At 42.3% G+C, this 72,089-nt stretch overlaps 2 protein-coding genes across 7 annotated transcripts in view; both read left to right on the top strand.

Moving 5' to 3' along the window:
* LOC124020013 (carnitine O-palmitoyltransferase 1, liver isoform-like) overlaps positions 1 to 6,224 on the top strand; it is a 21,188-nt gene extending 14,964 nt beyond the window's left edge. For all 4 annotated transcript variants that reach the window (XM_046335431.1, XM_046335433.1, XM_046335430.1 and 1 more), the window contains exons 16-19: positions 879 to 1,031; positions 1,177 to 1,290; positions 2,231 to 2,323; positions 5,023 to 6,224. In XM_046335431.1, coding sequence (XP_046191387.1) covers positions 879 to 1,031; positions 1,177 to 1,290; positions 2,231 to 2,323; positions 5,023 to 5,109 — 447 coding nt within the window. In that variant the 3' untranslated portion in view covers positions 5,110 to 6,224. The remainder of the gene's footprint in view (positions 1 to 878; positions 1,032 to 1,176; positions 1,291 to 2,230; positions 2,324 to 5,022) is intronic.
* Positions 6,225 to 25,525: 19,301 nt separating this feature from the next.
* LOC124020020 (leucine-rich repeat and immunoglobulin-like domain-containing nogo receptor-interacting protein 1-B) lies at positions 25,526 to 61,871 on the top strand. Of its 3 annotated transcripts, none has more exons than XM_046335440.1 (2): positions 25,526 to 25,807; positions 59,409 to 61,871. In XM_046335440.1, the coding sequence occupies exons 1-2, from the start codon at positions 25,796 to 25,798 to the stop codon at positions 61,266 to 61,268; spliced, it is 1,872 nt and encodes a 623-aa protein (XP_046191396.1). In that variant the 5' UTR covers positions 25,526 to 25,795; the 3' UTR covers positions 61,269 to 61,871. The 3 variants fall into 3 exon arrangements, with proteins under 3 accessions (XP_046191396.1, XP_046191398.1, XP_046191399.1); XM_046335442.1 differs by lacking the exon at positions 25,526 to 25,807 and adding an exon at positions 25,865 to 25,922; XM_046335443.1 differs by lacking the exon at positions 25,526 to 25,807 and adding an exon at positions 58,320 to 58,848.
* The last annotated feature ends 10,218 nt before the right edge of the window (positions 61,872 to 72,089 follow it).

Below are 72,089 nucleotides of genomic sequence, written 5' to 3'. Positions count from 1 at the left end.
CAACAAATGAGGGTGCCTGGGGACATGCAGGGCCAGGGTTTACCTCCACATCACCCGCGGAACAGAGAAGGAGTAGTATGAGGGTGCGGCTAAGGGCTATCAAAACTGGTCGCCTAGAGCGTTGGGGACAGAGAATTAGAGGAGCAGGTTTCTGGGCATGGTAGAATATATTCAGGGCATAATGCGCAGACAGGGGTATGGTGGGGTGCGGGTATGGCGGAGGTAAGCCCAGGCACTGGGTGATGATGAGAGAGGTTTTATCTCTGGACATGCTGGTGGTAATGGGTGAGGTCACCGCATATGTTGGAGGAGGGACAAAGGAGGTATCAGGGGTATGAGGAGTGGGGCTAGGAGCTCCATAGTGAACTAAAACAATGATAACTAACCTGAGCAACAGTATACAAGGCATATTGATATTTGAGAGAGACATACAGCGAGGCATACAGTAATCACAGGTGTTGAATTGGGAAAGCTAGCTAAAACAGTGGGTGAGACAACAGCTAATCGGCTAGCATAACAACTGCAGGTAAAATGGCATTGACTAGGCAACGGGGCCGACAGATAAAACAAACAAGCAGAAACGAGTACCGTGATTAATGGACAGTCCAGCGTGCATCAGCTATGTAGCCAAGTGATCAGAGTCCAGGGGCAGGGGGGCTGGCGAGTGTATCTTATATATCTTTGCTCATGGGAGAAATGGTTAAGATTGTGAAATCTGGATGTGTTTTGCCAAAAGAGACAGATTCCACCTTTTACTTAGTACCCCTTTTACCCCTTTGTTTCAGACACATTTTGGTTGAATGCATTCAGTTGTGTAACTGAATAGGTCTGTTCCTTTTCATTTGGTCTCCTCCTGCCCTTCCTTGTCTTCTCTGTAGAGAGAGCTGCGACTGAAACTGTTGAAGGAAGCTGCGACGAGACACCAGCAGCTCTACCGGCTGGCCATGACTGGAGAGGGCATCGACCGCCACCTCTTCTGTCTCTACGTGGTCTCCAAGTACCTGGGGGAGGACTCGGCCTTCCTCAAAGAGGTCACATGCAGTATTTTGACTTGTGGATGTTACTATTCGTCTTTAAAGTGGGAATGGAGGTCTTTGTGTGTTTTTTGGTTTTTCTATAGTTAGTTTTCCTTTGAGAGGTTTGTATGTTAAAGCGTGTGTGTGTCCTCTCCCCTAGGTGCTGTCGGAGCCCTGGAGGCTGTCCACCAGTCAGACTCCCCTCCAGCAGGTGGAGTTGTTTGACCTGGCCAGACACCCAGAGTATGTGTCCAGTGGGGGAGGCTTTGGTCCGGTGAGTTTCCTGCCTGACCTCAAAAGGGCCCTCTACTCACAATCAATTAGGCTTTAAAGTAGCATTAAAGATTGTCAGATGTTTTCAGACCAGATTCGGGAGTGATATGCCTGCCTTAAAACATAATCGCACAATCTTATTGTCTGTGTTCTTCATCCTGGTGCTCAAAAATTCTACGCAATACATTACGCAATACATTACGCAAAGCAGCCACAACTGTCAGTAAGAGTGTCCATGATTGAGTCTTTGAATGAAGAGATTGAGATAAAACTGTCCAGTTTGAGTGTTTGTTGCTGCTCGTTCTAACTGCAGCGAACTGAAAAGAGGAGCGACCCAGGGATGTGTGTGCTTTGGGGGCGTTTAACAGAATGTGACTGGCAGAACGGGTGTTGTATGTGGAAGATGAGGGCTACAGTAGATATCTCAGGGGAGTGAGATCTAAGAGGGTTTTATAAATAAGGAGTGATTTACGATAGAGGAATCCAAGTCTAGTTTTAACTTGAGCCTGCAGCTTGGATATGTGCTGAGAGAAGGACAGTGTACCGTCTAGCCATTCTCCCAAGTACCTGTATGAGGTGACTACCTCAAGCTCTAAACCCTCAGAGGTAGTCATCACACCTGTAGGGTAAGGGGCATTCTTCTTATCAAACCACAACCATGTTTTTTAAGGCATCTTGACCAACAGATGCATATCTGTATTCCCAGTCATGTGAAATCCATAGATTAGGGGCCTAATTCATTCCAATTGTAACTCTGTAAAATCTGCGAAATAGTGGGGGAAAGCCTGTATAACAATTTTTTCTTTCTTTTTTTTCTTAAAGGGCCCAAGTTTCTCTAATTTTAGCAATTGAAAATCCAGTAGGATATAGTGTGATTATCTCTGTGCTGCAGTGTAATCCTTTTCCACACGCTGATTGTGTTTTCTCTCTTTGTGTGTCAGGTGGCAGATGATGGATATGGTGTGTCCTACATCATCTTGGGAGAAAACCTCATTAACTTCCACATCTCCAGCAAGCACTCGAGTCCTGAGACGGTGAGTTGGCTGATCCACATGGCCTATCTCGAATGTTGCTTTCAATCAGCTGTCCTCACTTGAAACAAAGACATCGCTATCGCCTGGGTAACATACAGACCTGAATTTCATGGCAGACCAGCCACTATTGATTCCAACTGCATATCCATATAGGTTATTTTGCATCAGTTTGCCTTAGAATGTGTCCATTCTAAAGTGTTATTCTATCAGTTTGTTATAGAATGTGTCCATTCTAAAGTGTTATTGTATCAGCTTGTTATAGAACGTGTCCATTCTAAAGTGTTATTGTATCAGCTTGTTATAGAACGTGTCCATTCTAAAGTGTTATTGTATCAGCTTGTTATAGAACGTGTCCATTCTAAAGTGTTATTGTATCAGCTTGTTATAGAACGTGTCCATTCTAAAGTGTTATTGTATCAACTTGTTATAGAACGTGTCCATTCTAAAGTGTTATTGTATCAGCTTGTTATAGAACGTGTCCATTCTAAAGTGTTATTGTATCAACTTGTTATAGAACGTGTCCATTCTAAAGTGTTATTCTATCAGCTTGTTATAGAACGTGTCCATTCTAAAGTGTTATTGTATCAGCTTGTTATAGAACGTGTCCATTCTAAAGTGTTATTGTATCAACTTGTTATAGAACGTGTCCATTCTAAAGTGTTATTGTATCAATGTGTTATATAATGTGTCCATTCTAAAGTGTTATTGTATCAGCTTGTTATAGAACGTGTCCATTCTAAAGTGTTATTGTATCAATTTGTTATAGAACGTGTCCATTCTAAAGTGTTATTGTATCAGCTTGTTATAGAACGTGTCCATTCTAAAGTGTTATTGTATCAGCTTGTTATAGAACGTGTCCATTCTAAAGTGTTATTGTATCAATTTGTTATAGAACGTGTCCATTCTAAAGTGTTATTGTATCAGCTTGTTATAGAATGTGTCCATTCTAAAGTGTTATTGTATCAGCTTGTTATAGAACGTGTCCATTCTAAAGTGTTATTGTATCAGCTTGTTATAGAACGTGTCCATTCTAAAGTGTTATTGTATCAATCAGCTTGTTATAGAACGTGTCCATTCTAAAGTGTTATTGTATCAATTTGTTATAGAACGTGTCCATTCTAAAGTGTTATTGTATCAGCTTGTTATAGAACGTGTCCATTCTAAAGTGTTATTGTATCAGCTTGTTATAGAACGTGTCCATTCTAAAGTGTTATTGTATCAATTTGTTATAGAACGTGTCCATTCTAAAGTGTTATTGTATCAGCTTGTTATAGAATGTGTCCATTCTAAAGTGTTATTGTATCAGCTTGTTATAGAACGTGTCCATTCTAAAGTGTTATTGTATCAACTTGTTATAGAACGTGTCCATTCTAAAGTGTTATTGTATCAGCTTGTTATAGAACGTGTCCATTCTAAAGTGTTATTGTATCAATTTGTTATATAATGTGTCCATTCTAAAGTGTTATTGTATCAATTTGTTATAGAACGTGTCCATTCTAAAGTGTTATTGTATCAGCTTGTTATAGAACGTGTCCATTCTAAAGTGTTATTGTATCAGCTTGTTATAGAACGTGTCCATTCTAAAGTGTTATTGTATCAGCTTGTTATAGAACGTGTCCATTCTAAAGTGTTATTGTATCAATTTGTTATATAATGTGTCCATTCTAAAGTGTTATTGTATCAATTTGTTATATAATGTGTCCATTCTAAAGTGTTATTGTATCAATTTGTTATATAATGTGTCCATTCTAAAGTGTTATTGTATCAATTTGTTATAGAACGTGTCCATTCTAAAGTGTTATTGTATCAATTTGTTATATAATGTGTCCATTCTAAAGTGTTATTGTATCAGCTTGTTATAGAATGTGTCCATTCTAAAGTGTTATTGTATCAATTTGTTATAGAACGTGTCCATTCTAAAGTGTTATTGTATCAGCTTGTTATAGAACGTGTCCATTCTAAAGTGTTATTGTATCAGCTTGTTATAGAACGTGTCCATTCTAAAGTGTTATTGTATCAGCTTGTTATAGAATGTGTCCATTCTAAAGTGTTATTGTATCAATTTGTTATAGAACGTGTCCATTCTAAAGTGTTATTGTATCAGCTTGTTATAGAACGTGTCCATTCTAAAGTGTTATTGTATCAGCTTGTTATAGAATGTGTCCATTCTAAAGTGTTATTCTATCAGCTTGTTATAGAACGTGTCCATTCTAAAGTGTTATTGTATCAATTTGTTATAGAACGTGTCCATTCTAAAGTGTTATTGTATCAGCTTGTTATAGAACGTGTCCATTCTAAAGTGTTATTGTATCAATTTGTTATAGAACGTGTCCATTCTAAAGTGTTATTGTATCAGCTTGTTATAGAACGTGTCCATTCTAAAGTGTTATTGTATCAGCTTGTTATATAATGTGTCCATTCTAAAGTGTTATTGTATCAATTTGTTATATAATGTGTCCATTCTAAAGTGTTATTGTATCAATTTGTTATATAATGTGTCCATTCTAAAGTGTTATTGTATCAGCTTGTTATAGAACGTGTCCATTCTAAAGTGTTATTGTATCAATTTGTTATAGAATGTGTCCATTCTAAAGTGTTATTGTATCAATTTGTTATATAATGTGTCCATTCTAAAGTGTTATTCTATCAGCTTGTTATAGAACGTGTCTGTTCTAACTAGTTTCCCCTCTGTCCAATAGGACTCTCATCGTTTTGGAAACCTCATCAAACAGGCCATGCTCGACATCTTGGCCTTATTTCAGCTGGATGCAAATGCCTTGGCGTGATCTTCTCCCCCCCAACCTGAAAACCTCAACTTGAACTCTTCCATAGGCTTACTCAGACGAAATGCTGTGTTATGATTTTAGAATGTGTTTTAAGATCATAATATTAACAAAATAAGTGTATAGGAATGATTATAAGGGTGTTTATTTTTTTCATTTTATGTTGTGTATTGCATGCTAGCTCACAGACCCATGCTGCCATGTGTTGTCCTAAGTGCTGGTGCCTTAATGCACTGTGGTAGTTGAAGTGAGGGTTGGAGAGGTGAAGTGAACATTTCAGTCAGCGCTTACAGTACGCCCGCTGTCTTGCGTGCAGTTCTTTTGAGCTGCAAGCTGCGCAAAAGCATTTTGGTTTCTGCATTTTAATATCAGTTGTTGTTTTAACTGTTGCTCTGTGTACCACCAAGTAAAGGACTGTTGGCAGGGGTACAGTATCCATTCTATTACAACTTCCATGGACAGGTGATGCTGTTCTAAAATGGACACCGTAACAGCCTTAGAGTCTGACACATTTCAATAGTATTGATTAGAGACAGTTGAATGATCATACTTAAGGCCCGGTTGCCCAGAACCGGACATAAGTCCTGGACTAAAGAGCACTTTATATGGATATTCTCCTTTCAAGTAGTTTTTCTGCCCAGGACTATGCTAAATCTGTGTCCAGGAAACTGGCCCTCTGTACTACAGTATAAATACAGTTGGTAAAGTCTTAAAGGGATAGTGCTACATTTTTGGCAATTAAGCCCTTTTTCTACTTACCCAGAGGAACATGAACTCATGGATACCGTTTTTATGTCTCTGCTAGCTGTACCTATAGACTTACAGTCATTGCGCTAATGCTAGTTAGCAATGCCTCACCGAACTACCTTCAACTTCCTTCAAACTGCACCATGAGGCATTACACGTCACGTTTTGTTTGTTAGATGTAAAGTATAATTACAAATATTTAAACTTGATCATTTGAATTTCAAAAGTATTTGAAATATCGTACAGCAATGTAAATGTGTGCTGTAGAAGGGATTCCTTTGTTGCTAAGGCGATAGCGTTACATGTTTCGTTATAAATATGTAAAACAGCTTATATATATATACCAAAATAAAGTGTATGTTGCCAGTGGATTAATAGTTGTATACTTGTTTGACTTTTTTGCTGCACTTTCAGGAACTAGTAACACAAGCAATTCACTGCACCCGCTATTAAATCTGATGAACTGTGTACACTACCAATACACTTTGATTTGATGTCAGCCCGACTACCATAGCCGTTCTAACCCAGAAGATGGATCTCTTTAATTGGAATACCAGTACATTCACTTCGGCCTTTCTCCTGTGTCCTCTTCACCCCGAGACTAATCTACTAGAAGCCTGGTAGGTATGCCTTGACGGGTGGATGTACAAGTCCTGTCATAGTCCACAGCTGAAAAGCACTGCACTACCACACTGCTAAGGTCCTGACACATATTTCCTGTTGTGGCTTTCCACTTTGAAGACTGATGATACGTAGCCACAGGCTGAACTCAGAAGTCTCCCTGCAGCACAACTCATATCTACTGTTACTGCTCTACTCAAGAGCTTTTGAAGTCATTACAAACACTGTCTAACTGCCTTTAGAAGTGTATATGAATATACACATTCATTATTAACAACAATGTTAAATGTGCATTCATGTATCCAGGCTTAAACCAGTCCAAGGTGACACAATGACAAATATCTCATTTAGTTTGCTGTTTACCACACCGTTGTAGATGAAGTGAGCATTTTTATTTAAGATATTTACTAATAAAACCAATATAATTTAATGCAAACATAGCAGTCTGTCTCCACCTGCTGCCTCATTTCTCTCCCCTTCTTTCTCAGTCGCTGCACTGTCTGACCTGATAGCTAATCAACATAATACTAATAACACACAAGGAGATGCAGATGAGTCATCAAAATGTCAAGGAGTTGGCCATATGCCATTGTCTGGATAGAGCAACAGGGATTACATTACCCACAGGAAATAAAACGTATGAACTCTGTTGTGTAATTATACAGGGACAGGGATTACATTCTGCACATCCTCCTCCAAGGCCAGCTGTCTGGACCTCATGGTTTCATCCAGTGTTAATGGTCAACATGCTGTCATAGTGAGTTTGTGAAGTTGGTTTAAAAGTATCTTGGGACACAACACTTTCATACAAATATACATAAAAGTCACCATCATTAGTAGGCATGTAGAAAGACTCCATCCTACTCACGGGTTGGTGTGATGTATACTGCCACGGGTTGGTGTGATGTATACTGCCACGGGTTGGTGTGAGGTATACTGCCACGGGTAGGTGTGCCGTATACTGCCACGGGTTGGTGTGTCATATACTGGTTGGTGTGCTCCACCTGGGAATAATGTAGTCTCCACCTGGGAATAATGTAGTCTCCACCTGGGGGTAATATAGTCTCCACCTGGGGGTAAATGTAGTCTCCACCTGGGGGTAAATATAGTCTCCACCTGGGGGTAAATGTAGTCTCCACCTGGGGGTAAATGTAGTCTCCACCTGGGGGTAATGAGTCTCCACCTGGGGGTAAATGTAGTCTCCACCTGGGGGTAAATGTAGTCTCCACCTGGGGGTAATGAGTCTCCACCTGGGGGTAAATGTAGTCTCCACCTGGGGGTAATGTAGTCTCCACCTGGGGGTAAATGTAGTCTCCACCTGGGGGTAACTGTAGTCTCCACCTGGGGGTAACTGTAGTCTCCACCTGGGGGTAAGTTGCCAGAGGATGTTCTCGTTTAGGCTTATTAGTAAGTCCACTAAATGTTTATACCTCCCAGTCACAGATGTTGATGACGGATAGACATAGGAATAGTCCCAGTACATAGAGGTCTCTGTGACATTTACTGTGCATTTGGCATTTACATCTGAGGAGATCACACAAATGATCTACCGGACATGCAGTAATAAGCTCTGGATGTAACATTTAGTGTGCCAGGCAGTTCTCTTGTTAAATGTCAAATGACAGTACTTGTCGGTGCTGTTGCGCTGGTATCATTATGAGCTTTTTAAATATAATGGGTCCAATGATTCCTATTACAATAGGCCTTACGAACATTTCCATAATATCTGTGGGTGTGGGGAAATTACAGTGTCTAGTGAAAGTAGAAACATTTTGTTGGTACAGTTTCATTCTTCTCCAGCTGCTCAGATAGGAGAGATGACCTGATCTCCACAGTGTCTGGGTGATATGATCGTCAGTTAGGAGAGATGACCTGATCTCCACAGTGTCTGGGTGATATGATCGTCAGTTAGGAGAGATGACCTGATCTCCACAGTGTCTGGGTGATATGATCGTCAGTTAGGAGAGATGACCTGATCTCCACAGTGTCTGGGTGATATGATCGTCAGTTAGGAGAGATGACCTGATCTCCACAGTGTCTGGGTGATATGATCGTCAGTTTCTCAATTGTCCAATTTATTCTATTTAAAAAGTTAATAGTGTAGTATGCGTTAGCGCAAACCTCAGAATACATTTCCATAACATCTGAAAACTATGCAAAGACGTGAGTACTTTCACTAGGCAGTGTACTGTAATACATTCTAGAATGTGAATACTTTCACTAGGCAGTGTACTGTAATACATTCTAGGATGTGAATACTTTCACTAGGCAGTGTACTGTAATACATTCTAGGATGTGAATACTTTCACTAGGCAGTGTACTGTAATACATTCTAGGATGTGAATACTTTCACTAGGCAGTGTACTGTAATACATTCTAGGATGTGAATACTTTCACTAAGCAGTGTACTGTAATAACCTCTAGAATGTGAATATTTCACTAGGCAGTGTACTGTAATACATTCTAGGATGTGAATACTTTCACTAGGCAGTGTACTGTAATAATTCTAGGATGTGAATACTTTCACTAGGTAATACATTCATGTGTGTACTGTAATACATTCTAGGATGTGAATACTTTCACTAGGCAGTGTACTGTAATACATTCTAGGATGTGAATACTTTCACTAGGCAGTGTACTGTAATACATTATAGGATGTGAATACTTTCACTAGGCAGTGTACTGTAATACATTCTAGGATGTGAATACTTTCACTAGGCAGTGTACTGTAATACATTCTAGGATGTGAATACTTTCACTAGGCAGTGTACTGTAATACATTCTAGGATGTGAATACTTTCACTAGGCAGTGTACTGTAATACATTCTAGGATGTGAATACTTTCAATAGGCAGTGTACTGTAATACATTCTAGGATGTGAATACTTTCACTAGGCAGTGTACTGTAATACATTCTAGGATGTGAGTACTTTCACTAGGCAGTGTACTGTAATACATTCTAGGATGTGAATTGTTTCACTAGGCAGTGTACTGTAATACATTCTAGGATGTGAATTGTTTCACTAGGCAGTGTACTGTAATACATTCTAGGATGTGAATTGTTTCACTAGGCAGTGTACTGTAATACATTCTAGGATGTGAATACTTTCACTAGGCAGTGTACTGTAATACATTCTAGAATGTGAATACTTTCACTAGGCAGTGTACTGTAATACATTCTAGAATGTGAATACTTTCACTAGGCAGTGTACTGTAATACATTCTAGAATGTGAATACTTTCACGAGGCAGTGTACTGTAATACATTCTAGAATGTGAATACTTTCACTAGGCAGTGTACTGTAATACATTCTAGAATGTGAATACTTTCACGAGGCAGTGTACTGTAATACATTCTAGAATGTGAATACTTTCACTAGGCAGTGTACTGTAATACATTCTAGAATGTGAATACTTTCACTAGGCAGTGTACTGTAATACATTCTAGAATGTGAATACTTTCACTAGGCAGTGTACATTCTAGAACCTGAGGTCATGATAGGAAATCAGATTCCATCAAGATGATCTAGTGGTCCAGTTCTGTCTCTGCTATCTGAACACCTCTCCTGAATACATACTCATCATCAACATCTTAAAACAATCTAGATCAATCCCTGGTCATGTATCAGTGTGTAACCCTCTTTCAATTTTTTAAATCTTTATTTAACGAGGTAGGCCAGTTGAGAACAAGTTCTCATTTACAACTGCGACCTGGCCAAGATAAAGCAAAGCAGTGCGTCACAAACACAGAGTTACACATGGAATAAACAAACATACAGTCAAAAACACAATAGAACAATCTGTATACAGTGTGTGCATTGTCATCCCAGTACATTTCTCTCTTGGCCCATTAAAAGAGTAGGTTTGTATATCACCCCCTTTCTTTTCACACCTCCTGGTGTCAACGTTATCCTTCACCAGTCTCAGAGCAGGGTCAGTATCCATCAGAAAGCGAATAAAGCTAGCACCAAGTCCCAGTGTTGTTTAATCTTGGCAGTACCTGAGTACAGACAATGGCTTGGGCAGACTCTTCCCTGTGATTCAATTTGCTGTTCCACCTTGGCTGTGATACAGAGATTGCATCCACCCTGTAATGAGGTCATTCATTTCGCTTTGATGCACCGGGGCTGTCCAGTTTGAGAACTAAAGGAGGCTGCCGGCAGAGACTGCCTGAGTAACACCATACACAACACACTACACATCATATACAACACAACACACCATACAAAACACGCCATACAAAACACACCATACAAAACACACCATATACAACACACCATATACAACACACCATACACAACACACTACACACCATATACAACACAACACACCATACAAAACACGCCATACAAAACACACCATACAAAACACACCATACACAACACACCATACAAAACACACCATACAAAACACACCATATACAACACACCATACAAAACACACCATACACAACACACCATACAAAACACACCATACACAACACACCATACACAACACACCATATACAACACACCATATACAACACACCATACACAACACACCATACACAACACACCATACAAAACACACCATATACAACACACCAGACACAACACACCATACACAACACACCATATACAACACACCATATACAACACACCATACACAACACACCATACACAACACACCATACAAAACACACCATATACAACACACCATACACAACACACCATACACAACACACCATATACAACACACCAGACACAACACACCATACACAACACACCATATACAACACACCATACACAACACACCATACACAACACACCATACAAAACACACCATACAAAACAACACACCATATACAACACACCAGACACAACACACCATACAAAACACACCATATACAACACAACACACCATATACAACACACCAGACACAACACACCATACACAACACAATACACCATATACAACACAACACACCATATACAACACACCAGACACAACACACCATACACAACACAATACACACCATATACAACGCAACACAACATACACACCACAACACACCATACACACCACAACATACGCAACACACCACAACATACACACCACAACATACACACCACACACACCACAACATACATAACACACCATACATAACACACCATACACACCACAACATACACAACACACCATACATAACACACCATACACACCACAACATACACACCACACCATACACAACACACCATACACACCACAACATACACAACACACCATACACACCACAACATACACAACACACCATACACACCACACCATACACAACACACCATACATAACACACCATACACAACACAACATACACAACACACCATACACAACACACCATACACACCACAACACACCATACACACCACAACATACACACCATACACAACACACCATACACAACACACCATACACAACACACCATACACACCACAACATACACACCACACATAACACAACACAACATACACAACATACACACCACACACACCACACCATACATAACACACCATACACAACACAACATACACACCACACCATACACAACACAACATACACAACACACCATAAACAACACACAACATACACAACACACCATAAACAACACACAACATACACAACACACCATAAACAACACACAACATACACAACACACCATAAACAACACACACCATACACAACACACCACAACAGAGCACAAGACGATACAAAGCAACCTAAAAACACAAACACACTGCAGAAATGACTGCTACGTTATCATCTGTTCCCCAATGTCTGTACCTCTGTCTCTCTATGTCCTCCGGCACGCTGTCAGTTTGACTTGTTGATAGACTTAATTCCCCCCCCCTGAGAAACAAGTACATGTCTCAATAAAGGAGAACAACAAAAGCACAAAGAAATCATCTGGACAGACAAGTACAATGAATGAGTGAACGTACAAGGTTTCAAGTAGACTATGACATTATCTTCCCCCTGAAGCACTGTCTGGAGAAACACTGAAACTGAAACATTATGCATGGTGATTATACAGGATTTACACTATTACCCATGATCCAATTTCCATCTGCAAACAGACTGGAGACATGTTGTGGGGGGGGGGGGGGGCATGAAAACCAGCTGCCTAAAAAGATCATAAGTGTTGTTTGTCTCTAACAAACTGTTGGACATATGTTACCGGGGACTTGGGTCTCATATGGGAGCTGCTCAACTGTCACGTTATTATTCCAATGGGACAAGATGCCTTTTGGAGGACAAATACAGCTTCATTAGAGAGAAGCTGGAGAAAGTCTGGATTCCCACAGTCTCCTGGGGGGGGATTGGACAAAAGATCAGGATTTGCTGCAGGTGGCAGTCAATAATGAATGGCTTTGTAAGGCTCACTGGAGTTATGAGAGCTCTTTTCAGATGCATCCGCTTGCTTTCTCTTTCACACAGCGGAGAAGGTTACACTCGGAAGGGCTATATACACTATATATACAAAAGTATGTGGACACCCCTTCAAATTAGTGGATTAGACTATTCCAGGCTCACCTGTTGCTGACAGATGTATACCATTGAGCACCCAGTCATTCAATCTCCATAGGGAAACATTGGCAGTAGAATGGCCTCACTGAAGAGCTCAGTGACTTTCAACGTGACATCTTCATAGGATGCCACCTTACCAATAAGTCAGTTTGTCAAATCACTGCCATACTAGAGCTGCCCTGGTCAACTGGACGTGCTGATATTGTGAAGTCGAAACCTCTAGTAGCAACAACGGCTAAGCCATGAAGTGGTAGGCCACACAAGTTCACAGAACGGGACCGACCAAGTGCTGAAGCACGTAAAAATCATCAGTCCTCAGCTGCAACACTCACTACCTTGATCCAAACTGGCCTCTGGAAGCAACGTCAGCAAAGTAACTGTTCGTTGGGGTTTCCATGGCTGAGCAGCCACACACAAGTCTAAGATCACCATGCGCAATGCCAAGCGTCGGCTGGAGTGGTGTATAGCTCGCCGCCATTGGACTCTGGACCAGTGGAAACGCGTTCTCTGGAGTGATGAATCACGCTTCACCATGTGGTAGTGCGACGGACAAATCTGGGTTTGGGGGATGCCAGGAGAACGTTACCTGCTCCAATGCATAGTGCCAACTGTAAAGTTTGGTGGAGGAGGAATAATGGTCTGGGGCTGTTCTACATGGTTCGGGCCCCTTAGTTCCAGTGAAGATAAATCTTAACGCTACAGCATACAATGACATTCTAAACAATTCTGTGCTTCCATCTTTGTGGCAACAGTTTCCTGTTTCAGCATGACAATACCCCCGTGCACTAAACGAGGTTCATACAGAAATGGTTGGTCGAGATCAGAGCCCTGACTTCAACCCCATCAAACACCTTTGGGATGAATGGGAAGACCGACTGCGAGCCAGGCCTAATCACCCAACATCAGTGCCTGACCTCACTAATGCTCCTGCAGCAATGTTCCAACATCTAGTGGAAAGCCTTCTCAGAAGAGTGGAGGCTGTTATAGCAGCAAAGTGGGGACCAGCTCCATATTAAGTGTCCACATACCTTTGTAGTGTGTCTCCTATACTCAGTAGGACAAAATACACTCAGGCCACTTTATTAGGTACACCATCCCATTCACTGGGTGGCTCCTACAGACAGTGAGTTATGTGGTCGTGGCTTGCTTTATAAAGCAGACAGGAATTGAGGCATTCAGTAACTGTTTGATTGAACGTTAGAATGGGCACAACGAGGGCTTCCCGGGTGGCGCAGTCGTTAAGGGCGCTGTACTGCAGCGCCAGCTGTGCAACCAGAGACCCTGGGTTCGTGCCCAGGCTCTGTTGTAACCAGCCGCGACCGGGAGGTCCGTGGGGCGACGCACAATTGGCCTAGCGTCGTCCGGGTTAGGGAGGGCTTGGCCGGTAGGGATATCCTTGTCTCATCGCGCACCAGCGACTCCTGTGGCGGGCCGGGTGCAGTGCACCAAGGTGCACGCTGTTTCCTCCGACATATTGGTGCGGATGGCTTCCGGGTTGGATGCACACTGTATTAAGAAGCAGTGCGGCTTGGTTGGGTTTGAGGACGCATGACTTTCAACCTTCGTCTCTCCCGAGCCGTACGGGAGTTGTTATTGATGAGACAAGATAGTAGCTACTAAACAACTGGAAACCACGAAATTAGGGAGAAAAAGGGGTAAAAATTCAACAACAAAAAACAAAACAAACAAACCAAAAAAAAGAATGGGCACAACGACTTTGAGTGTTTTATGATCGTAGGTGCCAGGCGAACTAGATCCAGTATGTCAGAAACGGACGCCCTGCTGACAAACAGACAAAGAATGGGCACAACGACTTTGAGTGTTGTATGATCGTAGGTGCCAGGCGAACTAGATCCAGTATGTCAGAAACGGACGCCCTGCTGACAAACAGACAAAGAATGGGCACAACGACTTTGAGTGTTGTATGATCGTAGGTGCCAGGCGAACTAGATCCAGTATGTCAGAAACGGACGCCCTGCTGACAAACAGACAAAGAATGGGCACAACGACTTTGAGTGTTGTATGATCGTAGGTGCCAGGCGAACTAGATCCAGTATGTCAGAAACGGACGCCCTGCTGACAAACAGACAAAGAATGGGCACAACGACTTTGAGTGTTGTATGATCATAGGTGCCAGGCGAACTAGATCCAGTATGTCAGAAACGGACGCCCTGCTGACAAACAGACAAAGAATGGGCACAACGACTTTGAGTGTTGTATGATCGTAGGTGCCAGACAACACAGATCCAGTATGTCAGCTGAAACGGAGCAGCCCTGCTGACAAACAGACAATTGAAGAAAAATGGGCACAACGACTTTAGAGTGTTGTATGATTCTCAGGATGCCAGGCTAATCTTCACTAGATCCAGTATGTCATGGAAACGGACGCCCTGCTGACAAACAGACAAAGAATGGGCACAACGACTTTGAGTGTTGTATGATCGTGAGTGTGCCAGAGCTATAACTAGATCCAGTATGTCAGAAACGGACGCCCTGCTGACAAACAGACAAAGAATGGCCCAGTACAACAGTGGTGTACAGAACGGCAACTCTTGGTCCTTGTCACGGATGGGCTATTGCAGCAGACAACCACACCGGGTTCCACTCCTATCAGCTGAAAACAAGAAGAAGCAGCACACGTGGGCACACGATCACCAACACTGGACAATTGATGAGTGGAAAAACTTGACAGCTAGTTCAGTTTACTTGAGTCCCCAGCCCTCAATCCAATAGAGCATATTTGGGATGAGACGGAACAGCCTGTTCTCAGCACGGATGTGTCGTCTAATCTTCACCAATTGTGCGATGCCATCACGTCAGCATGGACCAACATCCCTGTGGAATGTTTCCACATCTTGTAGAACAACCCAAAGAATTCAGGCTGTTCTGGAGGCTAAAGGGGGCTCCAACCCGGTACTAGTGTGGGTCTCATACCTAAAACACTGTCCAGTAGAGTATATATGTGTGTCTCAGTAGAGTCTCATACTATATGTGTCTCATTCTATATATGTCTCATTCTCAGTATAGCTAGCTATATGTCTCTCATACTATACTATATATCATACTCAGTAGAGCTACAGTATGTCTCATACTATATGTCTCATACTATAGTCAGACTATATATGTCTCATATGTCTCTACTATATATGTATCATACTCAGTAGAGCTACAGTATGTCTCATACTATATGTGTCTCATACTATATATATCTCATACTCAGTAGAGCTACAGTATGTCTCATACAAAATATGTCTCATACTATATATGTATCATACTCAGTATAGCTATATATGTCTCATACTATATATGTCTCATACTCAGTAGAGCTATATATGTATCATACTCAGTATAGCTATATATGTCTCATACTATATATGTCTCATACTATATATGTCTCATACTCAGTAGAGCTATATATGTATCATACTCAGTAGAGCTATATATGTCTCATACTCAGTAGAGCTACAGTATGTCTCATACTATATATGTCTCATACTCAGTAGAGCTATATATGTCTCATACTCAGTAGAGCTACAGTATGTCTCATACTATATATGTATCATACTCAGTAGAGCTACAGTATGTCTCATACTATATATGTCTCATACTCAGTAGAGCTACAGTATGTCTCATACTATATATGTCTCATACTCAGTAGAGCTATATATGTCTCATACTATATATGTCTCATACTCAGTAGAGCTATATATGTCTCATACTATATATGTCTCATACTCAGTAGAGCTATATATGTCTCATACTCAGTAGAGGTATATATGTCTCATACTATATATGTCTCATACTCAGTAGAGCTATATATGTCTCATACTATATATGTCTCATACTCAGTAGAACTATATGTCACACTACTATACCAAACAAACATCAGGAACACCTTCCTAATATTGAGTTGCTATATACCCTCAGTAGAGCTATATATGTCCCTATTTGTCTCCTCAGAACATGTCTCATCAATTCATCGAGTCGTGGACTCTACAATGTGTAGAGCTAAAATACTATACATGTCTCATACTATATAGGGACTCTACAGTAGGTGTATGAAAATGTTCCTCAGGGACTATATAGGTGTTCATAAACGTTCCACTATATAGGGACTCATACTCAGTAGGTGTCTCAAAATATGTCTCATACTCAGTAGGGACTCTACAAAGTGTTAAAATGTTCCTCAGTAGGACTCTACAAGGTGTTGAAATATGTTCCAGTAGGGACTCTACAAAGTGTTGTAAAACGTTCCACAGGGACTCTACAAGGTGTATTCCACAGGGACTCTACAGTATGTCTCATACTATATATGTCTCATATATATCTCATACTCAGTAGAGCTATATATGTTTCATACTATATAAGTGTTGAAAACGTTCCACAGTAGGACTCATACAAATGTTGAAAACATTCCACAGGGACTCTACTAAGGTGTTCTCAACTCAGTTCCACAGGGACTCTACAAGGTGTTGAAAACATTCTCACTCAGAGGACTCATACAAAATATGTCTCAAAATGTTCCACAGTAGACTCTACAAAGTGTTGAAAACGTTCTCATACTAGGGACTCATACAAAGTGTTGTCTCATACTAATATGTATCATACTCAGTAGGACTGTATCAAGGTGTTGAAAACGTTCATACTCAGTAGGACTCATACAAGGTGTTGAAAACATTCCACAGGGACTCTACAAGGTGTTGAAAATGTTCCACAGGGACTCTACAAAGTGTTGTAAAACGTTCCACAGGGACTCATACAAGGTGTTGAAAACGTTCCATCAGGGACTCTACAAGGTGTTGAAAACGTTCCACAGGGACTCTACAAGGTGTTGAAAACGTTCCACAGGGACTCTACAAGGTGTTGAAAGCGTTCCACAGGGACTCTACAAGGTGTTGAAAACGTTCCACAGGGACTCTACAAGGTGTTGAAAGCGTTCCACAGGGACTCTACAAGGTGTTAAAAACATTCCACAGGGACTCTACAAGGTGTTGAAAACGTTCCACAGGGACTCTACAAGGTGTTGAAAACGTTCCACAGGGACTCTACAAGGTGTTGAAAACGTTCCACAGGGACTCTACAAAGTGTTGAAAACGTTCCACAGGGACTCTACAAGGTGTTGAAAACGTTCCACAGGGACTCTACAAGGTGTTGAAAACATTCCACAGGGACTCTACAAGGTGTTGAAAATGTTCCACAGGGACTCTACAAAGTGTTGAAAACGTTCCACAGGGACTCTACAAGGTGTTGAAAACGTTCCACAGGGACTCTACAAGGTGTTGAAAACGTTCCACAGGGACTCTACAAGGTGTTGAAAACGTTCCACAGGGACTCTACAAGGTGTTGAAAGCGTTCCACAGGGACTCTACAAGGTTTTGAAAACGTTCCACAGGGACTCTACAAGGTGTTGAAAGCGTTCCACAGGGACTCTACAAGGTGTTGAAAGCGTTCCACAGGGACTCTACAAGGTGTTGAAAGCGTTCCACAGGGACTCTACAAGGTGTTGAAAGCGTTCCACAGGGACTCTACAAGGTGTTGAAAACGTTCCACAGGGACTCTACAAGGTGTTGAAAACGTTCCACAGGGACTCTACAAGGTGTTGAAAACGTTCCACAGGGATGCTGACCCATGTTGCCTCCAATGCTTCCCACAGTTGTGTCAAGTTGGCTTGATGTCCTGACCATTCTGTATGCAGCCTCATTACTGTTATTTTATTGTGTAACTTTTTTGTACTATTTTTTATTTTTTACTTTATTTTATTTAGTTAATATTTTCTTAAATCTATTTTATTTAAACTGCATTGATGGTTAAGGGCTTGTAAGTAAGCTTTTCACGGTAAGGTCTGTTGTATTCGGCACATGTGACAAATACAATTTGATTTGATACACACAGGAAACTGTGGCGTGTGAACAACCCAACAATGTTGCAGTTCTTGACACAAAAGGCGCCGAGGTTTTTGGTCTTTCTCATTCACCCTCTGAATGGCACACATTCACAATCCATGTCTCAAGGCTACACTGGTTGAAGTGGATTTAACAAGTGACATCAATAAGGGATTATAGCTTTCATCTGGTCAGTCTATGTCATGGAAGGAGCAGGTGTCCTTAATGTTTTGTGTACTCAGTGTATGACTCTTATACTCAGTACAGCTTATAATGTACATGTCTAATCGATAGTGAAGAACTACCGTGACCAGTCGATAAGATCTGAAAAAAAAAAGATTTTTTTCATTTCATTTATCCCCCTCATGTTCCCATCACATCAGACATGTTTACACCATTAGACTTGTGATAATCGATATCAGGGGAATTCAAATCTGGAATACTGCTGGATATGGACCGGTTCCGTAACCAGACGCTGGGAGACGGGAAGCAAGGACAGGGTGGGGATTTAATAATAAATAGACATGAAAATAAACATGAACAGCTGGAGATGAGAAACAAAACCAACATCAATGCAAACACAGGAACGAAACAGAGGAAGTGACCGATATAAGGGAGGCAATCAATGACGTGATGGAATCCAGGTGAGTCCGATGAAGCGCTGGTGCGCGTAATGATGGTGACAGGTGTGTGTAATGATGAGCAGCCTGGCGACCTTCGAGCACCAGAGAGGGAGAGAGGGAGCAGACGTGACAGTAACCCCCCTCTAAGGGTGCCACCTGGTGTCCTACCTGGGTGAGCCCGACGGGCCGGCTGAGGCATGGGAGCCTGACGAGCCGACTGAGGCTTGTGAGCCTCTCAAGCCAGCTGAGGAATGGGAGCCTGACGAGCCGACTGAGGCATGGGAGCCTGACGAGCCGACTGAGGAATGGGAGCCTGACGAGCCGACTGAGGCATGGGAGCCAGACGAGCCGACTGAGGCATGGGAGCCCGACGAGCCGACTGAGGCATGGGAGCCCGACGAGCCGACTGAGGCATGGGAGCCCGACGAGCCGACTGAGGCATGGGAGCCCGACGAGCCGACTGAGGCATGGGAGCCCGACGAGCCGACTGAGGAATGGGAGCCCGACGAGCCGACTGAGGCATGGGAGCCCGACGAGCCGACTGAGGCATGGGAGCCCGACCAGCCGGCTGAGGCATGGGAGCCCGACGAGCCGGCTGAGGCATGGGAGCCCGACGAGCCGGCTGAGTCATGGGAGCCTGACGAGCCGACTGAGTCATGGGAGCCTGACGAGCCGACTGAGGCATGGGAGCCTGACGAGCCGACTGAGGCATGGGAGCCTGACGAGCCGGCTGAGGCATGGGAGCCTGACGAGCTGGCTGAGGCATCCCCGGTTGCTTCGGCAGAGGCACCCGGACCCGACGTGACCCCTCCAAAAATAAAAAAGACATAAAACATTCCCTGGTGACAGGTGTGCGTAACGATGGTGACAGGTGTGCGTAACGATGAGCAGCCTGGCGACCTTGAGCGCCAGAGAGGGGGAGCGGGAGCAGACGTGACAGGATATCTGTTCAACCTGAAACTGAATTGCACCCACCTGGTGTCCCTGGTCTAAATCAGTCCCTGATTTACACGAGGAAAACAAAAAGAAGCAGTGGAACAAAGTGGCTTCCACGTCCAGATTTGAATTTGAGGGGTCTAAGGTCATTTATGATTTACTTTATAAAACAGCAGAATTACATACCATGTAATGTAGCACATCTCTTACTCTCCGTCTCTGCTTGATACTGTAGCAAAGCAGAACGTCTATTAGAATCTAATAAAGAGTTTGGAGTTGAAATGTTCATGACATTCTGATTGCAATTCTTCCTCTAGTCATATTCCCATTCGATTAGATGTGTTTATATCGTTAGTTCCCATTAGATTAGATGTGTTTATATCGTTAGACTTCTGACGGTCTGTAAACCAAGATTTATTATTGACTCTATCAAACAGCCACAGTGCAGTTTGCAAACCAGTTCATCTAGAAGGTAATATCTACATATAGCTCCATAAATAAACTGAAATATATTCTGTAGTGAACTGTGGGGTCAGAAGGCTTGCTGTGAGGAAAGTGTGTCTCTCAGCCACTGAATACACTGGCACTTTTAGTTTGTTTGTGTTGATGTTTACACTAGTGTTTGTGTTGATGTTTACACTAGTGTTTGTGTTGATGTTTACACTAGTGTTTGTTTGTGTTGATGTTTACACTAGTGTTTCTGTTGATGTTTACACTAGTGTTTCTGTTGATGTTTACACTAGTGTTTCTGTTGATGTTTACACTAGTGTTTGTTTGTGTTGATGTTTACACTAGTGTTTCTGTTGATGTTTACACTAGTGTTTGTTTGTGTTGATGTTTACACTAGTGTTTCTGTTGATGTTTACACTAGTGTTTGTTTGTGTTGATGTTTACACCAGTGTTTATGTTTCTGTTGATGTTTACACTAGTGTTTCTGTTGATGTTTACACTGGTGTTTGGTGTTTGTGTTTATGTCTGTGTTGATGTTTACACTAGTGTTTATGTTTACACTGGTGTTTATGTTTGTGTTGATGTTTACACTGGTGTTTATGTTTGTGTTGATGTTTACACTGGTGTTTATGTTTGTGTTGATGTTTACACTGGTGTTTCTGTTTCTGTTGATGTTTACACTGGTGTTTATGTTTGTGTTGATGTTTACACTGGTGTTTATGTTTGTGTTGATGTTTACACTGGTGTTTATGTTTGTGTTGATGTTTACACTGGTGTTTATGTTTGTGCTGATATTTACCCTAGTGTTTATGTTTGTGTTGATGTTTACTCTAGTGTTTGTTTATGTTGATATTTACCCTAGTGTTTATATTTGTGCTGATGTTTACTCTAGTGTTTATATTTGTGTTGATGTTTACTCTAGTGTTTGTTTATGTTGATATTTACCCTAGTGTTTATAGTGTTTTGTGCTGTTTATATTTGTTTACTCTAGTGTTTATGTTTGTGCTGATATTTACCCTAGTGTTTATATTTGTGTTGATGTTTACTCTAGTGTTTGTTTATGTTGATATTTACCCTAGTGTTTATATTTGTGCTGATGTTTACTCTAGTGTTTATATTTGTGCTGATGTTTACTCTAGTGTTTGTTTATGTTGATATTTACCCTAGTGTTTATATTTGTGCTGATGTTTACTCTAGTGTTTGTTTTTCTACAAACTCCACCCGCCCGCCAAAACCTTTGCCAAAAAGCCTTCATCCAATGTGTTGTAGACACACAACCCCTCAACCTCAAACTCCCAACACCAACTATGATAAACATGCTCCCTAACCCCCTTGCCATCAATACCCGCCTCCTACAGTACCAACCAACCAACCCCCTGGTAAATTGAATGTTAATCTCAAACAAACACACACTGCCCTGAATCTCTTCTATCAATCCCTACCAGTCTGTGTGCCCCAAAACTACCCACAACCACCCACCCTTCACCTCAAGAACCCTGTGTCTCTCATTGCCTCCCAGGCAGCACTTCAGTGATCTGCCTGCCTTCCTGTCACACTCTAAAGGTCCACGTGCCTCATGATTACTGTTCTATGTATAATAGGTAGCATTCATCATCCACTAGTGACAGGAAATGATGGAGGAGTCTGGGGAGCAGAATAAAACCCAGCGCCAGAGCACTAATCTCTTCTTCTCCTCTTTTCTTTCTCTGTTAATACAATGACATGCTCATATTCCTCCCATTAACACACTCATCCCCACTCCACTAATACAATGACATGCTCATATTCCTCCCATTAACACACTCATCCCCACTCCACTAATACAATGACATGCTCATATTCCTCACATTAACACACTCATCCCCACTCCACTAAATACAATGACATGCTCATATTCCTCCCATTAACACACTCATCCCCACTCCACTAATACAATGACATGCTCATATTCCTCCCATTAACACACTCATCCCCACTCCACTAATACAATGACATGCTCATATTCCTCCCATTAACACACTCATCCCCACTCCACTAATACAATGACATGCTCATATTCCTCCCATTAACACACTCATCCCCACTCACTAATACAATGACATGCTCATATTCCTCACATTAACACACTCATCCCCACTCCACTAAATACAATGACATGCTGTTTTAGGATAGCACCAATATTCCTCCCATTAGCACACACTCTGTCATCCCCTCTCCACTAATACAATGACATGCTCATATTCCTCCCATTAACACACTCATCCCCACTCCACTAATACAATGACATGCTCATATTCCTCCCATTAACACACTCATCCCCACTCCACTAATACAATGACATGCTCATATTCCTCACATTAACACACTCATCCCCACTCCACTAAATACAATGACATGCTCATATTCCTCCCATTAACACACTCATCCCCACTCCACTAATACAATGACATGCTCATATTCCTCCCGTTAACACATTCATCCCCACTCACATCCCTACAGTAAAGTGTGGGGATATAGAAGTTCATTTGTTACATTGTTGCTCCTGTTTTAGGATAGCACCCACCCCCCTGTTCTCTCTGTCTCCTTACCCCTTCCTTGTTTTAAGATTGCACCCCCTACCTCCCTCTCTGTCTCCCTACCTCCCTCTCTCTTTCTTTCCATCTCTCTCATTCTCTGTCTCCCTCCCTCCCTCTCTGTCTCCCTACCTCCCTCCCCTCCCTCCCTCCCCTCCCTCCCCTCCCCCTCCCTCCCTCCCTCCCTCCCTCCCTCCCTCCCTCCCTCCCTCCCTCCCTCCCTCCCTCCCTCCCTCCCTCCCTCCCTCCCTCCCTCCCTCCCTCCCTCCCTCCCTCCCTCCCTCCCTCTCTGTCTCCCTACCCCTTCCCTCTCTGTCTCCCTCTCTGTCTCCCTACCTCCCTCTCTATCTCCCTACCTACATTCCTCCCTGTCTCCCTCTCTGTCTCCCTTCCTCCCTCCCTCTCTGTCTTCCTCTCTGTCTCCCTACCTCCCTCTCTGTCTCCCTACCTCCCTCTCTGTCTCCCTACCTACATTCCTCGCTCTCTGTCTCCCTACCTCCCTCTCTGTCTCCCTCTCTGTCTCCCTACCTCCCTCTCTGTCTCCCTACCTCCCTCTCTGTCTCCCTACCTACATTCCTCGCTCTCTGTCTCCCTACCTCCCTCTCTGTCTCCCTCTCTGTCTCCCTACCTCACTCTCTGTCTCCCTACCTCCCTCTCTGTCTCCCTACCTACATTCCTCCCTCTCTGTCTCCCTCTCTGTCTCCCTACCTCCCTCTCTGTCTCCCTCTCTTTCTCCCTACCTCCCTCTCTGTCTCCCTTCCTCCCTCCCTCTCTGTCTTCCTCTCTGTCTCCCTACCTCCCTCTCTGTCTCCCTACCTCCCTCTCTGTCTCCCTACCTACATTCCTCGCTCTCTGTCTCCCTACCTCCCTCTCTGTCTCCCTCTCTGTCTCCCTACCTCCATCTCTGTCTCCCTACCTCCCTCTCTGTCTCCCTACCTACATTCCTCGCTCTCTGTCTCCCTACCTCCCTCTCTGTCTCCCTCTCTGTCTCCCTACCTCCCTCTCTGTCTCCCTACATTCCTCCCTCTCTGTCTCCCTCTCTGTCTCCCTACCTCCCTCTCTGTCTCCCTCTCTGTCTCCCTACCTCCCTCTCTGTCTCCCTACCTACATTCCTCCCTCCCTCTCTGTCTCCCTACAACTTCCCTCTTTCTTTCCATCTCTCACCCTCTTCTACATATCCTTTTGTTGATCTTCCTCTATCCCCATCTTCCTCTATCCCCATCTTCCTCTATTCCCATCTTCCTCTATATCCCTATCTTCCTCTATCCCCATCTTCCTCTATCCCCATCTTCCTCTATTCCCATCTTCCTCTATTCCCATCTTCCTCTATATCCCTATCTTCCTCTATCCCCATCTTCCTCTATCCCCATCTTCCTCTATCCCCATATTCCTCTATCTCCATATTCATCTATCCCCATCTTCCTCTATCCCCATCTTCCTCTATCCCCATCTTCCTCTATTCCCATCTTCCTCTATTCCCATCTTCCTCTATCCCCATCTTCCTCTATCCTCATCTTCCTCTATTCCCATATTCCTCTATCCCCATCTTCCTCTATTCCCATCTTCCTCTTTCCCCATCTTCCTCTATTCCCATCTTCCTCTATCCCCATCTTCCATTATTCAACTTATTTTTCACTTTTATTTTTCACATTCTGTCTTTCACAACCCTCTTTCTGCAGCTCCCCAGCTAATTTGAATCAAGCTGGAAATGGGGACGTTCAAGCAAACAGCATAACATATCGCCAATGCAATCAGAGAGCATCACCCTCCCCCCCTCCCTCCCTCCCTCCCTCCCTCCCTCCCTCCCCCTCCCTCCCTCCCTCCCTCCCTCCCTCCCTCCCTCCCTCCCTCCCTCCCTCCCTCCCTCCCTCCCTCCCTCCCTCCCTCCCTCCCTCCCTCCCAGCATTGCAGCTCCTCCCTGCACCTTGCTCAGCAGCGGCCCCTCCCTCTATCTCTCCCCTCTATCTCTCTCCCCTCTCCCTCTCTCCCCTCTTCCTCTCTCCCCTCTCCCACTCTCTGTCTCACTCAGCTCGGTGCAGCATGTATGTTAGAGTGTCTGAGACACCGGAGCCTGTGTTTACATGCAAGCCTATCAGTGGAGGTGGATTTAGAGCATCTGGAGGACCCAGGCATCTCCCATGCTCCTCACCGGGGACTCACCTCCTTTTATCTCGCCTCGGGTATCCCATTTCTCCCTTTGAATCCTCCTTTCAATGGCCTCTTCAATCTCTGCCCTGCTCTCTGAGGCATTTTGGATTTCCTTGGCAACGTGGAGCAGCTTAAATTAGAATTCTGTGCATGACGGTCCTGGTAAGTAGCCTCCTCTGTCTGTTCTGTGGGTTTCCAGCACTGAGCCATAGAGGCAGGCTCATCATGGTGCATTGGTGGGGCAGAATTGGCAGGAAAATATTTGTCTGGACAAATGGTACGTATTGAAAGGGGGAAAGGGAGAGCGAGAGTGAGAGAGAGAGAGGGAGGGAATGTTCAATGATCATTCTACTGAATAGGATTCAGGACCAGGTTTGTTCTGTCACCTGGATGCTGCCATTTATTTAAATGTGTAAGAGCATACATGTTGGCTACTGTGTGTGTGTGTGTGTGTGTGTGTGTGTGTGTGTGTGTGTGTGTGTGTGTGTGTGTGTGTGTGTGTGTGTGTGTGTGTGTGTGTGTGTGTGTGTGTGTGTGTGTGTGTGTGTGTGTGTGTGTGTGTGTGTGTGTGTGGTGTGTGTATGTGTGTGTATGGTGTGTGTGTATGGTGTGCGTGTGTGTGTGTGTGTGTATGGTGTGTGTGTGTGTGTGTTTGCATATGTGCACCAGTTTGTACCTGTATGTTGTGTGTGTACGGTGTGCCTGTGTCTGTGTACAGTGTCTGTGTGTGAGTACGGGGTGTCTGTGTGAGTGTACGATGTGTCTATGTGTGTTTACAGTGTGTTTGTGTGTGTGTACGGTGTGTTTGTGTGTGAGTGTACGATGTGTCTAGGTGTGTTTACGGTGTGTTTGTGTGTGTGTACGGTGTGTTTGTGTGTGAGTACGGTGTGTTTGTGTGTGAGTACGGTGTGTTTGTGTGTGAGTACGGTGTGTTTGTGTGTGAGTACGGTGTGTTTGTGTGTGAGTACGGTGTGTTTGTGTGTGAGTATGGTGTGTTTGTGTGTGAGTATGGTGTGTTTGTGTGTGAGTACGGTGTGTTTGTGTGTGAGTACGGTGTGTTTGTGTGTGAGTACGGTGTGTTTGTGTGTGAGTACGGTGTGTCTGTGTGTGAGTGCGGTGTGTTTGTGTGTGAGTATGGTGTGTTTGTGTGTGAGTACGGTGTGTCTGTGTGTGTGTACGGTGTGTGTGTACGGTGTGTCTGTGTGTGTGTGTACGGTGTGTGAGTACGGTGTGTCTGTGTGTGTGTGTGTACGGTGTGTGTGTACGGTGTGTTTGTGTGTGTGTACGGTGTGTGTGTGTGTGTACGGTGTGTGTGTGTGTGTACGGTGTGTCTGCCTGTGTGTACGGTGTGTCTGTGTGTGAGTACGGTGTGTCTGCCTGTGTGTACGGTGTGTCTGTGTGTGTGTACAGTGTGTCTGCCTGTGTATACGGTGTGTCTGTGTGTGAGTACGGTGTGTTTGTGTGTGAGTACGGTGTGTCTGCCTGTGTGTACGGTGTGTCTGCCTGTGTGTACGTTGTGTCTGTGTGTGTGTACAGTGTGTCTGCCTGTGTGTACGGTGTGTCTGTGTGTGAGTACGGTGTGTCTGTGTGTGAGTACGGTGTGTCTGTGTGTGTGTACGGTGTGTCTGTGTGTGTGTACGGTGTGTCTGTGTATACGGTGTGTCTGCTGTCTCCATATGTATTTTAAAGGTGTGTCATATTGCTAGTGTAGGGGTGTGTGTGTGTGATGGAGCGTGCCTGCCGTGTGTTCCTGTCTGAGTGCTCCTCCACCACCATGCTTATTGTAGCGCCAACTAATCTGTCCTTGTTAGCACGTCTCTTTCTAAAGACCCTAAACACGTCGTCTAGCCTGACACTGATTTGCTTCCGGAGGTCAAACCTCATTCAATCACAATGAATTTGCTGTGTTCCCTCTGGGGTTGAAAGAATGGTGTTTCATTTCACCCACAGGTTCCAGTGAAGGCTTTTTGTCCCATTTGTATGTAGGTCAAACACCCCAGCCTCTCATCCGTTCTCTCTCTGTGTGTGTGTGTATGTGTGTGTCTGTCTGTCTGTCTGTTTGTGTGTGTGTGTGTGTGTGTGTGTGTGTGTGTGTGTGTGTGTGTGTGTGTGTGTGTGTGTGTGTGTGTGTGTGTGTGTGTGTGTGTGTGTGTGTGTGTGTGTGTGTGTGTGTGTGTGTGTGTGTGTGTGTGTCATCCTTTCATCCTTCCAGCCTGCATTATTTGCATCCCTCATAATTCTGCCTGGCTGCAGTGCTCTGGCACACAGTATAAATCTATAGAGACTCTTCCACCTCCTATAGAAGCACAGTACAGCAGCTGCCTGCAAGCCACTAGCTGACACCTCTAGCTGGTGAAGTTGAGGCCGTGTTTGCTTAGAGACACACTACACTGTTGGTTACTGTATACGAGGCTCCCTAAGATATGAGACTGGAAAGAGACGTCTCTTCCACTGGTTTCACCCCACTGCTCTTTTGGAACACTGTGACCCAAAGATGCACAAATACAACGTTTCCTAAATTGCTTCCTAATCTAAAAAAAGAATCCTATCCAACACTACCTAGTTCATCTCCTTCATCACTACCTAGTTCATCTCCTTCATCACTACCTAGTTCATCTCCTTCATCACTACCTAGTTCATCTCCTTCATCACTACCTAGTTCATCTCCTTCATCACTACCTAGTTCATCTCCTTCATCACTACCTAGTTCATCTCCTTCATCACTACCTAGTTCATCTCCTTCATCACTACCTAGTTCATCTCTTTCATCACTACCTAGTTCATCTCCTTCATCACTACCTAGTTCATCTCCTTCATCTCCTTCATCACTACCTAGTTCATCTCCTTCATCACTACCTAGTTCATCTCCTTCATCACTACCTAGTTCATCTCTTTCATCACTACCTAGTTCATCTCCTTCATCACTACCTAGTTCATCTCCTTCATCACTACCTAGTTCATCTACCTTCATCACTACCTAGTTCATCTCCTTCATCACTACCTAGTTCATCTCCTTCATCACTACCTAGTTCATCTCCTTCATCACTACCTAGTTCATCTCCTTCATCACTACCTAGTTCATCTCCTTCATCACTACCTAGTTCATCTCCTTCATCACTACCTAGTTCATCTCCTTCATCACTACCTAGTTCATCTCCTTCATCACTACCTAGTTCATCTCCTTCATCACTACCTAGTTCATCTCCTTCATCACTACCTAGTTCATCTCCTTCATCACTACCTAGTTCATCTCCTTCATCACTACCTAGTTCATCTCCTTCATCACTACCTAGTTCATCTCTTTCATCACTACCTAGTTCATCTCCTTCATCACTACCTAGTTCATTCCTTCATCACTACCTAGTTCATCTCCTTCATCACTACCTAGTTCATCTCCTTCATCACTACCTAGTTCATCTCCTTCATCACTACCTAGTTCATCTCTTTCATCACTACCTAGTTCATCTCCTTCATCACTACCTAGTTCATTTCCTTCATCACTACCTAGTTCATCTCCTTCATCACTACCTAGTTCATCTCCTTCATCACTACCTAGTTCATCTCATGGTCCACTCATCTCACATCCGACTAGTCCCCTACACAAGCATATGTGCTAGGCCATTACATGAAATATTTTTTTCCTGTCTTCTCTAATATGTCATGATTATGAAGAACAAAATACAGAGGGAAACAAACGATCTAAACCTGAGATACAGGTCGCTTTGGAAATGTTGAAGAAAGGTGAAAGGTTTGACCTGACACACAGGGCTACATTAATATACTGATAGAATAGGGTTTGATCTGACACACAGGGCTACATTAATATACTGATAGAATAGGGTTTGATCTGACTCACAGGGTTACATTAATATACTGATAGAATAGGGTTTGATCTGACTCACAGGGTTACATTAATATACTGATAGAATAGGGTTTGATCTGACTCACAGGGTTACATTAATATACTGATAGAATAGGGTTTGATCTGACTCATTAATATACTGATAGAATAGGGTTTGATCTGACTCACAGGGTTACATTAATATACTGATAGAATAGGGTTTGATCTGACACACAGGGTTACATTAATATACTGATAGAATAGGGTTTGATCTGACTCACAGGGTTACATTAATATACTGATAGAATAGGGTTTGATCTGACTACATTAATATACTGATAGAATAGGGTTTGATCTGACACACAGGGTTACATTAATATACTGATAGAATAGGGTTTGATCTGACACACAGGGCTACATTAATATACTGATAGAATAGGGTTTGATCTGACTCACAGGGTTACATTAATATACTGATAGAATAGGGTTTGATCTGACTCACAGGGTTACATTAATATACTGATAGAATAGGGTTTGATCTGACTCACAGGGTTACATTAATATACTGATAGAATAGGGTTTGATCTGACTCACAGGGTTACATTAATATACTGATAGAATAGGGTTTGATCTGACTCACAGGGTTACATTAATATACTGATAGAATAGGGTTTGATCTGACACACAGGGTTACATTAATATACTGATAGAATAGGGTTTGATCTGACTTATTAATATACTGATAGAATAGGGTTTGATCTGACTCACAGGGTTACATTAATATACTGATAGAATAGGGTTTGATCTGACTCACAGGGCTACATTAATATACTGATAGAATAGGGTTTGATCTGACTCACAGGGTTACATTAATATACTGATAGAATAGGGTTTGATCTGACTCACAGGGTTACATTAATATACTGATAGAATAGGGTTTGATCTGACTCACAGGGTTACATTAATATACTGATAGAATAGGGTTTGATCTGACTCATTAATATACTGATAGAATAGGGTTTTATCTGACTCATTAATATACTGATAGAATAGGGTTTACATCTGACTCACAGGGTTACATTAATATACTGATAGAATAGGGTTTGATCTGACTCACAGGGTTCATTAATATGATCTGACATCACAGGGTTACATTAATATACTGATAGAATAGGGTTTGATCTGACACACAGGGTTACATTAATATACTGATAGAATAGGGTTTGATCTGACTCACAGGGTTACATTAATATACTGATAGAATAGGGTTTGATCTGACACACAGGGTTACATTAATATACTGATAGAATAGGGTTTGATCTGATCACAGGGTTACATTAATATACTGATAGAATAGGGTTTGATCTGACTCACAGGGTTACATTAATATACTGATAGAATAGGGTTTGATCTGACTCATTAATATACTGATAGAATAGGGTTTGATCTGACTCACAGGGTTACATTAATATACTGATAGAATAGGGTTTGATCTGACACACAGGGTTACATTAATATACTGATAGAATAGGGTTTGATCTGACTCACAGGGTTACATTAATATACTGATAGAATAGGGTTTGATCTGACTCACAGGGTTACATTAATATACTGATAGAATAGGGTTTGATCTGACTCACAGGGTTACATTAATATACTGATAGAATAGGGTTTGATCTGACTCACAGGGTTACATTAATATACTGATAGAATAGGGTTTGATCTGACTCACAGGGTTACATTAATATACTGATAGAATAGGGTTTGATCTGACTCACAGGGTTACATTAATATACTGATAGAATAGGGTTTGATCTGACACACAGGGTTACATTAATATACTGATAGAATAGGGTTTGATCTGACTCACAGGGTTACATTAATATACTGATAGAATAGGGTTTGATCTGACTCACAGGGTTACATTAATATACTGATAGAATAGGGTTTGATCTGACTCATTAATATACTGATAGAATAGGGTTTGATCTGACTCATTAATATACTGATAGAATAGGGTTTGATCTGACTCACAGGGTTACATTAATATACTGATAGAATAGGGTTTGATCTGACACAGGGTTACATTAATATACTGATAGAATAGGGTTTGATCTGATACACAGGGTTACATTAATATACTGATAGAATAGGGTTTGATCTGACACACAGGGTTACATTAATATACTGATAGAATATGGTTTGATCTGACTCACAGGGTTACATTAATATACTGATAGAATAGGGTTTGATCTGACTCACAGGGTTACATTAATATACTGATAGAATAGGGTTTGATCTGACACACAGGGTTACATTAATATACTGATAGAATAGGGTTTGATCTGACTCACAGGGTTACATTAATATACTGATAGAATAGGGTTTGATCTGACTCACAGGGTTACATTAATATACTGATAGAATAGGGTTTGATCTGACACACAGGGTTACATTAATATACTGATAGAATAGGGTTTGATCTGACACACAGGGCTACATTAATATACTGATAGAATAGGGTTTGATCTGACTCACAGGGTTACATTAATATACTGATAGAATAGGGTTTGATCTGACTCACAGGGTTACATTAATATACTGATAGAATAGGGTTTGATCTGACTCACAGGGTTACATTAATATACTGATAGAATAGGGTTTGACATTAATATCTCATTAATATACTGATAGAATAGGGTTTGATCTGACTCACAGGGTTACATTAATATACTGATAGAATAGGGTTTGATCTGACTCACAGGGTTACATTAATATACTGATAGAATAGGGTTTGATCTGACACACAGGGTTACATTAATATACTGATAGAATAGGGTTTGATCTGACTCACAGGGTTACATTAATATACTGATAGAATAGGGTTTGATCTGACACACAGGGTTACATTAATATACTGATATAATAGGGTTTGATCTGACTCACAGGGTTACATTAATATACTGATAGAATAGGGTTTGATCTGACTCACAGGGTTACATTAATATACTGATAGAATAGGGTTTGATCTGACTCACAGGGTTACATTAATATACTGATAGAATAGGGTTTGATCTGACTCACAGGGTTACATTAATATACTGATAGAATAGGGTTTGATCTGACTCACAGGGTTACATTAATATACAGGGTTTGATCTGACTCACAGGGTTACATTAATATACTGATAGAATAGGGTTTGATCTGACACACAGGGTTACATTAATATACTGATAGAATAGGGTTTGATCTGACTCACAGGGTTACATTAATATACTGATAGAATAGGGTTTGATCTGACTCACAGGGTTACATTACATTAATATACTGATAGAATAGGGTTTGATCTGACTCACAGGGTTACATTAATATACTGATAGAATAGGGTTTGATCTGACTCACAGGGTTACATTAATATACTGATAGAATAGGGTTTGATCTGACTCACAGGGTTACATTAATATACTGATAGAATAGGGTTTGATCTGACAGGGTTACATTAATATACTGATAGAATAGGGTTTGATCTGACTCACAGGGTTACATTAATATACTGATAGAATAGGGTTTGATCTGACTCAGGGTTACATTAATATACTGATAGAATATACTGATAGAATAGGGTTTGATCTGACTCACAGGGTTACATTAATATACTGATAGAATAGGGTTTGATCTGACACAGGGTTACATTAATATACTGATAGAATAGGGTGATTGATCTGATACCACAGGGTTACATTAATATACTGATAGAATAGGGTTTGACCACAGGGTTACATTAATATCTGATCTGACACAGGGTTACATTAATATACTGATAGAATAGGGTTTGATCTGACTCACAGGGTTACATTAATATACTGATAGAATAGGGTTTGATCTGACAACACAGGGTTACATTAATATACTGATAGAATAGGGTTTGATCTGACACACAGGGTTACATTAATATACTGATAGAATAGGGTTTGATCTGACTCACAGGGTTACATTAATATACTGATAGAATAGGGTTTGATCTGACTCACAGGGTTACATTAATATACTGATAGAATAGGGTTTGATCTGACTCACAGGGTTCACTGATAGGGTTTGACATTAATTAATATACTGATAGAATAGGGTTTGATCTGACTCACAGGGTTACATTAATATACTGATAGAATAGGGTTTGATCTGACACACAGGGTTACATTAATATACTGATAGAATAGGGTTTGATCTGACACACAGGGTTACATTAATATACTGATAGAATAGGGTTTGATCTGACTCACAGGGTTACATTAATATACTGATAGAATAGGGTTTGATCTGACACACAGGGTTACATTAATATACTGATAGAATAGGGTTTGATCTGACACACAGGGTTACATTAATATACTGATAGAATAGGGTTTGATCTGACTCACAGGGTTACATTAATATACTGATAGAATAGGGTTTGATCTGACTCACAGGGTTACATTAATATACTGATAGAATAGGGTTTGATCTGACACACAGGGTTACATTAATATACTGATAGAATAGGGTTTGATCTGACACACAGGGTTACATTAATATACTGATAGAATAGGGTTTGATCTGACTCACAGGGCTACATTAATATACTGATAGAATAGGGTTTGATCTGACTCACAGGGTTACATTAATATACTGATAGAATAGGGTTTGATCTGACACACAGGGTTACATTAATATACTGATAGAATAGGGTTTGATCTGACACACAGGGTTACATTAATATACTGATAGAATAGGGTTTGATCTGACTCACAGGGTTACATTAATATACTGATAGAATAGGGTTTGATCTGACTCACAGGGTTACATTAATATACTGATAGAATAGGGTTTGATCTGACTCACAGGGTTACATTAATATACTGATAGAATAGGGTTTGATCTGATCACAGGGTTACATTAATATACTGATAGAATAGGGTTTGATCTGACACACAGGGTTACATTAATATACTGATAGAATAGGGTTTGATCTGACTCACAGGGCTACATTAATATACTGATAGAATAGGGTTTGATCTGACTCACAGGGTTACATTAATATACTGATAGAATAGGGTTTGATCTGACTCACAGGGTTACATTAATATACTGATAGAATAGGGTTTGATCTGACTCACAGGGTTACATTAATATACTGATAGAATAGGGTTTGATCTGACTCACAGGGCTACATTAATATACTGATAGAATAGGGTTTGATCTGACTCACAGGGTTACATTAATATACTGATAGAATAGGGTTTGATCTGACTCACAGGGTTACATTAATATACTGATAGAATAGGGTTTGATCTGACTCACAGGGTTACATTAATATACTGATAGAAAGGGGGATTGTTTTCCTTCCAATATTCTGAAAATATGTACAACCAAATACTCCAAGAGTAAATTCGATGCCTCCTCTACACATCAAAATAACAGAAATGAATATATCTTTTAAAAACGTATGGATTGTGAGGTCAGAATACTGCCGTGACGACCATTCGTTATATGGTAAAGGAGTAAGATAGGAGGTTCTCTCTCCAGATGAAGCTAGAAAGGACAACCAAATATTACTGAAAGTAACACACACACACACACACACACACACACACACACACACACACACACACACACACACACACACACACACACACACACACACACACACACACACACACACACACACACACACACACACACACACACACACACACACACACACACACACACACACACACACACACACACACACACACACACACACACACACACACACACACACACATATATATATAAGAAAACCCCCAGAATCCTTTCAAAAAGATACACCACCGTTCAAAAGTAAAGTTTGGGGTCACTTAGAAATGTCCTTGTTATTGAAAGAAAATAGAACACTTTGTCCATTAAAATAACATAAAATTGACCAGAAATACAGTGTAGACATTGTTAATGTTGTAAAGGACTATTGTAGCTGGAAGCAGCAGATTTTTGATGGAATATCTACATTTTGGCGTACAGAGGCCCATTATCAGCAACCATCACTCCTGTGTTCCAATGGCATGTTGTGTTAGCTAATACAAGTTTATAATTTTAAAAGGCTAATTGATTATTAGAAAACCCTTTTGCAATTATGTTAGCACAACTGAAAACTGTCGTGCTGATTAAAGAAGCAACAAAACTGGCCTTCTTTAGACCAGTTGAGTATCTGGAGCATCAGCATTTGTGGGTTCGGTTACAGGCTCAAAATGGCCAGAAACAAGAAGCATCCCGGAGTCGCCTCTTCACTGTTGACGTTGAGACTGGACAGAGGAACTCTGCCTAGAAGGCCAGCATCACGGGGTCGCCTCTTCACTGTTGACGTTGAGACTGGACAGAGGAACTCTGCCTAGAAGGCCAGCATCATGGGGTCACCTCTTCACTGTTGACGTTGAGACTGGACAGAGGAACTCTGCCTAGAAGGCCAGCATCACAGTCGCCTCTTCACTGTTGACGTTGAGACTGGACAGAGGAACTCTGTCAGCATCACTCTTCACTGTTGACGTTGAGACTGGACAGAGGAACTCTGCCTAGAATCAGCCTCTTCACTGTTGACGTTGAGACTCAGAGGAACTAGAAGAGTCGCCTCTTCACTGTTGACGTTGAGACTGACTGGACAGAGGAACTCTGCCTAGAAGGTCAGCATCACAGAGTCGCCTCTTCACTGTTGACGTTGAGACTGGACAGAGGAACTCTGCCTAGAAGGCCAGTATCTTCACTGTTGACGTTGAGACTGGACAGAGGAACTCTGCCTAGAAGACCAGCATCCCGGAGTCGCCTCTTCACTGTTGACGTTGAGACTGAACAGAGGAACTCTGCCTAGAAGGTCAGCATCACAGAGTCGCCTCTTCACTGACGTTGAGACTGGACAGAGGAACAGAGTCGCCTCTTCACTATATGTAGAATGTATGCACACATGACTGTAAGTCGCTTTGGATAAAAGCGTCTGCTAAATGGCATATATTATTATATTATTATTATTATATTATTATTATTATTATAATAATATTATTATATTATTATATTATTATATTATTATATTATTCACGTTGAGACTGGACAGAGGAACTCTGCCTAGAAGGCCAGCATCACGGGGTCGCCTCTTCACTGTTGACGTTGAGACTGAACAGAGGAACTCTACCTAGAAGGCCAGCATCTTTACTGTTCACGTTGAGACTGGTGTTTTGCAGGGGACTATTTAATAGTGTATGCTTTTGATCGCAAAATAAGAAAAATAATGGAATTTGTAAAGTTGATCAATTTGGCTATTTCAGACAGGAAGGAAGGTTTCAGTAGTGTTTTTAGGGGCTAGTAGTTTGTAGAGACAAAGAGGAAGGAAGGTAGGTAGGGAGTCTATAGTAGTGTTTGTAGAGACAGAGAGGGAGGGAGGAAGGTAGGGAGTCTATAGTAGTGTTTGTAGAGACAGAGAGGGAGGGAGGAAGGTAGGTAGGGAGTCTATAGTAGTGTTTGTAGAGACAGAGAGGGAGAGAGGAAGGTAGGTAGGGAGTCTATAGTAGTGTTTAGAGACAGAGAGGGAGAGAGGAAGGTAGAGACAGAGAGGGAGGGAGGAAGGTAGGTAGGGAGTCTATAGTAGTGTTTGTAGAGACAGAGAGGGAGGGAGGAAGGTAGGTAGGGAGTCTATAGTAGTGTTTGTAGAGACAGAGAGGGAGGGAGGAAGGTAGGGAGTCTATAGTAGTGTTTGTAGAGACAGAGAGGGAGGGAGGAGGTAGGTAGGGAGTCTATAGTAGTGTTTGTAGAGACAGAGAGGGAGGGGAGGAAGGTAGAGACAGAGAGGGAGGGAGAAGGTAGGTAGGGAGTCTATAGTAGTGTTTGTAGAGACAGAGAGGGAGGGAGGAGGTAGGTAGGGAGTCTATAGTAGTGTTTGTAGAGACAGAGAGGGAGGGAGGAGGAGGGAGGTAGGGAGTCTATAGTAGTGTTTGTAGAGACAGAGAGGGAGGGAGGAAGGTAGAGACAGAGAGGGAGGGAGGAAGGTAGGGAGGAGTCTATAGTAGTGTTTGTAGAGACAGAGAGGGAGGGAGGAAGGTAGGTAGGGAGTCTATAGTAGTGTTTGTAGAGACAGAGAGGGAGGGAGGAAGGTAGGTAGGGAGTCTATAGTAGTGTTTGTAGAGACAGAGAGGGAGGGAGGAAGGTAGGGAGTCTATAGTAGTGTTTGTAGAGACAGAGAGGGGGAGGGAGGAAGGTAGGGAGTCTATAGTAGTGTTTGTAGAGACAGAGAGGGAGGGAGGAAGGTAGGTAGGGAGTCTATAGTAGTGTTTGTAGAGACAGAGAGGGAGGGAGGAAGGTAGGGAGTCTATAGTAGTGTTTGTAGAGACAGAGAGGGAGGGGTCTATAGTAGGTAGGGAGTCTATAGTAGTGTTTGTAGAGACAGAGAGGGAGGGAGGGAGGTAGGTAGGTTTAGGGAGTCTATAGTAGTGTTTGTAGAGACAGAGAGGGAGGGAGGAAGGTAGGGAGTCTATAGTAGTGTTTGTAGAGACAGAGAGGGAGGAGGAGGAGGGAGTCTATAGTAGTGTTTGTAGAGACAGAGAGGGAGGGAGGAAGGTAGGGAGTCTATAGAGTAGAGACTATAGTAGTGTTTGTAGAGACAGAGAGGGAGGGAGGAAGGTAGGGAGTCTATAGTAGTGTTTGTAGAGACAGTCTATAGAGTGTTTGGAGGGAGGAAGGTAGGGAGTCTATAGTAGTGTTTGTAGAGACAGAGAGGGAGTGTTTGTAGAGGAGGAGAGAGTAGTGTTTAGGTAGGGAGTCTATAGTAGTGTTTGTAGAGACAGAGAGGGAGGGAGGAAGGTAGGGAGTCTATAGTAGTGTTTGTAGAGACAGAGAGGGAGGGAGGAAGGTAGGGAGTCTATAGTAGTGTTTGTAGAGACAGAGAGGGAGGGAGGAAGGTAGGGAGTCTATAGTAGTGTTTGTAGAGACAGAGAGGGAGGGAGGGAGGTAGTGTTTGTAGGGAGTCTATAGTAGTGTTTGTTTGTAGAGAGGAGTCTATAGTAGTGTTTGTAGAGACAGAGAGGGAGGGAGTCTATAGTAGAGGAGACAGAGGTAGGGAGTCTATAGTAGTGTTTGTAGAGACAGAGAGGGAGGGAGGAGGTAGGTAGGGAGTCTATAGTAGTGTTTGTAGAGACAGAGAGGGAGGTAGGTAGGGAGTCTATAGTAGTGTTTGTAGAGACAGAGAGGGAGGAAGGTAGGGAGTCTATAGTAGTGTTTGTAGAGACAGAGAGGGAGGGAGGAAGGTAGGGAGTCTATAGTAGTGTTTGTAGAGACAGAGAGGGAGGTAGGTAGGGAGTCTATAGTAGTGTTTGTAGAGACAGAGAGGGAGGAAGGTAGGGAGTCTATAGTAGTGTTTGTAGAGACAGAGAGGGGGAGGTAGGTAGGGAGTCTATAGTAGTGTTTGTAGGTAGGGAGTCTATAGTAGTGTTTGTAGAGACAGAGAGGGAGGGAGGAAGGTAGGGAGTCTATAGTAGTGTTTGTATTGTTTGTGCTGCAGCTTTAGGTTGATACATACAGTATGTGTCACGATAACAAGGTGACAGTAGATATCAAACTGCAGAACATCGATGTCACATGAAATGTGGGGCTTTCACATCGTGACTGAGCGAGTGATTAAAACCACGACGGTTACCTGGCAACACGTTACTGTCGGTGGTCTAATGTAACAATCCATAAAACCTTCATTAAACACTCTTCTCCAATTAGTCTTGCCGTAATGAAAGCACCGATTCTTTAGCAAGCCCATCTGTTCAAGCACAATATCAACACGTGATTCCTTATAATAAGCACAGCACGCACATGATCTGGATATCAGGCTCATTCATATCAATGATGTGCAGTATAAACGTACTGTAGCAATAGCATGTTCATTAAGTACCGCTTAAGGCAGGACAATGTGTGTGAGCGCCACAGCGCCCCCTGGTTGTTTCAATACACTCACTGTTCATAGGCTACTGCCGTTCGCTGATGCATGAGCCTATCGTGGGCCGCTGCAGTCTTTAAACATGCGATTGGCTCAACCGTGACATATCAGACAGGAAGTCATCACTCATCACTGTTTTGACTCTGTAAGCAGATGTGTCTCACGCATAATTCTGTTTTATCCTCTCAGACTACACAGAGACTACACAGAGACTACACAGAGACTACACAGAGATGCTACAGAGATGAGGGCATGGTATAATGATTGTCTATTGCCTTGCTGTTACATTGTTCTCCTGACCTATAGTGGTCATGTGAAGGGTCTGTTCTGAATGTACACCTCAGGGTCTTGGTACTTAAACTGAACCCAATAACCATGGGCTCTTTCTCCCATTTAACCTGTGTAATTGATTGTGTTGCCTGTACAGTTGGGTAGCATGTAAGCACTGGGAACGCCAATCTATATGCAGTTCCAAGATTGATAATTGCACTTTGATCGAATGGGAATGTTTTAACTATCTAGCATAGGAGGCATCCTCTCATACTTGGCTTTTAACAGGATGGAAAACCAAATAGTGGTTAAGGTTGAGGACAATGCAGACGATGGCTGCACACAGTCTCTCTGGTGGTCTGACTGGTCATTACAGTAGTGAGGCGGTTCACTGGCCCCACTTCTGTTACACACAAGACGGAATAGAATGCAAGTCATCAACAAGCCATTACTAGTTCAACTCTTGACACGCAAAAAAACAGATCTATAGATGAACATGTACACTGTAGGCCAACTTCCTGTTCAACAGTCCATCCACACCGCCCATCTCTTACGTTGTGTGACCCTGTTGTGAGCAGTAGCTTTTCATGTAAATCAAGTCTGTGCCAAGGATATTTAGTCTGCCTGTCCGGTACACTAGTCCTCCGTGAGATATGGGGGGAAGTCAGAGAGTGAATGAAGCTGCAGAATGCTGTAATAGTGATGTGGAAGGATGGGCGGATTATAATCTCAATGGGGAGAGTGTTAAGGATGCTGCTGAAACCACAGCATTGCAGTAAACAGATGCAGGATCTTAATTTGGTCACACTTTTATTGATGAAAATGTTCCTGCAAAGCAGGAAATAAAAATGGTTGTGTATTCAAGGTTTAAAAGTTTCTATACATTTCAGACTTGATTTTCCTAATGAATTATCTATCAGCCAGTGCAAAAATATCCATGAATTCTAATCCACATAATAATTCACACTTCCTGTTGCTGCAGGATTATTTTCCTGCTGTAGCAAAGTTGCTCAAATTAAGATCCTAAATATGTAATGGTTCCTTCCTGTCAGGGACCGTTAAGACGGTCGGACCACATGTAGACCGCATGCGGGCGGGAGGGAGGGACGGGTGAGACAGACAGACGGACAGACGGACAGACGGACGGACGGACGGACGGACGGACGGACGGACGGACGGACGGACGGACGGACGGACGGACGGACGGACGGACGGACGGACGGACGGACGGACGGACGGACGGACGGACGGACGGACGGACAGACAGACAGACAGACAGACAGACAGACAGACAGACAGACAGACAGACAGACAGACAGACAGACAGACAGACAGACAGACAGACAGACAGACAGACAGACAGACAGACAGACAGACAGATCAGACACGGGGTAGCCTACTCAATCTTGCTCTCTACAAATGTATTCACAAGGTCACAGTGGCGCTTCGCTGCAGCAGCCTCTCCCATTTAAATGTAATCATAACAGCTTTATGTAAAATCTGATCCAGGCATGGTGGAGGATGTGTTTTGATTCTCCCTCTGACTCCTACACTCCACCGGCTCTATAATGCAGTGATCTTTGCTCTAAAACAAAGTGTGGGCTACTGATTTAACACTCCTCCTGCCCATTTGTTGTAATTGTCACTGTGAATATTTAGGGGAAGTATTGGCTAGAGTGAGATATATCAGCTAAATGAATATGAGAACGAAGATAGCTGGTGGTAATTATTATACGGGCGATTTGGGATGAAAAAAAAATCTCCCAGAATCGCCCATTGTGCTGTCCATAAAGGGCCTTAAGAAGCTTGGCCGGTGGAAAATTGCCTTCAGGATTGCATTGAGCCACAGTTTTCAAATCTACTGGAAACTTGGATCCCTGTTGATACGTAGGGGAAAAGGTTTGTGTAATTACCAGCTTAGGCTGCTGCTATAGCGGGGAATTTCCAAGAGGAATGGTGTTAATGAGGAAAGAAGCATCCCTTTCCAGAATTATTATTAGACAGTCAGTCAGAGCAGAGAGAGAGAGACAGATCTGTGTGGAAATATTACCAATTAGACTCGGCGCAGAGGCTTTGCACCGCAACTCATTTCATACAGAACAAAGCACCCAAATGAAGTGAAACCAACCGAACAGCGACCATTACAATGTGTTCAGCACTCGTACAGTGATGTGTCATGCGGCACCATTTTCTGCACATTACATAACGAGCTGATGTTCTTACAGACCAGATATTCTATTTGGGTTTTTCACATTTCAGGTATTCTTCATCTGGTGTGTTCCAGTTCCTTCAACACAACAGAGTATTAGAACAGAGTGTAGCTAATTACATAAGACGTCTTTCTTACTAGTCCCTATGTACTGTACATTGGAGCAGGCCTATTGGTGGTAGTGGTGGGATCTCCTTGTAGGGCCAAGTCCAATGGATAAGCATGACAGAGGCATAGATTAACAGCAGTGGAGGCTGGTGACTTGAAAAATGGAGGAGGATGGGAGACCCACGGTATAGGAGCGGACCGCACGGAAACGACAGTGTTTTTCCAAAATCGTCAAAGACGTATTATTTTAACCTAAGTGAATATGTGTTATCATCTTTGCTAAGTATGTACCGGAGGAAAGGGGAAAGCCTACTTGAGGCTCTCAACATCTCTCTTTAATCAACATTTTTTGGATGATGTGATGGAAGCTGTCTAATCATTTGGAATTGTTTTCCCAGAAAAGACAGTCGATAACGTATCGATATGTTCAGCAAGTAAAGTGCAATTACCTCTGAAAGCTCCTTGTAGTTGCCCTTGTTGGCAGAACTTTCCCTCTCACCATGTCCTCTATCCACGCAGCTTTTTCCCATAAGCTTGAATCTGACGTGGGCTTTTGTTTTGCCGTTTAGCTGAACGATCGATGTTCTTCAGGTCACTGTACCCACCTTTTGACCAAGGCTCAGACTTTCCAAAAAAGCAGGCTAGCAATACAGGCTTTGATGACAGGCTCCCTGTTTAACCAGCTGTACTTTTGAAACCAGTTGGTTTTGAACAGAGGTCACAGGTCAACCTTTGCTTTAAATTGGCACCTTTTCTGTGTAGCCCAGAGAATGAAAGGGGTTCTTCAACAAAAAGTCCACAACATTTTCGCCAGTGTTGGCCGTTGGCCATTCTACCATTCTGGTGGAGAAAACTGCACACTCACGCTGGTAGCTAGCTAGCTACTGATGTTAGTAAGGCTAATGTTGTTTTAATATTTAAAATAAATTGCACTAACTGGACACAAAAATGTAGTTTTAAAACCAAGAAAATAATGTATAATATAACTCCTCCGTCTCCTGTAATTTGAAAAAATGAATTTGAATTGAATAATATCCCCAAAATGCTCAAATATCACTCTTCATCTCTATCCAACAATGTCACAAAGCTTCTCAACACATTGAGAACACTGAGGAAGATGGTCCTCCCCTTCCTCCTCTGAGGAGCCGCCACCGATTAACAGTAACCGCATATTGTTTTGTTGTTAATTCTACAAAGTAATCAGTAATTTACACTAAAAAGTCATATCCAGAGTATTTAAATGATGGAGAATTAGCCTACATGAGAAGGGGCCACTTGGGGGACATTTTCGGGGTCCCTGTGTCTTCAGATTCACGGACACCCAAATATCACCTGAGTATATTTTAACATGGCCTGTGGATTAACCAGACACACCATTTCTCTTATTAGTAGTAATCATTTGCCATTGACCTTGAAACGTGTTATCATAATGGGGAACCATTAATTTGAAGAGCATATCAAGATATTATTTCTGAATCAAAAGGTATAACACAAGCTCTCTGGTAGGAGCTCAGCTCTTCGAATCCCCCCTGCCTAGTTTTGCAAGGGCTTATTCTGTGGGATTCAAGGCTGCAGATAGAAACAATTTGCAAAGCTGGTAAAATCCCCTATTCTGCAAGACAGAGAACAATGGCTCTTCTATTAACACTCCATTTCTGTCTGGATGTGCTGTGACATTGTGCCCTAACAAATCAGCCCACGGGGGAATCCCAATGTGGTCGTAGTATAAAACGTCTTCCTCTCCTTTCCTGCACCAGCACTGACTGGAAAAAGTGAAAGCAATCATGATATGGAGGCATTCAATACTTAGCTTTCACTTTCCACATGTTGACAGATCAGCCGAGAAAAGGAGACGAGGAAGCCTCTTTAGACTATTGGGACCAACTGCTGTCTGGTTGCCATGGTAGCGGACAGTCTTTCCAAGTGTTCTGTGTCTGAGATCCAGTAACCAATTGTAGTTCTTGCTCTGGCAGTTTCCTCCCATGGTACACATACATTAGAGAAAAAGACAGGCCCCTAAAATAGTCCCAATCCAATAACATAGACAAGCAACCAGGACGTTGAAACCGTTGGAGTAAAAACATGAATTAGAACTGAGATCACCTTTCAGTCCAGTAGCAGCTGGGGAGGCTTTCACCTAAACAAACCTACATGTACATAATACAACAATACAACCTCGTAGCCTGGTACACTGACTCAGTACCGGTACTACTTGTATAGAGCCTGTATATAGCCTCATTAATGTTATTTTATTGCGTTACTGTTACATTTTTATCAATTTGTTAATGTTCTTTCGTTTTAACTGCATTGTTTGGAAAAGGCTCATAGGTAAGCATTTCACGGTAAAGTCTACACTTGTTGTACTGAATTTGGCGCATGTGACAAATAACATTTGATTTGTGTTGTGTGGTTGGAGCCCTGTGTTCCAAGCTGTCAATTTTATCCCCTTGTTTTGTGTGTTCTCTAGAGTAGGTGTGCCTGCTCGGATCTCCCACATTTCCCAGCAGCAACCTTCCCTCCACTTGGATCGCTCCCCTTCAATCAGCTGTCACTCAAATCTCATTAGCATATCCATCACTGTTTTAAAGGGGGGAAAGGCCCATTGGAACAGGCTCCTGTTGGAGGTCTAGGTGGAGTCGTCATGATGGCTGATACCTAGTCTTTAGTCTTTTCCCCTCTTTGTGGTAGGCACTAGTAAAAGGGGCATGGTCTAACACAGGTTAAATAAGTGTATTGAATACCTATTCAATCCCTTCATCTGTTTGTGGTAATGAGGGAAAAGAGCACAGAAAAGGAAGCCATGCAAAAGCATTGAGATGCAACCCCATGTCTGAAAAGCTCCCCTGAAAGAGCATTGAGATGCACCCCATGTCCCTGAAGGAGGGGAGCACAGATGTGCTGCAGGCGAGAGTCTGTTGAATTAGATAAGAGAAGACAGACGAGACAGTTCTAAGTCATCAATGAGCTCTAATTTACTTCATTTCTCATGTAAAAATCAACCTGCTACACATGCAAAGTGTACTTTTATGAAGTACTTAATAGCACCCAGCTTTTCATTTTACGCAATCTACAGTAATGTAGCCTACACTTTTGACAGTATTTTGAAAATGTTGAAATGCTTTGAAATTATCTTTGTTGTGATGGTTTGTGAAATTTGAGAATATTTATTGATTTTGTCTCAATCTGTCTGAGAAGGGTCTCTTTACAGTATTTCAACATCAAGGTGTCCAGAGTTTTTTTTTCCATAAGTCAACTCTTAACAGATTCTCAGCTGTCAAAAACTCAAAGCTTTGATCTAAATCTTAGAGTAGTCAAACGGAACATCAAAGGTGGGCCGTTTTAGACTAAAAATAAAGATCAAAGCATAAAAAAACAAGTTGTTTCCATTTTAAATTGAATGTATTGGGATGCCAACTGCTTTACCCTTATTAGCTTCATATAGTATCATTGAGATGTGAGGCTAACACATTAGCACAGTATCATTGAGACGTGAGGCTAACTCATTAGCTTCATGGTATTACAGTACAGTATCATTGAGATGTGAGGCTAACTCATTAGCTTCATGGTATTACAGTACAGTATCATTGAGATGTGAGGCTAACTCATTAGCTTCATGGTATTGCAGTATCATTGAGATGTGAGGCTAACTCATTAGCTTCATGGTATTGCAGTATCATTGAGATGTGAGGCTAACTCATTAGCTTCATGGTATTACAGTACAGTATCATTGAGATGTGAGGCTAACTCATTAGCTTCATGGTATTACAGTATCATTGAGATGTGAGGCTAACTCATTAGCTTCATGGTATTACAGTACAGTATCATTGAGATGTGAGGCTAACTCATTAGCTTCATGGTATTACAGTATCATTGAGATGTGAGGCTAACTCATTAGCTTCATGGTATTACAGTACAGTATCATTGAGACGTGAGGCTAACTCATTAGCTTCATGGTATTACAGTACAGTATCATTGAGATGTGAGGCTAACTCATTAGCTTCATGGTATTGCAGTATCATTGAGATGTGAGGCTAACTCATTAGCTTCATGGTATTACAGTACAGTATCATTGAGACGTAAGGCTAACTCATTAGCTGCATGGTATTACAGTACAGTATCATTGAGATGTGAGGCTAACTCATTAGCTTCATGGTATTGCAGTATCATTGAGGTGTGAGGCTAACTCATTAGCTTCATGGTATTACAGTATCATTCAGATGTGAGGCTAACTCATTAGCTTCATGGTATTACAGTACAGTGTCATTGAGATGTGAGGCTAACTCATTAGCTTCATGTTATTACAGTATTTTATTTCACCTTTATTTAACCAGGTAGGCTAGTTGAGAACAAGTTCTCATTTGCAACTGCGACCTGGCCAAGATAAAAGCATAGCAGTGTGAACAAACAACACAGAGTTACACATGGAATAAACAATTAACAAGTCAATAACACAGTAGAAAAAAAATGGGCAGTCTATATACAATGTGTGCAAAAGGCATGAGGAGGTAGGCGAATAATACAGTTTTGCAGATTAACACTGGAGTGATAAATGATCAGGTCATGTACAGGTAGAGATATTGGTGTGCAAAAGAGCAGAAAAATAAATAAATAAAAACAGTATAAAAAAAGTATGGGAATGAGGTAGGTGAAAATGGGTGGGCTATTTTCCTATAGACTATGTACAGCTGCAGCGATCGGTTAGCTGCTCGGATAGCTGATGTTTGAAGTTGGTGAGGGAGATAAAAGTCTCCAACTTCAGCGATTTTTGCAATTCGTTCCAGTCACAGGCAGCAGAGTACTGGAACGAAAAGAGCGGCCAAATGATGTGTTGGCTTTAGGGATGATCAGTGAGATACACCTGCTAGAGCGCGTGCTACGGATGGGTGTTGCCATCGTGACCAGTGAACTGAGATAAGGCGGAGCTTTACCTAGCATGGACTTGTAGATGACCTGGAGCCAGTGGGTCTGGCGACGAATATGTAGTGAGGGCCAGCCGACTAGAGCATACAAGTCGCAGTGGTGGGTGGTATAAGGTGCTTTAGTGACAAAACGGATGGCACTGTGATAGACTGCATCCAGTTTGCTGAGTAGAGTGTTGGAAGCCATTTTGTAGATGACATCGCCAAGTCGAGGATCGGTAGGATAGTCAGTTTAACTAGGGTAAGCTTGGCAGCGTGAGTGAAGGAGGCTTTGTTGCGGAAAGAAAGCCGACTCTTGATTTGATTTTCGATTGGAGATGTTTGATGTGGGTCTGGAAGGAGAGTTTGCAGTCTAGCCAGACACCTAGGTACTTATAGATGTCCACATATTCAAGGTCGGAACCATCCAGGGTGGTGATGCTAGTCGGGCATGCGGGTGCAGGCAGCGATCGGTTGAAAAGCATGCATTTGGTTTTACTCGCATTTAAGAGCAGTTGGAGGCCACGGAAGGAGTGCTGTATGGCATTGAAGCTCGTTTGGAGGTTAGATAGCACAGTGTCCAATGACGGGCCGAAAGTATATAGAATGGTGTCGTCTGCGTAGAGGTGGATCAGGGAATCGCCCGCAGCAAGAGCAACATCATTGATATACACAGAGAAAGAGTCGGCCCGAGAATTGAACCCTGTGGCACCCCATAGAGACTGCCAGAGGACTGGACAGCATGCCCTCCGATTTGACACACTGAACTCTGTCTGCAAAGTAATTGGTGAACCAGGCAAGGCAGTCATCCGAAAAACCGAGGCTGTAGAGTCTGCCGATAAGAATATGGTGATTGACAGAGTCAAAGCCTTGGCGAGGTCGATGAAGACGGCTGCACAGTACTGTCTTTTATCGATGGCGGTTATGATATCGTTTAGTACCTTGAGTGTGGCTGAGGTGCACCCGTGACCGGCTCGGAAACCAGATTGCACAGCGGAGAAGGTACGGTGGGATTCGAGATGGTCAGTGACCTGTTTGTTGACTTGGCTTTCGAAGACCTTAGATAGGCAGGGCAGGATGGATATAGGTCTGTAACAGTTTGGGTCCAGGGTGTCTCCCCTTTGAAGAGAGGGATGACTGCGGCAGCTTTCAATCCTTGGGGATCTCAGACGATATGAAAGAGAGGTTGAACAGGCTGGTAATAGGGGTTGCGACAATGGCGGCAGATAGTTTCAGAAATAGCGGGTCCAGATTGTCAAGCCCAGCTGATTTGTACGGGTCCAGGTTTTGCAGCTCTTTCAGAACATCTGCTATCTGGATTTGGGTAAAGGAGAACCTGGAGAGGCTTGGGTGAGGAGCTACGGGGGCGGAGCTGTTGGCCGAGGTTGGAGTAGCCAGGCGGAAGGCATGGCCAGCCGTTGAGAAGTGTTTATTGAAGTTTTCGATAATCATGGATTTATCGGTGGAGACCGTGTTTCCTAGCCTCAGAGCAGTGGGCAGCTGGGAGGAGGTGCTCTTGTTCTCCATGGACTTCACAGTGTCCCAGAACTTTTGGAGTTGGAGCTACAGGATGCAAACTTCTGCCTGAAGAAGCTGGCCTTAGCTTTCCTGACTGACTGCGTGTATTGGTTCCTGACTTCCCTGAACAGTTGCATATCATGGGGGCTATTCGATGCTATTGCAGTCCGCCACAGGATGTTTTTGTGCTGGTCGAGGGCAGTCAGGTCTGGAGTGAACCAAGGGCTGTATCTGTTCTTGGTTCTGCATTTTTTGAACAGAGCATGCTTATCTAAAATGGTGAGGAAGTTACTTTTAAAGAATGACCATGCATCCTCAACTGACGGGATGAGGTCAATGTCCTTCCAGGATACCCGGGCCATGTCGATTAGAAAGGCCTGCTCACAGAAGTGTTTTAGGGAGCGTTTGACAGTGATGAGGGGTGGTCGTTTGACTGCGGCTCCGTGGCGGATACAGGCGATGAGGCAGTGATCGCTGAGATCCTGGTTGTATCATTGAGTATCATTGAGATGTGAGGCTAACTCATTAGCTTCATGGTATTACAGTACAGTGTCATTGAGATGTGAGGCTAACTCATTAGCTTCATGGTATTACAGTATTACAGTATCATTGAGATGTGAGGCTAACTCATTAGCTTCATGGTATTACAGTACAGTATCATTGAGATGTGAGGCTAACTCATTAGCTTCATGGTATTGCAGTATCATTGAGATGTGAGGCTAACTCATTAGCTTCATGGTATTACAGCATCATTGAGATGTGAGGCTAACTCAATTAGCTTCATGATATTACAGCATCATTGAGATGTGAGGCTAACTCATTAGCTTCATGGTATTACAGTATCATTGAGATGTGAGGCTAACTCATTAGCTTCATGGTATTACAGTATCATTGAGATGTGAGGCTAACTCATTAGCTTCATGGTATTGCAGTATCATTGAGATGTGAGGCTAACTCATTAGCTTCATGGTATTACAGCATCATTGAGATGAGGCTAACTCATTAGCTTCATGGTATTACAGCATTATCATTGAGATGTGAGGCTAACTCATTAGCTTCATGGTATTACAGTATCATTGAGATGTGAGGCTAACTCATTAGCTTCATGGTATTACAGTATCATTGAGATGTGAGGCTAACTCATTAGCTTCATGGTATTGCAGTATCATTGAGATGTGAGGCTAACTCATTAGCTTCATGGTATTACAGCATCATTGAGATGAGGCTAACTCAATTAGCTTCATGATATTACAGCATCATTGAGATGTGAGGCTAACTCATTAGCTTCATGGTATTACTGTAACGACGTTAGTCTGTTGAAGAAAGAGAGTCGGACCGAAATGCAGTGTGTTGGTTACTCATGACTTTAATGAAAGAAACGCGGTACATGAAATAACTGATACTAAATACAAAAAACAACAAAACGGAACGTGAAACTAATTACAGCCTATCTGGTGACTACAACACAGAGACAGGAACAATCACCCACGAAATACAAAGCGAAACTATGGCTGCCTAAATACGGTTCCCAATCCAAGACAACGAGAATCACCTGACTCTAATTGAGAATCACCTCAGGCAGCCAAGCCTATACCGCACCCCTAATCAGCCGCGATCCCAAATACTACAAACCCCAATACGAAAAACAACATATAAACCCATGTCACACCCTGGCCTACCCAAACATATAACAAAAACACAAAATACAATGACCAAGGCGTGACAATTACAGTATCATTGAGATGTGAGGCTAACTCATTAGCTTCATGGTATTACAGTATCATTGAGATGTGAGGCTAACTCATTAGCTTCATGGTATTACAGTATCATTGAGATGTGAGGCTAACTCATTAGCTTCATGGTATTACAGTATCATTGAGATGTGAGGCTAACTCATTAGCTTCATGGTATTACAGTATCATTGAGATGTGAGGCTAACTCATTAGCTTCATGGTATTACAGTATCATTGAGATGTGAGGCTTACCCAACCTGACTTATTGGTTACACTTCATGTGTCAGTACCTTTGACAGACCTTTTGATTTATTTAGATGGGATTCATTTTAACAACTGTCTCTAAGTATTATTTGGTCCAATAATTTGAGTAATTTGGTAAAGGAATTTTGAAGCAGGAAAGTATCAATTAGAAGTATCAACCTCTTTTAATACCCTGGTTTTCACTGATAGGCATTAACATCTACAGTGTTGATGCCCAGCATAGCAGAATTGCTGCCTGTAAAATCAATATTTTTCTTGACTTGAAGGTCAGTCACTATGTTACCAATTTGTGTGGAAGGGGAAGAGAAATAACAACATCCAACATGTTGTTTGCGTTTTGTTTTCCGACAAGTGGAAATGTGGAAATATGTTGCGTGCTGACGGTGTTCCCATTTCTCTGTTACAAAGTCAAAGAAAATACTTCATACTTCATGTGTTGTGAATGATTGAAAACATGTAGTGAATGATTGACAACTATCCTTATTTGCACAGCTGACACAATAGGCCAAGTTGTCTCATCTATAGTATGTTGTGTAAGGTTGTTTGCTATAGTTAGTTTGGAATATTTTGCCTTGAATAGTTTTCTTTGAATAGATAGCCTTGAATATTAAACATTGAATAGCTGGCCTTGAATAGTTAGCATTGAATCGGAGGCCTTGAATAGTTAGCCTTGAATAGTCACTGGTCATATTAACAACACCCACCCGTAGCACGCCTACAGGAATATCTCACTGGTCAACGCCAAAGCAAACATCCCCTTTGACCGTCTTTCCTTTCAGTTCTCTGCTGCCAATGACTGGAAAGAATTGCAAAAATCGCTGAAGTTGGAGACTTCTATCTCCCTCACTAACTTTAAGCATCAGCTATCTGAGCAGCTTACCGATCGATGCACAGCTCATCTGTAAATTGCCCATCTGTAAATAACCCATCTGTAAATAGCCCATCTGTAAATAGCCCATCTGTAAATAGCCCATCTGTAAACAACCCATCTGTAAATAGCCCATCTGTAAATAGCCCATCTGTAAATAGCCCATCCAATCTACCTGCCTCATCCCCCATATTGTTTTTATTTACTTTTTTTCTCTTTGTACACCAGTATTTCTACTTGCACATCATCATCTGCACATCTATTACTCCAGTGTTAATTTGCTAAGTTGTAATTACTTTGCTACTTTGGCCTATTTATTGCCGTACCTCCTCACGCCATTTGCATCACACTGTATATAGACTTTTTCTATTGTGTTATTAACTGTACGTTTGTTTATTCCATGTGTAACTCTGTGGTGTTGTTTGTGTCACACTGCTTTGCTTTATCTTAGCCAGGTCGCAGTTGTAAATGAGAACTTGTTCTCAACTGGCCTACCTGGTTAAATAAAGATGAAATGAAAAAAAAATAGTTAGCCTTGAATATTAAGCCTTGAATAGTTAGCATTGAATATTAAGCCTTGAATAGTTAGCATTGAATATTATGAATAGTTAGCATTGAATATTAAGCCTTGAATAGTTAGCATTGAATAGTTAGCCTTGAATAGTTAGCATTGAATATTAAGCCTTGAATAGTTAGCATTGAATAGTTAGCCTTGAATATTAAGCCTTGAATAGTTAGCATTGAATAGTTAGCTTTGAATATTAAGCCTTGAATAGTTAGCATTGAATAGTTAGCCTTGAATATTAAGCCTTGAATAGTTAGCATTGAATAGTTAGCCTTGAATATTAAGCCTTGAATAGTTGGCATTGAATAGTTAGCCTTGAATACTTAACCTTGAAAAATTAGACTCATAGGTCATAGAATAGTATTATAAATGGCATATATATATATATATTTGGATTTATTAAGGATCCCCAATAGCTGCTGCCAAGACAGCAGCTACTCTTCCTGGGGTCCAGCAAAATTAAGGGAATTATACAATTTAAAAAAGCATTACAATACATCCACAACACATTAAGTGTGTGCCCTCAGGCCACTACTCTACTACCACATATCTACAATACACAATTGTGTTATCGTGTGTGTGTGTGCATGTGTCTGTGCCTGTTTGTGTTTCTTCACAGTCCCCGCTGTTCCATAAGGTGTATTTTTTATCTCTTTTTTAAATAAAAATGTACCGCTTGGATGAGTTACTTGATGTGGAATAGAGTTCCATGTAGTCATGGTTCTATGTGGTTCTGTATAGACAGGGAATGTGTAGACATTCACAGTGTAAGTGGACCACTCCCTGTGATAACCAGCTTCCTTGCTCAGCTGCATCTTACAGGAGAGAGAGGGGGGGGACGGATGGTAGAGAGAAAAATGTGTCGGAATGTGATGAGAACGAGAGGTCCAGAGAGGAAAGGGCTAGCAGTCCTACAACTGCAGGAGAGAGGAAGACGAGGAAGGTCCACTGTGCTTCCTCCCAAGGTCATTATTAAGAGGACATGGAGAGAGGGATGGAGAGACAGGGAGAGATGGATGGAGAGACAGGGAGAGAGGAATGGAGAGACAGGGAGAGAGGTAGGTGGAGGCAGGGAGAGAGGGATGGAGGAACAGGTTCTATGTGGTTCTGTATAGACAGGGAATGTATAGACATTCACAGTGCAAGTGGACCACTCCCTGTGATAACCAGCTTCCTTGCTCAGCTGCATCTACCAGGAGAGAGAGGGGGGGACGGATGGTAGAGAGAAAAATGTGTCAGAATGGGATGAGAACGAGAGGTCGAGAGGAAAGGGCTAGCAGTCCTACAACTGCAGGAGAGAGGATGAAGAGTGAAGGTCCACTGTGCTTCCTCCCAAGGTCATTATTAAGAGGACATGGAGAGAGTGATGGAGAGACAGGGAGTGAGAGATGGAGAATCAGGGAGAGAGAGAGATGGAGAAACAGGGAGAGAGGGAGGTGGAGAGATGGAGGTGGAGACAGGGAGAGAGGGATGGAGAGACAGGGAGAGAGAGATGGAGAAACAGGGAGAGAGGGATGGAGAGACAGGGAGAGAGGGATGGAAAGACAAGGAGAGAGGGATGAGAGACAGGGAGAGAGGGATGGAGAGACAGGGAGAGAGGGATGGAAAGACAGGGAGAGAGGGATGGAAAGACAGGGAGAGAGGGATGGAAAGACAGGGAGAGAGGGAGGTAGAGACAGGGGGAGAGGGATGGAGAGACAGGGAGAGAGGGAGGTAGAGACAGGGAGAGAGGGATGGAGAGACAGGGAGAGAGGGAGGTGGAGACAGGGAGAGAGGAGGTGGAAACAGGGAGAGAGGCAGGGGGGAGATGGAAAGACAGGGAGGAAGGGATGGTGGACAGGGAGAGGGAGGTAGAGAGGGATGGGAGGGAGAGAGGGAGGTAGAGACAGGGAGAGGAGGTAGAGACAGGGAGAGAGGGATGGAGAGACAGGGAGAGAGGGAGGAGGAGACAGGGAGAGAGGGAGGTAGAGACAGGGGAGAGAGGGATGGAGAGACAGGGGGAGGGAGGTAGAGAGGAAAACAGGAGATGGAGAGACAGAGGAGAGAGATGGAGAGATGGACAGGGAGAGAGAGATGAAAACAGGAAGAGAGGCAGGGAGAGAGATGGAGATGGACACAGAGAGAGAGGGAGGTGGAGATGGAAACAGAGAGAGAGGGAGGTGGAGAGAGAGGTTGAATTTCCTGTTTTTATGGGTTGAATTTCCTCCAAAGTGGAAAGAAATGAGATCATGCACTAAACTCCAATACAAACATGCAAAGTGATTTGAGACAGAAAGCAACATTGGTAATGGGTTCTCTTGTCATTTTAATTTTAAGAGTTATTTCAATTACCTTGTTTGATTTATTTCTGCCCCATATAAAATAACAAATAAAAATACAAACTTTTGCAAGTGAATCCCGGATTACATAATACAGTAAAATATCCTGTAACCATTCTCTCTGTAATGTATTTTCACAGGAAGCCAAAACATCAAATAAGGCTGCATGACTTTAGGTTAGGATACAACTAAAGCACCAAAGCACAGCAATGCCTTTCATCCACACGTCCATGTTATTGTCTGGACATGCAGTGGGCGATACAGGCTGCGTTTATACAGGCAGCCCAATTCTGATCTTATGCCCAGTTGGTCAAAAGAGCAATTCTTAGCAAAAGATCAGAATTGTTCTGCCTGCGTAAACGCAGCCTTCGTCATGTGTTAGTTGTTATTCCAGACCCCTTTGACTCATTGTGTTTGGCATTTCATCACAGTTCAAAATGACGTCACAGCATTTACATTCAAGTGCTTTTATCAGTTGAAATATCAAAATGTCTCCTTCATCCTTTTTTATTTTCCTCGGCTGGTAGACTGATGTCCTGTCTGGGCTCGATAAAGACCAGCCGTTTCGTCTATCAGATATCTAATAGACGTTTGATTGTGTGGCATATTCCAAACCCTCAATTAGCATCAGTGAGATTTCACAGTCATGAACCCAATACATTCATGAACCCAAGGTTCAATTCTCATCTATATTGTGTGGCATATTCCAAACCCTCATTTAGGTTGGGTGGAGGTCTGTGAATGCTTTTAAACCAACCTGATCTATCCATTCACAAGCCACAATAATACTGTATGGTGAAAGGTTGAAACATGTTCTTGCAGTTTGAAACCAACAAAGTAGATTTAGTTGTATTACAGGAGTTGTGTATACTGTCACTAGACAACCCTTTGGAAAATGTGAATTTAGATTGGAGGAGAAATGTAGAAGACAGTTAGACCTACTGGGTCGCTGGTCCTGCTAAAAGAACAGTCCCAACTGTTCTAATGGCAGTACTTTCTCTCCGTCTGGCATTTGTTAGGTGTCATTTGTGTTACCACACTGCTACCAGCAGAATCCCTCTCCTCCTACTGTCACGTCTGTTTTGTTAATCGTACAACTATGTGACACAAGTTGCGCAAAGAGAGATACTTCCGCCGAACAATTGAAGCACTCTTGAAAAACCATTATGTGTTGCAGGGAATGAGCTCCCTCACTTCTCATCTGTGTGAGTTCAAGCTGTTTATATGCTGATTCAGTACCACTACCACTTATCAGCAGTGACGACATGCAGGCTCTCTGGCAGGAGACTGTTTCTGTTCCACTTGATACTTCCATTCATACTCTACAACCTGGACATCTTTGTACAACTCTCTACTGTACACTCATCATTTTGCTCCTCTCGCTGGGGGAAACCCGGTCGAGGTAGAGCTGTGGTACTGATCTAGTGCGTAGTACTACTGGCGTCTTATACTTTCATTAAACTGTAATTTCTCAGAAATACCTGAAAAACAGATGTCTGTAGATCAAAGTGAAATACTTCCTAGAGTATTTATCTTTTGGAGAATGCATCGGAGACCACAGAAATGTTTAATAAGAATGGTTAGCTTACTACTTCATAAACCATGAAATCTTACTGTACTGCCCAGTGGTTAAATATGATGTCAACCGCAGCCATTCTTGGAAGCCAAATGCAGAATGTGCCATAGAACTAGAATCCATAGAACAAGCCTCCCTATTCAAGTCAATGATGGCATAATGGGTGGATTCAATTTCTATGGAATTTGCCACATAGTTTTGGTTACTGCGGTGACCGTGTTCCTAAAATGGAACCTTTGATCATTCGTTTATGTCCAGGAATCTTTTCCTGGAGAAATGTACAGTCTAGTGAACATGTTTAGTCCCTGGAGATATGTACAGTCTAGTTAACATGTTTAGTCCCTGGAGAAATGTACAGTCTAGTGAACATGTTTAGTATCTGTCCCTGGAGAAATGTACAGTCTAGTGAACATGTTTAGTATCTGTCCCTGGAGAAATGTACAGTCTAGTGAACATGTTTAGTATCTGTCCCTGGAGAAATGTACAGTCTAGTGAACATGTTTAGTATCTGTCCCTGGAGAAATGTACAGTCTAGTGAACATGTTTAGTATCTGTCCCTGGAGATATGTACAGACTATACAGTCTAGTGAACATGTTTAGTCCCTGGAGAAATGTACAGTCTAGTGAACATGTTTAGTATCTGTCCCTGGAGAAATGTACAGTCTAGTGAACATGTTTAGTATCTGTCCCTGGAGAAATGTACAGTCTAGTGAACATGTTTAGTATCTGTCCCTGGAGAAATGTACAGTCTAGTGAACATGTTTAGTATCTGTCCCTGGAGAAATGTACAGTCTAGTGAACATGTTTAGTATCTGTCCCTGGAGAAATGTACAGTCTAGTTAACATGTTTAGTATCTGTCCCTGGAGAAATGTACAGTCTAGTGAACATGTTTAGTATCTGTCCCTGGAGAAATGTACAGTCTAGTGAACATGTTTAGTATCTGTCCCTGGAGAAATGTACAGTCTAGTGAACATGTTTAGTCCCTGGAGAAATGTACAGTCTAGTGAACATGTTTAGTATCTGTCCCTGGAGAAATGTACAGTCTAGTTAACATGTTTAGTATCTGTCCCTGGAGAAATGTACAGTCTAGTGAACATGTTTAGTCCCTGGAGAAATGTACAGTCTAGTTAACATGTTTAGTATCTGTCCCTGGAGAAATGTACAGTCTTGTAAACATGTTTAGTCCCTGGAGAAATGTACAGTCTAGTTAACATGTTTAGTCCCTGGAGAAATGTACAGTCTTGTATACATGTTTAGTATCTGTCCCTGGAGAAATGTACAGTCGTGTAAACATGTTTAGTATCTGTCCCTGGAGAAATGTACAGTCTAGTTAACATGTTTAGTCCCTGGATAAATGTACAGTCTTGTAAACATGTTTAGTATCTGTCCCTGGAGAAATGTACAGTCTAGTGAACATGTTTAGTATCTGTCCCTGGAGAAATGTACAGTCTAGTGAACATGTTTAGTATCTGTCCCTGGAGAAATGTACAGTCTAGTGAACATGTTTAGTCCCTGGAGAAATGTACAGTCTTGTAAACATGTTTAGTATCTGTCCCTGGAGAAATGTACAGTCTAGTGAACATGTTTAGTATCTGTCCCTGGAGAAATGTACAGTCTAGTTAACATGTTTAGTATCTGGAGAAATGTACAGTCTAGTTAACATGTTTAGTATCTGGAGAAATGTACAGTCTAGTTAACATGTTTAGTATCTGGAGAAATGTACAGTCTAGTTAACATGTTTAGTATCTGTCCCTGGAGAAATGTACAGTCTAGTTAACATGTTTAGTATCTGTCCCTGGAGAAATGTACAGTCTAGTGAACATGTTTAGTATCTGTCCCTGGAGAAATGTACAGTCTAGTGAACATGTTTATTATCTGTCCCTGGAGAAATGTACAGTCTAGTGAACATGTTTAGTATCTGTCCCTGGAGAAATGTACAGTCTAGCGAAACCACAATGTTTGGTTAGTTACTGTGTGTTCAGTATGTATATATGCCTACATTACTTGCATACAAGTGAGCCTCCCTGTAGCATGTATTTCATCAGATGTCTTTGGACTTGGGAACTTTTCTTTCACCATGCATTTTGGGTAAAACAAACAGTATTTCTGATTGACTTTTGAGTTTGTAGATTCTTGTTGCACTGTGCAGACAGCCTTTCTTCCTCTCGGTCACTGTGGGCTTTAGCCAGGAGTCAGTGAAATGGTTTGAGGACAGTGACATTTACCCTGTCCTTTAGGGACATTTAGCAACATTAGCGCATATTGATGGATGGTACTGATTTTTAGCTTGACTGTCAAGTAAAGTCCTCTCAATAAAGAGAATGTCCAGAGAGCTATTATTCTAACTTAGCATGGCTTCTTCACAGAGCACATCCCACAGACATGGATGAGCCTCAAATTGTATGATCGATGTGGGAACCAGAGCTTGAAGGCTTTTGCAAGTTAAAACGCCCCTGAGTCTAAAGCAAATAAGGGTTTAAACAGTATCTCTCTCTCCGTTTATCACTTCTCTGCAGCAATCTCCGTTGTATATCACTCCAAGGTCGATAGCTCGCCAGCCAGCCGCATGGTAGTGTTGTGTTTAGTTGCAGGCAGCACACTTGTTTATTCACACCATTTAATCCATTGAATTAAAGCACATTTCGGTAAACTATTTCTCATTCCAACTACTTGTCACAGGGAGATTGACAGGTGACTCAAGGTGCTTCTAACATCTGGAACAGTAACTGACAGACCCTGGAGCCCACAAGGCAGCCCATTTCTCCCTCGGCCAGCAGATGAAGAGTTCATAAAGCCAGGATAAAGAATGTATCTGTCCCTCACGGTTGGATGGACAGTAGTTCTTTGGGGTTTACAGAAGACTTACAGTCCTATGTCGATAGAGCAGCAGTTGGTGTTTAGGACCGTGACACACAGATAAGAGAAGAGTAACAGAGAAGAGTAACCTGCAATCGGAATAGACAGAGAGTCTAGAGTACAAGGTCCTCCAGGCAATTGTACAGAACAATATGTTGTGTTCCATACAAGCCTGGCATAATTCTCTTTCACATTGGAAGTAGGTATCTCTCCATAATTTGTCAATTAAACTGACATTTGTTTATGGCTGTAAATATTTTGTCTGTTTCATTTAGTTGATTGAGGTTTATGAGAGAGCCTAATCGGAAGTGAAAAGGACTAATTTGAGCTTTGTCATTTATTGCATTAAAAAAACAATTAAAGCTGTAATTCAGATGTGTCCTCTGTGAGCGGCGTAGTTACTAAACATCACAGGAATAGTTTGAAGAAGATGTTTTGTTGTGAAAGGAAATCTGAGGTTTTCTGTTCACCTTCTGGTATTTCACCTGATATTTATACCACTTGTCTAACCCAGAGCCTTTAGTCCAAATCTGAGGCGGATGTAACCCTGTGACATCATCTTTTGGGCAAGAGTTATGTTTTTTGTCTGTTGTGTGGCTAAAGTATTGTTTGTTAAATAAACACAAATGTTTTTTATATCAATAATACTTCAGGAGATAAGCGTCAAACCTGACAAAATAATATATTTAAAAAAATTAGTTTATACATGTAGTTCTCCTTTAAATGGACCAACCATCCCTCTTCTTTCTGTCTCCGCAGGTAAGCAGTAGAATGGTGTCTGGGGAGGCAGGTGGGCACAGCTACCTGGTGGCCTGCTGGCAGCCCATCCTGGTCCTAATGCTGGGCACTGTCCTCTCCGGCTCCACCACCGGCTGCCCGTCCCGCTGTGAGTGTAATGCTCAGGAACGTTCCGTGGTGTGCCATCGACGGAGGCTGGCCTCGTTTCCCGAGGGCATCCCCATCGAGACGAAACTACTGGACCTCAGCAAGAACCGTCTGAAAAGCCTGGGGCCTGAGGAGTTCATCAACTACCCACAGCTGGAGGAGCTGCAGCTCAATGAGAACAATATCTCTTCCATGGAGCCCGGGGCTTTTAGCAACCTTGTCGGCTTGCGAACTCTGGGGCTGCGCAACAACCAGCTTAAGCTAATCCAGTTGGGAGTGTTCACAGGCCTCAGCAACCTCACCCAGCTGGACATTAGCGAGAACAGAATTGTCATCCTGCTGGACTACATGTTCCAGGAGCTGTACAATCTGAAGGCTCTGGAAGTCGGCGATAACGACCTGGTCTTCATCTCTCACCGAGCGTTCCACGGCCTCAGCAGCCTGGAACAGCTGACCATGGAGCGGTGCAACCTGACCTCGGTGCCCACTGAGGCCCTGAGCCATCTGCACAACCTGCTGTCGCTGCGACTACGCCACCTCACCGTCAATGCCGTCAGGGATTACTCCTTCAAGAGGCTTGAACGCCTGAGGGTGTTAGAGATCTCCTACTGGCCCTACCTGGACACCATGACTTCCAAATGCCTGTACGGCCTCAACATCACCTCCCTGACCATCACAAACTGTAACCTCACCGCCATCCCTTACCAGGCCATCCGACACCTTGGGCACCTTCTCTTTCTCAACTTGTCTTTTAATCCCATTCACACAGTGGAGGGGAACAAGCTGCACAATCTAATGAGGCTCCAGGCCTTCCACTTGGTAGGAGGGAGATTAGCCACAATCGAGCCCTACTCCTTCCGGGGCTTGAACCATCTCCGAGTCCTCAACGTATCCAGCAATAGCCTGAGCACCCTGGAGGAATCTGTGTTTCACTCCGTGGGGAACCTGGAGACCCTGGCACTGTACGGGAACCCACTGGCCTGCGACTGCCGACTGCTCTGGGTCTTCCGTCGCCGCTGGAGGCTCAACTTCAACCGGCAGCAGCCCTCCTGCTCTTTGCCCGAGGCCGTGCAGGGCAAGGAGTTCAAAGATTTCCCCGACATCCTCCCCTCCGATTCCTTCACCTGCCAGAAGTCCAGGATACAAGACCACAAGGCACTGCAGAGGCACGTAGACGAGGGCACAACGGTCCATTACACATGCCAGGCAGACGGCGACCCAGCCCCCGTGATTATGTGGCTGTCCCCCAAGAAGCAGTTCATCACCACCAAGTCAGTGGGGCGTCTCAGTGTGTCCCCCGAGGGCACGCTAGAGGTGCGCTACGCCCAGATCCAGGACAACGGTACCTACCTGTGCATCGCCAGCAACGCCGCAGGGAATGACACCAAGCCTGCCCACCTGCATGTGCACAGCTACTCGCCCAACTGGCCGCACCAGCCCAACAAGACGTTTGCTTTCATCTCCAACCAGCCCAGCGAGGACGGGGCCAACGGGACCCTGGCCCAGGTTCCCTTCCCATTCGACGTGAAGACTCTGATCATCGCCACCACCATGGGATTTATCTCGTTCCTCGGCGTCGTCCTCTTCTGTCTCGTCATCCTCTTCCTCTGGAGCAGAGGAAAAGGCAACGTCAAGCCAAACATAGAGATTGAGTATGTGCCGCGTAAGGCGGAGGCAGGTGAGAGTAGTCCAACCGGCGATGCGCCACGTAAATTCAACATGAAAATGATGTGAGACTCAAGCTTACTGACTTCAAAATGAGGGTGGACACACTATATTCTCTTTAAATATATGTGAAATTTATGAGAGATAGACATCTTGATACTATACCCAAGACTGTTTTACCTTCAGGGACTGAATCTTAAACAGCGAGTGTTGGATTTAAAAGTATTCAAATCTCTGTGCGTTTTTATGGGCAATAGTCATAAAGAAAATACGCCAGTCATGTTTTATGCTCCTTTCAACCTGAAAAGGGAGATTGTCTTTATCTGGTCTTTTGATTGTTTTATTTTCTCCGTGTCTTGTCCTTCTTACCATGTACAATGAGAAAAGGAATGGTCGCAATACCACTTAAAGGGGTAGTTCACAAAAATACTGAAATTGACAGCAGCAACGGTAAGAGGAATATCATGTCAATTTGTTTGAACTATACCTTTAATGGTTATGGGTTTTGAGCATATTACTGTATTATGAGCAGGCGCAATTCAAGCAATGTACGTACAGTGCATTCGGAAAGTATTCAGACCCCCTTGACTTTTTCCAAATGTTGTTACGTTACGGCCTTATTCTAAAATGGATTAAATCGTTTTTTAAAAACTCATCAATGTACACACAACACCCGATAATAACAAAGCAAAAACAGGTTTTCAGACCCTTTACTCAGTAAACACCGGTATTTGGGGAGTTTTTCCCATTCATTCATGATGCTGCCACCACCATGCTTCACCGTCGGGATGGTGCCATGTTTCCTCCACACGTGACGCTTGCCATTCAGGCCAAAGAGAGTGTTTAGGTGCCTTTGGCAAACTACAAGCCGGCTGTCATGTGCCTTTTACTGAGGAGTGACTTCCGTCGGGCCACCGTACCATAAAGGCCTGATTGGTGGAGTGCTGCACAGATGGTTGTCCTTCTGGAAGGTTCTCCCATCACCACAGAGGAACTCTGTCAGAGTGACCATCGGGTTCTTGGTCACTTCCCTGACCAAGGCACTTCTCCCCCCATTGCTCAGTTTGGCAGTGAGGCCAGCTCTAGGAAGAGTCTTGGTGGTGCCAAACCTCTTCCATTTACGAAAGATGGAGGCCACTGTGTTCTTGCAATGCTGCAGAAATGTTTGGTATCCTTCCTCAGATCTGTGCCTCGACACAATCCTGTCTCTGAGCTCTACGGACAATTCCTTCGACCTCATGGCTCGGTTTTTGCTCTGACATACACTGTCAACTGTGCGACCTTATATAGACAGGTGTGTGCCTTTCCAAATCATGTCCAATCAATTGAATTTACCACACGTTGACGACAATCAAGTTGGAGAAACATCTCAAGGATGATGAATAGAAACAGGATGCAAATAATATTTTTGAATTTGAATACATTTTCAAAAACTTCTAAAAACCTGTTTTTTCGCTTTGTCATTATGGGGTATTGTGTGTAGATTGATGAAGATTTTTATTTATTTAATCCATTTTAGAATAAGGCTGTAACGTAACAAAATGTGGAAAAAGTCAAGGGGTCTGAATACTTTTCAAATGCACTTAAGAGATAAAAGTAAACTAGAAAGGCATAGAATGGCATATTCTAAGTTGTAAAACAATATATATATTATGCTTGACAATCATCAAAATCACAAAGGTCATCGGTATAAATCACGGAATAAGTACAATGTAAAATATCAGCAATGAAGTCAGGGTCCTCTGATGCCATTTTGTCTCCTTAATGTGCAGTGGCTCAAATCCTTTCCTAGCAAACTAGGAACATTCCCTGAACATTAGCTAAGATTCCCCTTAAGTTCTAGTTAGGGTCTTAGGATGATTAACATCCCAAAAACATTAAAATAATGTTTTTATTAACAAAATCATTTTGTACAATATTTTTTTTTAAAAATGGAATATCCTTGGAATGTTCTCCTAACATTCCCTAAAATGTTGTGCACAACATCTGTAAGAAACACCACAGAACATTCCCCAAACGTTCTCATTAGGTTACCAGGTAATGTAATAACACAATGTAGCAGTAATGTTTTTTACAACATACGGCCGCAACAAAATATGAGAGCATCGTTCTGGGAACATTCTTGCAAAATGCAAATGTTTTATACAAACATTGTATAACCATCAGCACAAGTGGACAGTTTTTTTGTGTTATGAGAACATTTGCCGCAACCTAACAAATGTTCTGGGAACTTCCACAAAATTAATTTTGGTTTGCTGGGTTGTTTGTATAATCACAAACATGCTTCAAATGATAAGTGTGATATTGAATTTGAAGCCCTATGTTTTCTCTGTCAGTGTGTTCTCCTGTTTGCAGTGATCAGGAACCAGTTGTTGTAATACAGTTGATGTGTTAACAGGGTTTTATGTGGTGAAATACATTTTACAGCCATAGTCTGCTCTGAAAGTAATGTGTTCATAAACCCTTAAACCGCTGGTTATGAAATAATGGACGGAATGGGAGCATATTAAAACAATAAAGTTTTATACAGTAATTGTATTAATTTTTGATGCTATTCCACTTAAGCACATTGAAAGGGCACCAAATGAGTCTATTTGCCTGCTGTATATCCCCGAGTGTGAATACAGTAGTAGGCTTAACACTGCTGACAAGCCTCGGATTTCAGGTCTCAGAGTTGGTTTTCTCCCTTTTGTATGCGGTAGCCTAGCCAGATGGGGGATGCTATAACCAGTTTATTCTTTCATGCTGTGAGTGCAGCTGTGAATCATTTACAGGGGATGACGTTGCTATGAGAACACCAGAAGAAGCCAATATGAAACTGTGTCATCCTGACACTCTAGGAGTTGAACACGAAAGGATATTATTGGAGTTGATCCTGCTACAGTATCAGAGGCCAGGGAGGAGCTATGAAATATATCATTGGTTCCCAAACTTTTTATAGTCCTGTACCCCTTCAAACATTCAGCCTCCAGCTCCAGCTCCAGCACCACTCTCAAATGTTTGTTTTTTTGCCATCATTGTAAGGCTGCCACACACACATTATACGATACATTTATTAAACATAATCATTCGTTTTTGTCACAACCCGGCTCGTGGGAAGTGATAAAGAGCTCTTATAGGACCAGGTCACAAATAATAATATAATAATAATCAATAATTTTGCTCTTTGTTTAACCATATTACATAAAAAAACGTACTTGTTTATAGAAATTATGAATAACTCACCACAGGTTAATAAGGTTGTGCTTGAAGGATGCACATAACTCTGCAATGTTGGGTTGTATTGGAGAGTCTCAGTCTTAAATCATTTTCCACACACAGTCTGTGCCTGTATTTAGTTCATGCTAGTGAGGGCCGAGAATCCACTCTCACATAGGTACGTGGTTGCAAAGGGCATCAGTGTCTTAGCAGCGTGATTTGCCAAGTCAAGAAACTCTGAGTGCAGTCCTTTCCAGAAATCTAGCAGTGGCTTCTGATTAAATAAAATTTTCACAGAACCGCTTGTTGCAATTTTGATGAGGCTCTCTTGTTGAGATATGGGTAAGTGGACTGGAGGCAGAGTATGAAAGGGGATAACGAATCCAGTTGTTTGTGTCGTCCGTTTCTGGAAAGTACCTGTGTAATTGTGCATCCAACTCACTCAGGTGCTTTGCTAGATCACATTTGACATTGTCAGTAAACCTGAGTTCATTTGCACACAGAAAATCATACAATAACGGAAAGACCTGTTTGTTGTCCTTGTTAATGCAGACAGAGAAGAACTCCAGCTTCTTAATCATAGCCTCAATTTTGTCCTGCACATTGAATAGGAATACCTAGGATAGGATAAGTAATCCCTCTCACCCCACCCCCCTTTAAGATTTAGATGCACTATTGTAAAGTGACTGTTCCACTGGATGTCATAAGGTGAATGCACCAATTTGTAAGTCGCTCTGGATAAGAGCGTCTGCTAAATGACTTAAATGTAAATGTAAATGTAAATAGTTGTGGAGAGTCCCTGTAATCCTAGATGCAGGTCATTCAGGCGAGAAAAAACATCACCCAGATAGGCCAGTCATTTGAGAAACTCGTTATCATGCAAGTGGTCAAACGAGCAGTCAGCTCGTTTCTCTATTTAAAAAATGTCAATACCTTGCCCCTTGATAACCAGCGCACTTCTGTATGTAAAAGTATGTTGTAAAATCATTACATGGTTGCTGCCTACATCATTGCATAGTGCAGAAAATACACGAGAGCTCAGGGGCCTTGCTTTAACAAAGTGAACCATTTTCACTGTAGTGTTGAAAACGTCTTTCAAGCTGTCAGCAAGAGCCTCTCGCTGGATGCTGCAGTGGACCCAAGTGACGTCTGGAACAACTGCTTGCACGCGCGTTACCACTCCACTATGTCTCCCTGTCATGGCTTTTGCACCATCAGTACAGATACCAACACATTTTGACCACCAAAGTCCATTTGATGTCACAAAGCTGTCCAGTACTTTAAAAATATCCTCTCCTGTTGTCCTGGTTTCCAGTGGTTTGCAGAAGAGGATGTTTTCTTTAATTGACCCCATATAAACGGAACGGACATATACCAGGAGTTGTGTCAGGCCACGTCTGTTGACTCATCCAGCTGTAACAGACATATACCAGGAGCTGTGCCAGGCCACGTCTGTTGACTCATCCAGCTGTAACAGACATATACCAGGAGCTGTGCCAGGCCACGTCTGTTGACCTCACTTGTATGTGAAGAAGTAGTTGTTTCAGAACATCTCCTGCCATGTCACTGATGCGTCGTGAAACAGTGTTGTTTGTCGTTTTTTTGGGCCATTTCCCCCAGCATTGTCCCAGCCATATCCGTGGCAGCAGGAAGAATGAAGTCCTCCACAATAGTATGGGGCTTGCCTGTCCTAGCCACACGGTAGCTCACCATATAAGACGCTTCTAGACCCTTCTTATTAATGGTATCTATTGCTTTTATACATGCCTTACTTTTCGAAAGTCGTCTTAATTCTCGCTAAAAAAACTCCTGTGGCTTATTTTTCAAATTGGCATGTTTTGTTTCTAAATGTCTGCGTAAGAGTGAAGGTTTCATTGAGTTGTGAGATAGTACTTTTGCACATATAACACACTGTGGCTGAGGAAAGGCACTACCCCCAACAAACACTACTGTTCAAGAGTTTGTGGTCACTTAGAAATGTCCTTGTTTTTGAAAGAAAAGCACATATTTTGTACATTAAAAAAACATCAAACTGGCTCTAACCAGAATAGCGTGGGAGGCCCCGGTGCACAATTGAGCAAGAGGACAAGTACATTAGAGTGTCTAGTATGAGAAACAGACGCCTCACAAGTCCTCAACTGGCAGCTTCGTTAAATAGTACCCGCCAAACACCAGTCTCAACGTCAACAGTGCAAGAGGTGACTCCGGGATGCTGGCCTTCTAGGCAGAGTTGCAAAGAAAAAGCCATATCTCAGACTGGCCAATAAAAATAAAATATTAAGATGGGCAGAAGAACAAAGACACTGGACAGAGGAACTGCCTAGAAGGCAGAGTTTCCTCTTAATTGTTGACGTAGAGACTGGTGTTTTGTGGGTATTATTTAATGAAGCTGACAGTTGAGGACTTGTGAGGCATCTATTTCGCTGTACGCCTATGTAGATATTCCATTAAAAAACAGCCGTTTCCACCTACAATAGTCATTTACAACACTAACAATGTCTACACTGTATTTCTGATCAATTTGATGTTATTTTAATGGACAAAAATATGTGCTTTTCAAAAATAAGGACATTTCTAAGTGACGCCAAACTTTTGAACGGTAGTTTAAGTGAACCCCAAATCAATGAATTTCATCATATTTGCGCCTCTTCGCTGGTCCAATGTCCCTGTCTGTTGTTCGGTGCTTTCCCGGGTAAAGGGGCAGGAGCTCTTCAGCTGCATCAGATTCACACTGTCAGTGTCAATGCTAGCTGGGCTAACAACAAATGTAGAATTACTGATGCTAGCTGGGCTAACAACAAATGTAGAATTACTGATGCTTGCTGGGCTAACAACAAATGTAGAATTACTGATGCTAGCTGGGCTAACAACAAATGTAGAATTACTGATGCTTGCTGGGCTAACAACAAATGTAGAATTACTGATGCTTGCTGGGCTAACAACAAATGTAGAATTACTGATGCTTGCTGGGCTAACAACAGATGTAGAATTACTGATGCTAGCTGGGCTAACAACAAATGAAGATTTACTGATGCTAGCTGGGCTAACAACAAATGTAGAATTACTGATGCTAGCTGGGCTAACAACAAATGTAGAATTACTGATGCTAGCTGGGCTAACAACAAATGTAGAATTACTGATGCTAGCATTGGATGTGCTCGTGGAAGCAGAACATCTTGTGTTGTCGACAGGTGCAGGTGTAGTACTGCTGGTAGTAACAGCACTACCAGTAGAGCTGGCATGTGTCTCTATGGATGCGGGCCTTACTTTTTTGGGGGGGGCCATTTATCAATTTTCGAGCAAACGGAATGAGCAGCAGCTACATATGGACCATTAGTGGAATTCCCTCGAGAGAGTAACGGTTAATGTGATTGGATGTTAATTATTTGACAAGGCTTCCTGTATTTGACATTGTGTTGTTATTTTGCTGAAAACTAGATGGTTTCATTTTATTTTTGGCAGTGAAATGAGGTTACTCAGGCAAGAAAAATACTTCACCCAAATGAGTTTAAATTGAGTACATAGGGATTGCTTTAATTCATAACACTATCAAATGCAACCTGGCTACTATATATCCTATACATCCTATATCTCCTACAGCTCATTTAGCTAAAAAAGCTAATATATCTACTATATCTCCCATTGCTAATATAGCCCCTATAGCTAATATATCTCCTATAGTCCTTAATGTCCTATAGCTCCTATAGCTCCAATAGCTCCTATAGCTAATATTTATTTCTTATATCTCCTATATCTTATATATATCCTATAGCTCATATGTCTCCAATAGCTAACATATGTCCTATATCTCCTACAGCTCATATAGCTAATATATATTTGCTACATCTCCTATAGCTGCTATATCTCCTATAGTTCCAATAACTAATATATCTACTATAGTTCCTATAGCTCATATATCTGCTATAGCTCCTATATCACCTATAGCTCCTATATATCCTATAGCTCCTATAGCTCCTATATCTAATATATCTCCTATAGCTAATATATCTCCTATAGCTCCTATATCTAATATATCTCCTATAGCTCCTATATCTCATATAGCTTCTGTATCTCCTATAGCTCCTGTATTTCCAATAACTAACATAGTTCCTATAACGCCAATATCTCCTATAGCTTCTATATATCATATAACTACTATATATCCTATAACTCATATATCTCCTATAACTACTATATATCCTATATATCCTATAGCTCCTATGTATCCTATAACTCCTATATCTCCTATAGCTCCTATATCGCCTATATATCCTATAGCTCCTATATCGCCTATATATCCTACATCTCCTATATATCCTATAGCTCCTATATCGCCTATATATCCTATATCTCCTATATATCCTATAGTTCCTATATCGCCTATATATCCTATATCTCCTATATATCCTATAACTCCTATATCTCCTATAGCTCCTATAACTCATATATCTCCAATATATCATATATCTCCAATATATCATATATCTCCCTCCTATTTGTGCCAAGACACTCTTGTTGGTTTTCTTCTACATTATTTTCAAACAAATTATTGTATTTTTTATGAGACTGAGGCCTTTAAAAGAAATGTTTTGATATAGTGCAAATTAGCCACGTTAAGCAGTTTCCTCCGAATCCCTGATTAGACACTGTTGTTAAGTTGATAATAATGGACTTAACAGAGATTTCTGCCATTTGCATGCAATGGGCACAACAATTACATTCATCCTAAACCAATTAGGATGCAACAGGCTCTAGCATTTATTTAGCCAACAAGCAGGTTAGAAAGTTAGACATTTCTGCTATTGCCGTGCTGTGCTACATCATCATGTCAAAGGATGCAAGAGCCTTAGGTACGTTAAATGTTATGCTAGTTAACTGCCAGTTCGCATAGCCAATCAACTAACCTAAATAATGGTTTGCATCATAAAATATTAAATTACTAGTCAACGGATGCCATGACTATGAACTGCATTTGTCATGCAAATGTTAGTCTGTGGTATAACCCTGGTATAACCCTGGTATAACCTGGTATAACCCTGGTATAACTCTGATATAACCCTGGTATAACCCTGGTATAACCCTGATATAACCCTGGTATAACCCTGATATAACCCTGATATAACCCTGATATAACCCTGATATAACCCTGATATAACCCTGATATAACCCTGATATAACCCTGATATAACTCTGGTATAACTCTGATATAACCCTGATATAACCCTGATATAACCCTGGTATAACTCTGATATAACCCTGATATAACCCTGATATAACCCTGGTATAACTCTGGTATAACCCTGATATAACCCTGGTATAACTCTGATATAACCTGATATAACCCTGATATAACTCTGATATAACCCTGGTATAACTCTGGTATAACTCTGATATAACCCTGATATAACCCTGATATAACCCTGGTATGTAGACCTGCTGACAGAGGGTTCAAGTGTTGGCCTTCTGCTAAATGGAATGTTAGTATGTGCTCAGGTGAGGTGTGTGTTTGTGGCTGTGTGTGCTCCAACCACCCTGTCCTCCAGCCCTGTTCCCTGCCAGTGACTACACCACTTGCCATGTAGAAACGTGGGTCGACGAGCCAGACCGGCCTCGGGGAGGGAGGGGGGCTTAACGCAGGGGGAGGACGTGTGCCAAAGTGTAGTCTGCTGATCAACTTCAAGAAGTGCTAATGAAATGTACTGTGTGTGTATGTGTAAGAAAGAGAGCGAGAGGGATGTGAGCTGTCTACTTGGAATGCATGCATGAATCTGAGTGGTGTAAATGAAAAGTAGCGAGGACTGCCTTATAAAACTGAGTGGTGTAAATGAATACTAGCGAGGACTGCCTATAAAACTGAGTGGTGTAAATGAATACTAGCGAGGACTGCCTAATAAAACTGAGTGGTGTAAATGAATACTAGCGAGGACTGCCTAATAAAACTGAGTGGTGTAAATGAATACTAGCGAGGACTGCCTTATAAAACTGAGTGGTGTAAATGAATACTAGTGAGGACTGCCTAATAAAACTGAGTGGTGTAAATGAATACTAGCGAGGACTGCCTAATAAAACTGAGTGGTGTAAATGAATACTAGCGAGGACTGCCTAATAAAACTGAGTGGTGTAAATAAATGAATACTAAAGTGAGGACTGCCTAATAAAACTGAGTGGTGTAAATGAATACTAGTGAGGACTGCCTAATAAAACTGAGTGGTGTAAATGAATACTAGTGAGGACTGCCTAATAAAACTGAGTGGTGTAAATGAATACTAGTGAGGACTGCCTAATAAAACTGAGTGGTGTAAATGAATACTAGTGAGGACTGCCTAATACGACTGAGTGGTGTAAATGAATACTAGTGAGGACTGCCTAATAAAACTGAGTGGTGTAAATGAATACTAGTGAGGACTGCCTAATACGACTGAGTGGTGTAAATGAATACTAGTGAGGACTGCCTAATAAAACTGAGTGGTGTAAATGAATACTAGTGAGGACTGCCTAATAAAACTGAGTGGTGTAAATGAATACTAGTGAGGACTGCCTAATACGACTGAGTGGTGTAAATGAATACTAGTGAGGACTGCCTAATACGACTGAGTGGTGTAAATGAATACTAGTGAGGACTGCCTAATACGACTGAGTGGTGTAAATGAATACTGAGGACTGTGAGTGGTAAATGAATAGTGAGGACTGCCTAATACTGAGTGGTGTAAATGAATACTAGTGAGGACTGCGACTGAGTGGTGTAAATGAATAATGAGGACTGCCTAATAAAACTGAGTGGTGTAAATGAATACTAGTGAGGACTGCCTAATAAAACTGAGTGGTGTAAATGAATACTAGCGAGGACTGCCTAATAAAACTGAGTGGTGTAAATGAATACTAGTGAGGACTGCCTAATAAAACTGAGTGGTGTAAATGAATACTAGCGAGGACTGCCTAATAAAACTGAGTGGTGTAAATGAATACTAGTGAGGACTGCCTAATAAAACTGAGTGGTGTAAATGAATACTAGCGAGGACTGCCTAATAAAACTGAGTGGTGTAAATGAATACTAGTGAGGACTGCCTAATAAAACTGAGTGGTGTAAATGAATACTAGCGAGGACTGCCTAATAAAACTGAGTGGTGTAAATGAATACTAGTGAGGACTGCCTAATAGGACTGAGTGGTGTAAATGAATACTAGTGAGGACTGCCTAATACGACTGAGTGGTGTAAATGAATACTAGTGAGGACTGCCTAATAAAACTGAGTGGTGTAAATGAATACTAGTGAGGACTGCCTAATAGGACTGAGTGGTGTAAATGAATACTAGTGAGGACTGCCTAATAGGACTGAGTGGTGTAAATGAATACTAGTGAGGACTGCCTTATATGACTGAGTGGTGTAAATGAATACTAGTGAGGACTGAGTGGTGTAAATGAATACTAGTGAGGACTGCCTAATACGACTGAGTGGTGTAAATGAATACTAGTGAGGACTGCCTTATATGACTGAGTGGTGTAAATGAATACTAGTGAGGACTGCCTAATACGACTGAGTGGTGTAAATGAATACTAGCAAGGACTGCCTAATAAAACTGAGTGGTGTAAATGAATACTAGCGAGGACTGCCTAATAAAACTGAGTGGTGTAAATGAATACTAGCGAGGACTGCCTAATACGACTGAGTGGTGTAAATGAATACTAGCGAGG

Source organism: Oncorhynchus gorbuscha, unplaced genomic scaffold (assembly GCF_021184085.1).
Source record: "Oncorhynchus gorbuscha isolate QuinsamMale2020 ecotype Even-year unplaced genomic scaffold, OgorEven_v1.0 Un_scaffold_748, whole genome shotgun sequence".
NCBI lineage: Eukaryota > Metazoa > Chordata > Actinopteri > Salmoniformes > Salmonidae > Oncorhynchus > Oncorhynchus gorbuscha.
The sequence above is the reverse complement of the archived record's forward strand: the minus strand, read 5'-3'. Positions and strand labels throughout refer to the sequence as shown.